The sequence below is a fragment of the Nuphar pumila genome, chromosome 4 (genome assembly GCF_984573655.1).
Source record: "Nuphar pumila chromosome 4, dmNupPumi1.hap1.1, whole genome shotgun sequence".
Lineage (NCBI taxonomy): Eukaryota > Viridiplantae > Streptophyta > Magnoliopsida > Nymphaeales > Nymphaeaceae > Nuphar > Nuphar pumila.
The window spans coordinates 136,017,589-136,089,677 of NC_143252.1; the positions used below are offsets into that span (position 1 = coordinate 136,017,589).

The following is a 72,089-nucleotide window of genomic DNA, read 5'->3' on the forward strand; positions in this document are numbered from 1 at the left end:
TGACTGCTTTAGAACACATATGAGCATGATATAATCACATATACAGTTTTTTGCCTGCATTAGAACACATATGAGCATGATAGAATCGCATATAAAGTTTTTGCCTGCCTTAGAGCACATATAAGCATGATAGAATCACATATACAGTTTTTTTTATTGCCTTAGAATACATATCAGCATGATATAATCACATATTCAGTTTTTTGTCTGCCTTAGAACACATATGAGCATGACAGAATCACATATACAACTTTTTTCTGCCTTGGAGCACATATGAGCATGGTAGAATCACATATAGAGTTTTTCTGACTGCCTTAGAACACATATGAGCATGATATAATCACATATAGAGTTTTTTTACTGCCTTAGAACACATATGAGAATCATAGAATCACATATAAAGTTTTTTGCCTGCCTTAGAGCATATATGAGCATGATATAATCACATATAAAGTTTTTTTTACTGCCTTAGAACACATATGAGCATGCTATAATCACATATTCAGTTTTTTGACTGCCTTAGAACACATATGAGCATGATAGAATCACATATACAACTTTTTGCCTGCCTTAGAGCACATATGAGCATGGTAGAATCACATATAGAGTTTTTCTGACTGCCTTAGAATACATATGAGCATGATTGAATCACATATATAGCTTTTTTTACTGCCTTAGAACACATATGAGCATGAAAGAATCACATATATAGTTTTTTGCCCGCCTTAGAGCACATATGAGCATGGTAGAATCACATATATAGTTTTTTTGACTGCCTTAGAACACATATGAGCATGATATAATCACATATTCAGTTTTTTGACTGCCTTAGAATACATGTGAGCATGATAGAATCACATATACAGCTTTTTGCCTGCCCTGGAGCATATATGAGCATGGTAGAATCACATATAGAGTTTTTTTTACCACCTTAGAACACATATGAGCATAATATAATCACATATTCAGTTTTTTGACTGCCTTAGAACTTATATGAGCATGATAAAATCCCATATAAAGTTTTTTGCCTGCCTTAGAGCACATATGAGCATGATAGAATCACATATAAAGTTTTTTTTACTGCCTTAGAACACATATGAGCATGCTATAATCACATATTCAGTTTTTTGACTGCCTTAGAACACATGTGAGCATGATAGAATCACATATACAGCTTTTTGCCTGCCTTAGAGCATATATGAGCATGGTAGAATCACATATAGAGTTTTTCTGACTGCCTTAGAACACATATGAGCATGATATAATCACATATAGAGTTTTTTTACTGCCTTAGAACACATATCATTCATGCTAGAATCACATATAGTGTATAATTTATTTCAATATATTTTGTTTATCAATATTGACCTTTCTTTTCTTGTGTAGGTTGCTGGCGATAATCAGCGTAGTGAAGCTGAATGGACAGATCAAGGCAATGAACAAGAAGACGCACAAAATCTTGGCGATGATTAGATTAATGTGTTGAATTTGTTCTACTTTCTTTTTGTTTCGAAAATGTAAATGTTGAATTGTAAATAATTAAAACTTGTGAATTTTAAAGTGGAACGATTAATTGTTTTAGTTTCCTTTTATATGTATTTTTATGTGTACTTTATTTTTTATTCATAGGAAATATAAATTCATAGGAAATATAAATTGTAGCATGAGAAATTTTTTCTCGATATTTAATTTTCAAATATTTTTTTTTTAATTTTTTTCCTTGTTTGCGATAGATTAGCGACGAATATATCCGTCGCTATTTATTATTATCGTTAAAGTTAGCAACAGATTAGCGACGATAGTAAATCCGTCGCTATTTATTATTACCGTTAAAGTTAGCAACAGATTAGCGACGACAGTAAATCCGTCGCCAAACCAAAGTCGCCGTTTAGTAACGATGACCTTGCGACGGAAGTTGTCATTCGTTATTCTGTCTTAACTTAGCGACAGAACTGGCGATAGATACAGTATGTCACTACTTAGCGACAGAACGGGCGACAAATATATGTCGTCGCTTATTAGCGTCAAAAAATTCGCGATGAAAGATTTATGTCGCTACTCCGACGCTAAGCCGTCGCTAATCTGGTTAGCGATGGATTAGCGACAAATTAGCAATGGATTTAGGTCGTCGTTAATCCACTGGTTTGTTGTAGTGTATGAAGTGACAGATGATGTGATGCATATTGATTGTATATATGTTTGTGCCCATGTTGGTGACTATCGACCCTGAAAGTGGACAATTGTATTGATACATGTATCACAATAGTTTTTACTAGATATGGTATCCATTGAGGAATTGTTCCCAAAGGATTCTATGTGAGGGTATGCATGACCAGATCCGGCTAGAGCGGTAAGTCCTATGAGGAAGTGCACTGTGCAAGAGCGGGTAGCCTACGAATACGTTATATTCTTGTAAGGAAGTGCATTATCCAAGACCAGGCAGACCATCCGTCTAGAGCGGTAACTCCTTGTGAGATTGTACATTTTTCAAACTAGGCGATCCATCATGGATGTTGTGAATATTTATATGATTAAATAAAATGTTATGATGAATTATGATGATCTTCTAAGTTGGTTGAGATCACTAATTATGATTCTATAAATTTGGCTTTTCTATTATGACATGATATCCTATGTGAGAATCAAATACTTATTGATTTTAGATCTTGAGATGAGATTATGATTATGATGCTTATGTTACTGTGTAGGTGAATGACACATCATGCCTATAAATGACTAATTTTGACTTATTAAATGAATGATGCATCACACTTACATAGTTTTACTACAAATGATTATATTATGATTGTCTGAGTGAATATTTCACACCTATGTATCATGATTGATGTGTATCATGAATATCTAACGAAATTACTTAGAAAGTATGTGTGTATGTTTCATGTTGGATGGTCAAATATGATTTGACTTATTGTTTATAAATATTATGAATGCATATAAAAATGATGCAATAACTTGAATGACTTAGATGCATCTATATATTTAAGCGGTGACTTGTATGTCTTGAATGCATATGAATTGTGCTTTATGATGTGAGTTCATGTTGAATGAAATATTAAGTGATAGAATGAGTTTAAATGCTTTATGTTTAAATGTTTTATGTTTAAATGCTTGAATGAATGACTTATGAAATGTCTCATTGTCTGTCACTTGATGATTGATAAATAATATATCATATTTTTACCTTTAAATGCTTGATATATTTTCTTAAAGTTTGAGTTTGGGTTACTCTACCAGACTTTAGCGAGTTTAACCCTGTTTTATGGAAGACAGATAATGCAGATAAAGTATAATGAGTAGTTAAAGTGAAGGACTCGTCGAGCTGCATCCTCGCTAGTCCACTCTTACCTTGTGATCTTGGTAGAAATGATGTTTTCGTTTTAAATACTTGATCATGTAGAGACTGAACTATTGTTTTTATACTCTGATTTGAAATTAAATTAAAATTCTTCATGTTTCAGTCTTATATTGTATGTGGTTTAAAATGTGTATATCTCATACATTTTGATTTGATTGTTATATTTAGTGTAACCCTGCTCAAAGTCTTAACCGTTTTTTTAAATCGCTTTTGCATTATAAGATTTGGTTTACTTATAAAAAAAAATGGTCTCAAATTTTCAATATTTGAACAATAATTAAGGTTAAAATTTTGAAAACGTTATACTTGCCCTCATTAATACAAGGGGCTGATACGCATGGGAATGAACCCTGATCACTCATCTAGTGGCCAAAGCCCCTTCCACTTCACCAAATCCCTTACAAATTAGCAATAAAAAATAAAGTGTATGTGACAAAGGCATAGGGGCATTCTTATTATTGTGCTTGCTTGAAATGGCATGATTCCAAGGAAATTGTGTGTAAAACTAACCCTAACGGGTGAGCTAGGCTGGCTTAAGTAGGGCCACGATGAAAGAGGAAGTTGCATGGATTTGGACTCCGAGTCTGATTATGATCCTAATCATGGGCATGAGCCAAGCTTGCCTAACATAAATAGGGAGTTGGGCCTAACCTAGGGTGATAGGTCCCAAATGTGGAAAAACTAGTGGCATTTTGGAATTTTATTAAGCGATGGTAACAGTATGACTGTTCAACTCTCTCTCTCTCTCTCTCTCTATATATATATATATATATATATATATATATATATATATATATATATATATATATATATATATATATATATATATGAAAACCCGTATCTTCGGATGGGTTTTCCTTCAAACTAGTTCGAACCCATGGTGGAATGACAAGTGTTTGTTTTTTTTTTCAAAAAAAAAAAATTAATATCAGTTTTTGAACCACCACTAAATGTGTTTTCCACCCAGAGACTAAATCTCCTGAGCACCCAAAAAAAATGCAGCGTCACTATTTGATCTCACGCGATCAATTACAACGCTTTGTCCAAACTATCTCCAGACACTGTAAGTGTTTGAGGATATATAAACACCTCCAAAACACCATGATACAACGTGTTTGGATTCAAACGGCATAGATAAATTTATCATGGTCAAAATGCTAGGAATCAACATTTGGATTAAAGGATCAAACAATGTAAGCCATTATTTTTTCAAGCCTTACAAAACCTTTGTTTGAACATTATAATACTGACAATATCGGCCCTGAATCGTTTGGGCAGTGATTCAGCTGTATTGTCCGATACTAATACTCAAGTTAATCGTTCTGTATCGGGCTGAAAATAATAAAAAAACATTATGTGTCAATCAAAACATGACACATGTTAAAACCATTAAAATAATATTTAAAAATATAAAAAATTTAATTTTTAGTTTTTATATTTATTAAAAAATAGCAAATTCAAGTTTTGTAGAAATCAACCATTTGATCTTGTATTTTTTATAAAAAATGTTATTTTTTGAATGCTTGAATATTTACGAAGACTATGAGTCATTGATTTTAAAGCCTTCAAAAAGTTTTGCTTATGCATCAAAATGTGATTATTCAAGAGTGAATCCTTATAAAACCAAACATGTAGATCACATTCCTATGGTTAGATTCAAGAGAAAACAACACAAAATTTATGAAAATCACATTTCACACATTAGTTCTCATATTTTAGTGACTCATATATATATATATATATATATATATATATATATATATATATATATATTACCAACCAAATTTGTTAACTAGTATGAACTAAGATTTTCATAGGTTTTTTACTTCTTCTTTTTAAATTTTACCATATGGATGTGAACTAAACACTTAGTTTTATAAAAATAGACTCTTAGGTCCTCCAATTACACTGTATAAGAAAGATCTTTTAAGGGTTGAAAATCAATGACTTTGATTTTTTATAAATATTTAAGCATAAAAAAATCATATTTCTTGATCTGGGTACAATGATCTAATAATCAATTCCTTGTAAATGGACAGCGCCCAATGCATTTTAAGGGTTAAATTTGCAAAACAACCTATGAAAATCTCTCTTCACACTAGCAAACATATTTGGTTGGTAAACATATTCTAGTTTTTCTATACAATAAATTATGTTTGATGGTATGAATGAAGCTTTTCATAATTTTTTTTGCTGTAAATGCATTCAGCATGTTCTATTTGCTAGAAATCAGCTAATGAATGGTAATAGGATCAAGAAATATAATTTTTATACTTAAACATTTATGAAAATTCTAAGCCATTGATTTTAGCACCTTAAAAGATCATTCTTGTACATCATAATTGAATGATAGCAAAGTCTATTTCTATCAAACAAAGTATAGAAACAATGATTTTTTTGTTCTTTTCTATTGAATTTAACCCTATAGATGTAATCTATATGCTTCGTTTTATAAAAACCCTCTATTGAATCATCAGATTTTGATGTATAAAAGAGATTTTTTTAAAGCTTTAAAATCAATAGCTCATAATCTTCATAAATATTTAAGCATTCAAAAATCACATTTTTTTTTATCGAAAATAACCACCGCATAGTTGATTCCTAGCAAATTCACAATGACTAGAACATTCACATGGTAACGCTGGAAATGCCCATATTCCTGGTTCTCATATTTCAGTTCTCTCTCTCTCTCTCTATCTATCATCTATATATATATATATATAAATTCTTCAGCTTCATCTTTTTTCGGTCAAACACAAGTTCGAGAAGAGAATAGCCTATTCTTCAGCGATCAAACGCTCCCTCCGCTCCGGTAAGTCTTTCCCTTCCCTTAGAATCCTTCCTCTGGATCTCCTTTTTCCCTTTTTTTCCTTCCGATCGTCTGTAAATTCGCCAGAATTCGGCGCGTTTCTTTTCTTTTTTCCTCGGAATTAGATTCCGCGATCGGTCTCGATTGATCTGTTCGAGGAAAGGAAAAAAATTACGGTATTCTTTTATCTGCTTGTTGAGGGTTTGAGATCCGATGGCGTGGCTTTTAGCGTGAGATTGAGGCGGTCTTTTTTTTGTTGGTTGTTTTCGGGGGTTCGATCGGAGTTCTGCTCGTGATGGTGCAGGAATTTTCCTAATTGTGCAGCCGGAACGGGTTGTTTAGGGCTGGATGGGCTGGACGAGCCGGAAATCGGGCGTAATTATGGGGTTGGCGAGGAATTCATAAGTTTTTTTTGGCTAGAAGATCGCAAATTGTGCGGGCGATTCCTGGATTTTCTTTTGAGGGGGAGCGATGTGCAGTAAAAATGATCATATGGTCCCGTTGGCCGTGCTGCTCAAGCGCGAACTCACGAGCGAGAAGATGGAGAAGCCGGATATATTGCATGGTCAGGCGAACCAGAGCAAGAAGGGGGAGGACTTCACCCTGTTGAAGGCGGAATGCCAGCGAATTCCTGGGGACGGGGTGTCCACGTTCGCGGTTTTCGCGGTGAGTGGTGTGCAGGGTGGCTTGGATTTTTCGCAATGCAATTGGCACATATTGAGTTTTTTGCAATTTTGATCCATTTTGTAATGTTTGTATGGAGAAATGGTAGAGATTGTTTTTGTTGCTTTGGATGTTTTGCCATGTTACTGTCCATTGGTGCAATGCCAGTGTTTGGATGCAACTTAGAATGAAGATAAACCGTGTAGATGGTCTGGTCACAGATGCAGAAAACCTACTCATGTTGGTGTATGAAAGTTCTAGTGTACTGTTGCCTTAGTCTTGATGTAAATTACAGACATGAAAGATTCCTCATGGTTATAGTTGATTTGGTTAGGCTTAAATGTTGTTAATTGGTTCTTAGGTACCAGAAGATGAATGGAACTACTGCTTGTGCCGAATGACTTCCACCATCTTTAGGTTGAATCAGGAGGTAGCTAAAGCATCATTTGTTATTAGATATCTTCCTCAAGCTTTCGTATGATTGGGTGCTTTGAAGATTTATAGGTTTCATGTCATTAAATAGGTGGGGCAGGTTGATAATGTTAAAAAAGATGCTAAGATATTTAATAACTTATGCGGATTTTATTGTGATATTCATTGTTATGTCATACCACATTTCTAAAGCGTATGCCCTAGGCTTACTCTTTCTTTTTTCTTTTGTTTTGGAACTAAAAGAATCTATTAACAGCATAAAAAAAAGGAAATGGTGACAAGAAGTTACCCAAATACAAAAAAAAAAGTCAACAGATAAAAGAGCTAGAAAAAGGAAATGGTGGCTGGTACTCCCCCTATCAAGGGAAAATTGGTTTTAAGCGTCACTTCACAAGTATCATCTTGTTCTAAACCTAGGTCAGAAAGCAGATAGGATATGTGTTGGTTGCCTGACTGACCCATGTCCCTTTTTGAGGATATGGCCCTCATACTAATATCCTTATTTCAGATGGTTCAAATATGGATATGTTATGTAGTACTCGACTGGATTTGGATAAGGAAATGGTTCTTGTAAATACAAGGTAAAATCTGACCAAAGTCTGTATCTATGTCACATGGACACTTCACTTGGCATGTGTATCCTGTACCAACATGACATGGCACTCCGACACGATACAACACTTCATGGATGTAGCCAATCCAGTTTCTCACACAATCAACTTTGTGTCATTAACTTTATCTATTTCTTTCTATGATCTTATTTACTTTTGTATTCACTTGAGTTCATTTTCTTTTAAATTTTGTTATCAATTACATTACATGTCAATTTCAACTTGGTTTCATTATTTGATGTTCCTAATTATAGTGATTTAAAATTTTTTTTATACACACTCTCTCTCACACATACATACATCTATCTGTGTGCGTTCGTGTTCCTGTGTCCTAATTTTTTAATATTACCGTATTGCACCAAGCGTATCCGCATTGTGTTCTGTTCCCGCATCCATATCCATGTGACATAGGTCTGTATCATTATACGATCATATCCCACACATTTTATTTTAGATCATACAATCTTCTTTAAAAATTAAATGTGCATGGTGTAAAATATAACTGAGTCATATATTTAGCTGGTTATGAACTGTCTTAGACTTAGCTGGCCTATAATCAAACAATATCCATAATTGTGTCACCTTGGGTTAATGTGGATGTGATTTAGCCCCAATCTGGCCCATATCCAACCCCATTTTGAGCCATAGTCTATATATGGTGTGTAGTGCCAGCCATGACTCATGAAGCTCGGACGATTGGCCAGCTCTGTGGATTGCTCATATGATGAACAGTTTCCATTTGGTGGAAGAAGATCATTTCTTTTGAGCTTCACCTCTTATACCATCCAAGCTAGAATAACTTGGAAGAGAAAATGTCAAAGCTTTCTAAGTTTCTAGACTGTATTATGGAAAACCACAAGAAATAAAGGAATGACTAAAGTACCCCTACTTTAATAGCTATAACAGTTTGAATGATGTACCAAATCATGCACATTTTATATGCAGTTCCAAATTATATTCCTTATACTAGATGACTTCTGTATGGATATTTGATATTTTAAGCATCAATTCATAGGCTAAAATGAGCAATGAGTTTTTTTTTTGTTTAAGGGATGTCCATGGTGTTATGTTATGTTGTTGTAAGTTGCATGTTTGCTAGATGCTTGCTTACATTGAAACTTTACACCTATGGACTTTTGTCTTATTGATACGTGGAGTTATTTTCCATAGTTGACCAAAAATGCTGTATCTCTTGTTAATTACTAATTGCCAGTTTCATCTTCACTTTTAGATTGCTTAGATGACAATATTCTTCTTTGGCAGCTTTTTGATGGGCATAATGGGTCAGCAGCTGCAATATACTCAAAGGAGAACCTTTTAAACAATGTTTTGAGTGCAATTCCTTCAGACCTTAGTAGAGATGAGTGGTTAGCTGCATTGCCAAGGGCTTTGGTTGCTGGGTTTGTTAAAACTGATAAAGATTTCCAAGAGAAGGGTATGTGATCAATCTGGCATTTGTGTAAACATATTTTTAAGATTCTGTCTTATTTGTTGGGCTCTAACCAAATCTCATCCCTAAAAGGAAAACTAGAACAGAAACATTGTCTCATTTTCCTTTGGTGATCTTTGATTTTTTATTTTGTTCATGACTCATATTTTTCGTCTGCATTTTCTGTTTATTGCCTTGATACTTGACAATTCTGATTAATACTTAGTTTCTTCAAATGTATAAATATGAAAATTTTCGTTTATAATAAAGAATGTATTGTACATGTTGACATCAATGTTTTTGTTGACGCCTGAGCTTTTCCCCTCTGTCTTTTGGTGTTATGCCTAAAGTACCCCCAACAAGAACCTGATTTTCCCTTCCACTAAGATAAGTGCTATTAAGGTTCCATTGTTTTTGAAAAAGAGAAATGAGATAAAGAAGAGTAAGTACAAATATGAAATCTAGGAAGACAAGAGAATAAAGAAGCATTTGAAGACTAGAGAGTAGTTAAAGTGGAAAAAAAGGTGATATCTTTCTTATTTTTTGATAACATTTTAATGTGCTATATATGATGCACAAAGAGAAGTGATATCATAGGGATTTGTTCAAATCCTTTTAATGATCAAAGGAGAGAAGGGTTGCTGGTGGTAATGTACATGCATACATATACGGTCTTGGCCACAAAAAGTCGCGATGGAAAAAACTCAAAAAAATTAATGAACATTTAGGCATGATCCTTTCTAATTATTCCTCAAAAGGAACTTACAACTCAACTGTCAGTCTGCCATCACATATGTGCTTGACCTGATCAATAAAATCAATGTTTCAAATAGTTTTCCTTCCACACGGCCTACATTTATATTGGTTTAACCACTAGCATTCCCCCCCTTCCTCCAAACCCCAAACCATTCCTTTTCATCTGTTTTCTGCTTGAATTTCAGCACACACTTCAGGTACAACGGTGACCTTTGTAATTGTGGATGGGTGGGTGGTGACTGTGGCCTCTGTAGGTGATTCTGGCTGTTTTCTTGAGTCAGCTGAAGGTTCAATTTATTCTTTATCAGCTGATCATAGGCTTGATGCCAATGAAGAAGAGTAAGTGATGGTTTTTTCTCACCTTTTTGTTGTTTGATTGTGTTGCAATCAATGTTGTCAGTATCGGTATTGGCCATGAATTGATTTTCAAAGCGATTCAGGGATCTGAATAAATCTGAATCGGCCAGTTTTCAACAGGAGATTGACACGTGTCAGTACAATATTAAAGAATATTCTTAATGATTTTTAAGTATTTTTGAAAAATATGCCAAATCATCCCTATTTCGTATCGAGTTGGGCCGATACGATATTAATCAGCCAATTCAGGCCCATTGACAACGATATCGACAACATTGGTTGCAATGTTGTGCTCAAATGCTCTCAATCTTTTTGGTCTTTGAGTAATTTATGCATAATGATCATGTAGGAGGGAACGAATAACAGCTAGTGGAGGTGAGGTTGGTAGGCTCAACACGGTTGGTGGTGGAGAGGTAAGCTTAGCATTCTATTTCTCATGTTTGCCCTGCTTTTGGTCCATTTGGAGCAATTTGACCACCTGGTTTTGCAAGAACATATATCTTTGGGATAATTTATGCTCTGTCATGTTTATACACCACCTGCCTATGGATAACTGTTTTTTATGAATCAGCAGAATCTTCTTAAAGATGACCTAAGTTGCCAATGCACCGTAGATGAATTCTAGAGGTTTAAGCTATTGGATTGAAAAATTTAGCTTTCAATTTTTTTCCTTCGTAGGAGTACAGTTGTAACAGGTTTGTTATATTATTTTACTTGCATCCATTGTTATGTTTTTGTTTATAAAGTGATAACAGTTTGGATTATATTCGTATTTTAACCTACTGTGATAGTTGCTCAGACAGCCAATCCAGTGTTGCTGCATGCATGACTTCCTTTCTTGTGCTTCTTTCACTACTAAAGCTTGGCTTAATAAATCCAGATGAAGAAACTGTTAAGATTGTAACTCGTGTAAGGGCATTTCTGTTCTTTATGTGTAACTGTTAGTGTATTGTATTTTCCCCTATGTGCAGGGGCATTATTGTACAGTGTTCTTATATATAATAGGGCGTGAATAGCAGGGGGACATATGACCCTTATTTCAGACATTCCTCTTTTTCTCTCATTCTCTTGTGGCTGCAAGGTACAAAATCCAGAGCTGCATTTCTCTCATGGTATTAGAGCAGGACAGGGATAAGACCTAGTGAGATCAACACTGCTGAATCATCCCAGGCAAGTTTTCTTTCAATCTTCCTCTTCTCTTTTCTTTGTTCTTCCTCCCTTCTAAAAGATCCTTCAATCTCTTTTTCTGTTTTCTTTTCATCTTCTCTTTCTTTCTTCTTATATTCTATCTTTCTTCATCACACTGATGTGATTCAAGTGTGATCTCAAAATCACAGCAGATCATCTTGATCTAGGTGTGATTCTCAAAAAAAAAGAAGGAATGATATATATATATATATATATATATATATATATATATATATATATATATATATATATATTCACCATTGCAGCCTTCTTTTTCATTCCTCCTCTTAGTAGTACGTTGATCTGATTTGTGAAAACTTCCATTAATCACAACAGATCAGGCATGCTTTTAATTTTTTTTTTAAGAAAAGACATGATTTTCAAATATATATATATATATATATATATATATATATATATATATATATATATATATATATATATCACGTCAAATCTAGCATTTCTGCACCTTCCTTTTATTGTCCTAGGCCTTTTTCTCCGCCTTGTTATTGTTTTTATTTCCTTATCTTTAAGTTGCCTTAAAATTTCTTATTTCCTCTTCTTTCTTACTTTTTCTTTACTTATCTTGTTTCTCCCTCATTTTGGTCTTTTGACTTTCTTTTTATATTAAAATATGTTATCAACTCATTTCCTTTTTCTTTTCATCATGATTAGACAAGTCTAATCGTGATCTTTAAGGTTACTGAAAGGAGGTTGACAAAAAAAAAGGTCGACGTCAACGTAATTCAGAAGTTCGTTTCAGTATTCTGTTTACTGCATTTAATCTTCTTCCTCTTAGCTTCATCCTTATGGCTTCAACTTCTCCCCTCAACTCTTCATTCCTCAGTCAACTGATCACTGACAAGTTGAATGAGAACAATTTTCTCATCCGGAAAAAACAAATAGTGCCATTTATCAGCAGTCATGATCTCATGGGGTACCTTGACAGAACTAAAATCATGCCTTCAGAATTCATTCCTGTTCCACTTGAGAGTAAGAAAAGTGAGAAATCTGGGCAATCCTTACCACCTCAATCACCTTCGCTTGTTTGCAATCCTCTCTTCATCTCATGGAGAGAAAACAACCAAGCTGTTGGGGCTTTCATTACAGCCACTTTGTCTCAAGAGGTGCTGCTGCACATTCCTACAGGCGTCTCTGCGTGTGAGTTGTGGCACATTTTACATAGTTGGTGTGAGGAAAATTTCAGCCCTAATATATATATATATATTATAATTCAAAGAAACCAGACCTGGCACGAAGACCTGGTTATGCTGGCTCAGCCTGCCATAACTGAAAAGAAGTGTATTCTCCTGTTACGGGTCACGGGTCTGGAGATCCAGACCCGTGATCATTACTCTTGTAAAAAGGGTACTTTTGTACCCTAGTCTTATACTTTGTATGTTATTATAAATGAGATCATACAGCAGCCGACCCTGTGTATTGGGGTTATTGGCTTCTTTTCATTCTCTGCTATCTCTCTCTCTCTCTCTCTCTCTCTTTCCCTGTCTCTCAGCTCTCACGAGTGGATTAAAACCTAACATGGTATCAGAGCATCGCTACAGCTGAAGCTGAAATCGATCCAAAAAGGTACGTCTGAAAGATCCCTTTCTCCTCGATATTTTTTTTCTTCTTAAGTCAAGAAAAATACCTTTGTTTTCCCCAATCTCGTCTGCATCTCGTCTTTCCCGATCTCGTGGTTTTGATCACCTCTTTTCTTTTCTGTTTTCCCCAATCTCGTGGTTTCCCCTCTTTCCCAATCTCGTGGTTTGTCCATTTTCCCAATATCGTCTGCACCTGTTCCATCTCCAGGTTTCCCCAATTTTTTTTTTATCCTGAGCACGTGTTAGTTCAGTTAGTGCCCTTATATCACTTCTGTTGCCTCTATTTGTGCAAGAGTACAAGGTTGATTGGATATTGCTTGTTGTGCCACAGAAGAAACTTCATTTCTTCTCCTCTTGTCTGAGTTACCCAGTTGAATATCTCTTCATTCTGCCTTTCATATATTTTGCTAGTTGTCTTTGATCACAGCGGCTGAATATATGTCACACAATCGGGTTTTTATATTTTGCTAGTTGTATTCAGCCACCTGCCTTTCGTCTCACAGTGTGAATTCATATTCACGATTTTTTAATTTCTGCTTTTCGTTTCACAATCCAATATTCAATCACTTATGAAAATCAGAAATCTGACAGATTTTTAATTTCTGCTTCATATTCAGCCACTGTCGTCGGCCATTGATCTGAATTAGTTTCTAAAAAAAAAAGGTTACAGAAACTGTAAACAGACTGTGCTAAACACATTCTTAACATTGTAAACCATGGATTCATTTCCTAGTCACTCGGTTCTTTCTTCAAGTTTCCTCAGTCAACTCGTATCTAAAAAATTAAACAATGGTAACTTCTTGACTTGGAAGAGACAAATCATACCTTTTATTAGGAGTCAGGATCTTTCTGGACATTTGGATGGATCTATTCCAGTTCCTTCTGAATTCATATCACAAGAAGAAAGGGACAATAAAGGGGAACCTACTACAGTATATGTTAGAAATCCTGAATTTGTGGCTTGGATGAAAAGAGACCAAGCGCTTGTTGCTTATATCACATCTACACTCTCACAAGAGGTACTTGTAGCAATTCCAGATGACTGTACTGCCATGCAACTTTGGAACAGACTTGTTCAGACATACTCACAGGTTTCTCAGGCCAGGATTATGTTTCTTAAAAGAAAATTTCAAATGTTAAGAAAGGATTCCATGACCATCATGGAATACTTGAACAAAATGAAGGTTATCACAGATCAACTTGCAGTTGTTGGAAGTACAGTAACTGATAAGGATTTGGTACAACAAACTCTCAGTGGATTGGGACATGACTATCATATGATTGTTACTTCATTGTTATGTTTACCTGAGCTCCCCAACTTTGAAGATCTGCGTGCAAAATTGTTACAATATGAGATGAACCTAAAGGGGTTTTCTGAAGAATCATCTATGCATATTGGGGCACATGAAGTTCTTGCTACAGGGGTTACTTATGCACGAGGACGAGGAAGCTATGATATCAAGGGAAAGGGATCACAAGGGAGAAGTGGTCAAGGAGGTCGTGGATTATTGCCTACACCCAACACATATACCAATCCACAAAGACAGAGGCCAATTCCTACCTGCTTTTTGTGTAATAAAAGGGGCATATCAAAGCTAACTGTTGGTTCAATCCCCTAAATAAAGGAAAATCAACACAAACTAAAGCGAAAAGAGGCACAAACAGTACAAGGACCAACAGAGAAGTAAAGGAGTTATTGTTGTCAGCTTTAGCAGAATTGAATCTGAAACAAAATGAGCAAGGTACTTGGTACGTGGACTCTGGTGCGGCGACTCACGTTACTGGTGATGCAGGTAAGCTCCTAAAACTTGTTCCTTACATTGGTAAAAGCAGTATAGTCTTTAAAGAAGATCCTTCAGCACATATTCGCTCTGCAGATCCAAACTTGAAGCTCCAATCATCGTTGCCTTCTGAAAATTCTACTTGTGTCTTCAGTGTCTCTGAAATCAATAAGCCAAATCTTTGGCATGGTCGTCTAGGTCATTGCAGTAGTAGTTTCATTGAAAAACTTGTTTCAAATAACCTCATTCCCAAGTCAAGTTTAAGAATAAATGTCGATGACAACAAATGTTCTAGTTGTCTCTTATGTAAGAGTCATGTCTTACCGTTTCATTCTATTAATAAAAGAGCTTCAAGACCTTTTGAGACTATTTGTTCTGATGTTTGGGGGCATGCTCCAGTTGCTTCCATATCTGGAACAAGATATTACCTTTTGTTTGTTGACAGTTATTCTCGTTATTCTTGGATATTTTTCATGAAACACAAATCTGAGACTTTTAAGTTGTTCCGAAACTTCCATTCCTTTGTCAAAAACCAATTTTCTGAAAACATCCTTAGTTTCCAATGTGACGGAGGAGGTGATTTTTCTTCCATTGACTTTACTAACTTTATCCAAAGTAACAAGATAAGGAAAAATGTGTCTTGCCCACACACACCTCAGCAGAATGGGATTGCTGAAAGAAAGCATCGCCATATTGTTGAGAGTGCGATGAGCATGATGCATGACAGCAGTCTCCCGATCACCTTATGGACAAAGGCTTTTCATTCTGCAGTTCATGTGATAAATCGTTTGCCCATGACTATTTTGGAAAACAAGTCTCCTCACTTGTGTCTTTTTGGTGTACATCCCAACTATCATGATTTGCATGTGTTTAGTTGTTTATGCTATGTTCATGTTGACAGTTCAATGAGACATAAGTTTCAGGACAAGGCTCTGAAGTGCAGGTTTGTGGGTTATGCCGATGACTATAAAGGGTACAGGTGCTATGATCCAGTGAGCAAGCGCATCAAAATATCAAGAAATGTCATATTCGATGAATTGAATTTTGATTGTCGATATACTAGTTCTTCAGAATCAAAACCTGAAGTTGAGGCTTATCATCCTTGGTTGAATTATGAACTTCTCCCCGGAACTAGTGAGGTTTGCTCGAATTGTACTCAAAAGAATAAGGAATCTATGTCTGCTGATGAAGTGGTTGCTCATGAAAATACAGACCCAACTTCGAATCCACAAAGGTATAAAGGTCTTGTCTACGCTCGACGAGAAAGAGAGCCGCCCACCATAGTTAATTCAGACATGGACACATCCTCTACATCCAACATTGCTGATACAAGGCGAGACTTGTAGCCAAAGGTTTTACACAGGAGCAAGGACAGGACTATGATGAAACCTTTAGTCCAGTGGTGAAGATGGGAACAATCCGGATTATACTTTCTTTAGCTATTGAACATCAATGGACTATTAGCCAACTTGATGTGAAGAATGCCTTTCTTCATGGAAATTTGAGAGAAGAAGTATACATGAAACAACCCACTGGCTACGCAGAAGGTGATCCTACAAAATATGTATGCAAACTAAAAAGGGCGATATATGGATTGAAGCAAGCATCTCGATCTTGGTTCGACAGTTTCTCTGTTGAAATTCAAAAATATGGTTTTAAAAAATCTCTTCTTGACCACTCCTTATTTATCTTTAAGAACCAAGACACAATTACTCTGTTGTTGATATATGTAGATGATATCATCATCACTGGTAATTCCAATGAGCACATTAAAGAAGTGAAACATCTCTTGAATCAAAGGTTCAAAATGAAGGATCTTGGCAAGCTACGATACTTTCTTGGAGTTGAAGTCGATAGTACTTTTGAAGAGATGACTCTCACCCAACATAAGTATACCATTGATGTTCTAAATAAAGCGGGTATGAAAGACTGCAAGCCTTTGGGCACTCCTAGTGGTCTTCATCAAAAGCTTAGGTCTCAAGATGGGGATCCATTTGATAATCCCACACAGTATCGTAGCATAGTAGGTATGTTACAATATCTCACATTTACTCGTCCAGATATAGTCTACTCGGTGAATCAAGTCTCTCAGTTTATGCATGCACCATGTGAAGGGCATATGGAAGCAGTTAAACAGATACTTCGATACCTAAAGGGAACTGTTGGGGATGACCTCATATATCAAAGAAAGACAAATGGGCAAAATGCACATGAGATCACTGCTTATTCTGATGCGGACTAGGCAGGAGATCCAGATGAACGCAGATCGATATCCGGCTATTGTGTGTTTGTTGGGATGAATTTAATTTCTTGGAGTAGTAAGAAACAAAAGGCTGTTGCCAGATCCAGTACAGAGGCTGAATACAGGTCAATGGCAGCCGCCACTGCTGAAGCTACTTGGATTAGACATTTACTGACAGAAGTAGGGGAATCGATCTCTCGATCACTTCTTTTGTGTGACAACCAGAGTGCCATTAGAATGTCTTTTAATCCAATCCATCACAGTCGTGCCAAACATATTGAAATAGATCAGCATTTTGTGAGACAAAAGGTAGAAGAGAAAGAGATTGAGCCTGAATTTGTACGAATCACAGATCAGGTGGCAGATATATTTACAAAAGGATTGACGAAAGACAAATTTTGGATGTTAAAAGGCAAGTTGTTCATGGTCCAAGATCATGCACAACTTGAGGGAGGGTGAAAAGAAGTGTATTCTCCTGTTACGGGTCACGGGTCTGGAGATCCAGACCCGTGATCATTAACGTGTCATTAATGGCACTGTGTGTAATTTATACTCTTGTAAAAAGGATACTTTTGTACCCTAGTCTTATACTTTGTATGTTATTATAAATGAGATCATACAGCAGCCGACCCTGTGTATTGGGGTTATTGGCTTCTTTTCATTCTCTGCTATCTCTCTCTCTCTTTCCCTGTCTCTCAGCTCTCACGAGTGGATTAAAACCTAACAATAACTGCGGTCATCGTGTTGGCAGCATAAAACTCTGAGGCTAAGACCCCTGCCCCTGGGGCCTATACTACACGTTGGCTTGTGCAGAGGGGCAACACCCATGGGAATCGAACCTTGACTGCCCATCTATCAGCCAAGTTCCCACCCCACAACACCAACCCCCCTTGGGGCTCCAAGATATATCATTTGAAATCGGAATTTGGGGCTTTGCAAAGAGGTAATTCCATCCCACTTGAATTTCTTAACAAGGTCAAAATCATATAAGACCAACTTGCTGCCATCAGGAGCCCTATATCCGATGAAGACATATGCACACAAACCCTCCGAGGATTAGGCTCAGGGTATAATATGTTTGTAGCTATGTACATGGTGTAATGAAATAACGAAAAATGTAAAAGCAGTGCCAATAAAGGCTTACATGATCACAATCACAAAAGTGCACAAGCACAAATCAATGTCACTAAGGGCTTACAAGATCACAATCACAATGTGTACAACAAAAGCATTAAGTGTATATAAAACATTAAAGAACTAAATAGAAAAACACAAAACATAAAAATATTTATCTTTATTGAGCATAAATGCTTAAGAGAAGCATTGAAAAATGAAAGGGGATAAAAGCCCCTATTTATACACATACAAAAGGGAGCAGCTCTATTGAGTAGTCAACTCTATGTTGACTAGTCAAAAAAGAACCTAATAGATATATTTGGTATTTGACCAAATAGTCCCTAAAAAAATACAAAAAGACTAAAATAAAATAATAAAATAAAATAAAGTACTAGTTTACCACTAATGGGGAAAGCCAATTACAAAAACTAAAATAACCAAAATACCCCTAATGGGTATTTACCTATTACATCATTTATAAATAATATATATATACATATATATGAATATATATGTATATATGTACAATATGAACCAAAAGTATATACGTGTTTTACATGTACAACTTAACACTCCCTCTCAAACTTACAGTGTGATATACCGAAATAAAGTTTGAAAATACAAAAACAATTAACAGGAAGGATCAAAGTCATCAAGTGTCTTTATTGGAAGTCTCCATCTTTATGTCGCATCAGAGAATTTTACAAATATAAGTCTCTGAATGTCTTCATTGGTGATCATCTACAAACGCCTTCATCGGCTATCTCCATGTATCAAATATATATATATTTTCAATCCATCGCATCTTTAAGAACCTGCAGAGAGAACAAAACAAAGGTTCCAACTACACAAGAAAAATATCCTAACCCAATAGTTATAAAATTTTAAAAAACAATATGCTTTCAAAACAAGAATAACACATAAGTAAAATTTTCAAAAAAAAGGTAATAATTTGTAGAAACATGAGATAATCATTAAGAAAGATAAGAGGAGTATTCCTCAAGGATCAATTTTTATGAAATCAAACCATAAACTCAAAATCAGCATAATTTTTATGAAGACATAAATGTTGATCGATTAGAAGATGTGATCACTAAAGGATACATAAATCATCAAGAAGAGATAAACAATTATGCATAAATAATATCCCTAACATTTCAAATAACATGCATATAAAATATAACAATTCAAAAAGAGACCTCACGAAGAGAGTAACTAATTAAATTCATGCATACAATAATATGAACAAGCTAATTAATATGAAACACACACATATGTGCAATTAAAGCATATTTAATGCACATGAAACAATAATAAAAATAACTACTTTTATCAATAAAATGCACATAGAATGCATGAATTTAATGTAAAGAAATAAATATTCTTCGAATATAAACCAAAGTGTCTAATATCTAGTGGACAACACACAAGTCTTTACTTAAAAAACACACTCTCACCACCCACAAAGGGGCACACACAAGAAAACTCACAATATAAAGAATAAGATTTTTATTAAACATCACAAGTATACAAAAATGCTTGAAATTTTTATCCATAAACATCTTCCATAAAAGGAAAAACAAGTAGTAAAAGTTAAAAAAATTTCAAGGAAAATTTTTAAAATTCCCACAGAACAAAGCGAATGCTATTTGCAAATCAATACCAATTTGCAAAAAATATGAAGAGATTTAAATTCTCACAAATGTCACGAAGTGATATTTTGCAAACTTCAACAATAGTTTGACCATCACAAACAATCACCTCATTAGGCTTTCAAACCTCAAAAATCAAGTATATTAGTGACTAGAACAAGAGCATAATCACCATGCCACTAAAGGGCTAAAAATCACGCAAAAGTGTTAATAAATATCTTGTGTCTACAAATAATGATACTCAAAACTAGTGTATAAGCCATTAAAGCAAGAGTATAACAAGAATGCCACTAATGGCCAAAAACACATACATGAAGGTGCAAATAAACATTTCTTGTCTACATATAATGACACTCAAAACAAGTGTATCAATGACTAAATAACCAATGGGTGCACATAACTCACCACATTGAAACACATCTTTTCTCTACATATGACAACACTTAAAACAAGTGTATCAGTGACTATAACAAGAACATAACTAATGGGCTAAAAACACACATGAAGGTGTGAATAAATATCTTTTGTCTACATATAATGACACTTAAATAATAGGCATAATAGGAGAAACCACACTAGATAAAAGAGCTTGTAATGAAAACAAGTTAATATCACTAATAAGAATATCAATCTTTAACAATCTTTCGAAAAACCATGGTTTCAAAAATAGATAGCCATCACTGATACACATAATTATAAGCATCCATAATAAAGATAATGGCAAAAAACAAATGAGTGATTCAATACACTCACACAATCAGAGATCACATAACTGCCAGTTAGAGCCAAACTACAAGTTGACAATCTAAACTGACATAAAACGAGATGCACACAACTCACTCCAACAAACATCTCTTATTCAACAATAATAAGGCCAAGAAAAATGATGCATCATATAAAAGTTTGTAATGGACAATACAAATGTCATAAGAAGGCAATAAATACTCACAAAAATCAATTTTCAAATAAGTGAGTTCATGTATAAGAACCAATTAAAAAAAATAAAGTTTCAAATCAAATCCTAATAACGGTAGATGAAAACTTTGAATGAATATAGTGCAATCATATGCACAACAAGTGTCAATTGATGTATTCAAATGCAATGCAATCGTATCAATATAAGCAAGCTATATAGAGATATAACTCAATTTAGATTACAAGTCTACTATGCGATAATCAATTCTATATGACATTAAAGATGGCCAAAACATATATAGATATTCTCAAAGTACCATATAGAAAACCAATTACATACACAAGTACAACTAATCATGGCTACTCATAAAGAGATAAAAAAAGTCATGTATATGCAAGTGATAGATTAAGGCACAATATAAAAATTTATATTTTAAGTATGCAATGAATTAATAGTCTTTTAATCAAGAATACATATGTCCACCAAAGATCTAGGTGGACAATCACGTCCATCAATAATGGACAAGTACTAAAGTGAACCATAAAGGAAACACTTATAACAACCATAAATAGTAAACATAAAGAAGTTTTCCATGATTCTCAACTTAATATTTTATTAAAAACTAAGTATACGACATAATCACATGCAAAACATGTAAAATAATGCCATGAGACTAAGAAAATAACATAATCATAAGTACCACAAAAAGGATCAATCAGAGAAATATCTAATATCATAACTATTGTCCCACAAAAGGACCATAAAATGCATCTATTAAAGTGAATAACTTCCCATAAGAAATTATGCTCAATACCTTATGCGCGAATAAACAATCTTATTCATCATATAAGGCAATCATAAGTGCACAAGAATCAAATATTAATATAAAAATTATTTATTCATAAGTTAGATCATAATTTTTAACACTTCATATGCTATTTTTAATACACCAGGAGTAAAGAGAAAAATTAAACACAAGTTTAAGCAAAATTTCATAAGATCGTACTTGTGAAATACGTACAATATCATTATTTTAAAATATCTCAAATTATTTTAAAATATATGATAAATTTTCAAAAGAGAATAAAACAAAGTTTAATAATAAATACGAACATGATTTGACATTTATAATCATGACTTGTTCAAATAAAGCATCTAAATTCCAACAATACATGCTCAAGCATACAAGATTATATACATATATATCAAATAAAGCAAGTTTTGAAAAAAAATTAAGATTCAAACATGATTTTAAAAACATACATACACATATATATATATATATATATATAATTTCACAAGGTTAAACAAATAAGCCTTATAAGATATTTAATAAAAACAAGTCCAATGATAATTAAAAAAAATTTAAAGTTTTTTTTAATAAAATCACACACACACACACACACACACATATATATATATATATAAGATACATACCGGGTCAAGATTTTTCTTGAATCCAAGCCATACAACGATCATGAATACTTCACGAAGCACAGACTTGAACAAAAGAATCCCAAGACCCAAAAGCGACAAAATGCCATGAAGAATTTCTTGGCTTTGATACCATGTAATGAAATAGCAAAAAATGCAAAAGCAATGCCACTAAAGGCTTATAAGATCACAATCACAAAAGTGCACAAGTACAAACCAATGCCACTAAGGGCTTACAAGATAACAGTCACAATGTGCACAAGCACAAGTCCACTATAGGACAATACAATAACCAACAAAGGGCAACAACAAAAGCACTAAGTGCATATAAAACATTAAAGAACTAAATAGAAAAATACAAAACATAAACATATTTATCTTTATTGAGCATAAATGCTTAAGAGAAGCATTGAAAAATGAAAGGGGATAAAAGCCCCTATTTATATACATACAAGAAAGAGGGAGACCTCAATAGAGCCGTTGGATTATTCCAACAGTTATAAATATAGTTGTTGGACTGTTCCAACAACTCTATGTTGACTAGTAAAAAAAGAACCTACCTAATAGATGTATTTGGTATTTGACCAAATAGTTTCTATAAAAATAGAAAAAGACAAAAAAAAAGAATAAAATAAAGTACTAGTTTACCCCTAATGGGCACAACCTATTACAAAAACTAGAATAACCAAAATACCCCTAATGGGTATTTACCTATTACATCATTTATAAATAAAATATATATACATATATATGAATATATATACATATATATGAATATATATACATATATATGAATATATATATATATATATATATATATATATATATATATATATATATATATATATATATATATATATATATGTACAACTTAACACATGTGACATAGTCCAAGGCCAACCTTCCACAAGCTACGTTTGATATTGCTGGAATTTGGATAAGTTTTTCTACAAAAGGACATCTTACTAATCATGACGTTCTTGTGGCCAATACCTCATCCCATCCCTATCAAAATGTTGGGAGATCTGAAGGACGAGGAAAAGGTTATGGGGGCAGCAATTATCAATGAGGTGGGGATCTTCTACCTACTCCTACCGGTGGACAATAAAGTGGGCAGCATGGTGCACGCTCAAATCTTATCTGTCAGATGTGTGGAAAAAAGAGATATAGCTGCTCCGATTGTTATTGGAGATATATGCCTATATATAAGCCTCCTACAATACCTTATCCAATGGGATTCATAGCCTCCTTTCCTTCTCCTTCAACTTCTTCCAGGTCACGATTAAATATTGCTCAGCAAGGATACTCTGCATCTATGACCGGATCAAATCGTGATATTGATGCATTAAGTATGTCCTTCAGCCAAGTTGGACTTCACCATAATGCTGTATGCAATTTGTTGCAGAGAGCTATCGAGCCAAACTCTTGAACAACTGTTCAAAATGTACCAACATGGGCAGCAACATCAAATACCCAATCTCCTTCATAACACTTGGTTGGTTGACTCTAGAGTTGCCCACCATGTAACAAGTAATTCTGGTAAACTCTCTAGCCTTATGCCTTATCGTGGTAATGGTAGTATAGTCATGGGAGATGAAAAACATTATTCCATCACACACATAAGAACTATCACTGCTCCCACTAGTTGTGGAGTTCTCGATCTTTCCAACACTTTTCTTGTTCCAAATATTCATCATAATTTTATTTTTGTCTCTCAATTGATAGACCAAACCAAGCCTCACATTGTCTTTTCTCCTCTTTCTGTTTCTGTGAAGGACCCTCTTATGAAGAAAATCCTCGCTGAAGGAGAAAGTTGAAAATCTTTGTCATGAACGAAGGTTGTAAAGATTTCAATTGTTAGTCATCTGTCCTTGTATTTGAAGTTGATGGTCCCAATAAAGAAGTCCAACTATGGCATCGCAAGCTTGAACATTACAATTCTAATTTTATTCACACACTGTGCTAAGTCACAGGGACTCTGCTATAAGGTCGACGCACCCGCGTCGATATGCCCTGACACGGGTGCGGCTTCAAACATGGAGCAGACACGGTCAACCAAGTGTCCGACTCGGTCAACGCATCGGGGCTGAGTTTGTCCACATTTTGAACTCGGTCAACTTTGACCGAGTCTATTTCTGTCTATTTTTTAGGGCAAAAAACAAAACAAAAATCGATATTTTTATATATTTTAAAATATATATATTGAGATCCCATCAGCTGAAGATCTGTTACTGGGTTTGGAGTTTTTCTTGATGGTCATCTTGTATCATGGGCTAGTCGTAAGCAGCGAACTGCGGCCAGATTTAGCTTTGAAGCGGAATATAAAGCCATGGCAGCTGTTATAACAGCAGTTCTTTGGATATATCATCTTCACTCTCTCCGACAACCTGTCACTAGATCCCTATTATTCTGGGACAATAGAAGTGCCATTGTCATTGCCTCTAATCCTGCTCAACTTAGAAAAATGAAACATATTGAACTAGATCAACACTTCATACGGGAGAAGATTGAAAGCAAGGAGATTCAGCCTCTTTTTATCAAGGGTGATGACCAAGCAGCCGATCTGTTTACTAAACCATTAACATGTGCTCGGCATTGGCTTCTTAAGCGCAAACTGTCCATGATAAAAAATGAACCATGTTCAGTTTGAGGGTGCATGTTAAGATTGTAACTCGTTTAAGGGCATTTATGTCCTTTATGTGTAACGGTTAGTGTATCCCCCCCCCCCCCCCCATGTGCAGGGGTATTATTGTAGAGTGTTCTTATATATAATGGGGAGTGAACAGCAAGGGGGACGTATGTCCCTTATTTCACACATTCTTCTCTCTCTCTCTCTCATTCTCTTGTGGCTGCAAAGTACGAATCCAGAGTTACATTTCTCTCATAAACTTCTATATTTTCTCTTGCATCTCAATTGTTCATCTAGGTTCACCTCCATCTCTTCCCAAATCTTCTAATCTTGTTTCCTTCTTTATCTCTTCTATTAAAATATTGTCTTGAATCCCTCTGGATAACCTTGTTATCATTAATCTCATGTTCAAAACCAGGTTGCATATTCTTCAAAACAAATCCCGCCCCCCTCTCCTGCACACATGCACACGTGGATGTCATTACTAGTCTAAAATTTTCTTTTATTAGTATCCTTTTACCTTTATGTTTTTATGTATTAGGAAAAAGTGGTAAACCCCATGTCTTCCATCTTCCTTTCCTTGTGTGTGTGTGTGTGCGCGCGTGTGTGTGAAAAGCGACCAGATGCACCTAGCAGTTGGAGACATTGCAGACCATTTTCAATAGTGGCTATACTCACATAATAAAACTCATCAGAGGAGATGATTTCCACATAAAATCCATGTTTCCCTCTGTATATAACCAAAATTTGTGGGTTCTAAAACAAGAACATGAATCAGATAATACTCTGACACAAGCCATCGTTGGGCTGAGTTGCTAAGTTTGAATGATTTCTAGTTCAGTTAGGACTATCAGGTGTTATACCCATGTTGATAGTTTGTTTCTAGGTGACTTGTGTTAAAATATGTTGTACATATATATATTTATATATGTTCTACATATATAAATATATATATATATATTTATATCTTTTGTAAAATAGACCAATAGGGGTAAAACAGTCTTTTTACTTATCGCATATTGTAACTTTTCTTCTTTTCTTTTATTTCTTTTTTTCCTTTTTTTATTTTCTTTATTCTTTTCTTTTCCACCTTAGAATGGGCCCCCACCTAGGAGGACGTTGGAGCATCCAACGGTCATATTTATGACCGTTGGAAGGGCTCCAATGTCCCTCTAGGAGCCCTTCCAAGGCCTCCTCTTTTGTCTATGAATAAAGGGGTTTATCCCCATTGTAAAGTATGCTTCTTTGAAGCCTTTTGAGTGGAATATATATTTTTCCTCTTCTTTTGGGTGCCTTACCACTTTAAGTGGTTGTGTTGTTCTTTTGCCCATTAGTGGCTATTTGTGTATGTGCGTGCTCTCTTGTTTTGCGCTTGGAGACTTCATCCGGCACTTCATTACATGGTATCAAAGCCTTGGTTGATAAAGCTTCAACGGATCTTCTTTTGACAAGCAATATCCCTCTCTTTCGTGCATTCATATTCCTCTTCTACAAATGGCCAACAAGGATGCAAAAATCGACCTCTCATTCAAATTGGATGGGACCAATTATCGCATGTGGGCGGCCGCTATGGAAAACAATCTCAAAGGTAAAAAACTTTGGGGTTATGTATGTGGAACCATTCCGGAACCACAATTGAAGTTAACAAAGTTTGAAGGTAATGAGGAAAAAACTTTGAACGAAGAGGAAAAAGAGAAGGCTATTCTTGATTACTCTTCTAAATTAGAAGATTGGGAAAGTGAGCATGCTAAAATTTTAGCATGGTTCATGAACAATGTTGAATTAAAGATTTGTGCAAATCTCGCCAAATTCAAGAAGGCTAATGAAGCTTGGTTCTTTATGAAAGGCATGTACACTCAAAGGGACCTTGCTAGGCATTTCTTTCTACAAGAAAAGGTAAGAGCTACCAAACAAGGTGATATGAGTATTAGGGACTACTATAGTGCCCTATCTTCTTTATGGGATGAACTTGTCCTTCTCGAACCCCAATGGGAAGGTAGTGCTATTGCTATGAGGCAAGAGCAAATGGAAAAAGAAAGATTTTTCCAATTTATTCATGGGCTTCGCCCCGAATTTGAGCAACTTAGAGGATCCCTTCTCCATAGGGCCTCTACTCCTCTAAGTGATATTTTGGCCGACCTATGTCAAGAAGAGACTCGTTTGGCATTAAAACGAGATGTTGATGTTCATGCCGTGTCTAGACCCGACAACAATGTAAGGCCATACAAACCACCTCATTTTTTCAAAAATAATGGTGGTGGAGGAAGGAAAATTATTTGCCATAATTGTAATAAACCGGGTCATATTCGTCCGGATTGCCCAAGATTTAAAAAGAAGGTGGCCTCCGTTGGTGAAGCTCCTCCAAATGAAGACTCAAAGAAAGATGGTGACATAAAAGAGTCCCTTGCTCATCTTACCGAAACTCTTCAACAATTCATGAAGATGAGCTCCTCTCAGTTCTCCTCTACACCATCCACTTCCGGCGCCGCTATCTCCTCCTTCCCAGGTATGACCTCTTGGATACTTGATTCAGGTGCCTCCTTTCACATGACTCCGAATGCATCAGTCTTATAAAAAACAAGTCTCAACAAATTTAAATCTTTTGTCTCCACTGCCGATGGAACATCCTTGGATGTTGAAGGCATTGGGAATCTTGAGAAAACTTATAATGAAAACAAAGAATTTTTTGTTCCCAAAATTCGAATTATTCCAAAACTTAATTTAAATCTATTTTCCGTTTCCCAAATTACCGATTTTGAATGTAATGCCACTTTTTCACCTACCCATTGCTATGTGCAGGATCTCCGGTCCGGGAAGCGGATTGGGCAAGGCCATAGAAGAGGGGATCTTTATTATATGGATTTTTTGTCATTGCCAACCAAATCATTTTGTAATCATGTTCAATCCAAAGATATTGAGACTTGGCATAAAAGACTTGGACATCCTAGTGTTTCTAAATTGTATATCTTTCCTTTTTTGGAAAAATTTTGTGATACAAATACATTCACATGCAATGATTGTATCCTTGGAAAAATTCATTCGCTTCTGTATTCTCATAGTAATTTTGTGTCAAAAAGACCTTTTGAACTTGTGCATTCCGATGTATGGGGACCGGCACCCGTTCTGTCCAAGGGAGGCTACTCTTACTATGTTAGTTTTGTTGATGACTTTACTAGATATACATGGGTATACATTATTAAAAACAAATCCGATGTCTTTAATAATTTTAAAGAATTTCATATTCTTATTCAAAACCAATTTCAAAACAATATAGCTATATTTAGATCCGACTCTGGAGGAGAATACATGTCTAAAGATTTTCAAAATTATTTCAAAACAAATGGAATTTTACATCAACGATCTTGTCCTAAAACCCCGCAACAAAATGGTCTTGCGGAAAGAAAACATAGACATTTAATTGAAACTACAAGAACACTTCTTGTTTCTAAAAATGTTCCTAAAAACTTTTGGGCCGAAGCTCTTCTTACCGCAACATATCTAATCAATCGTATGCCCTCTGCTTCTTTAAAAAATGTATCACCTTTTGAAAAATTATTCAAAATTACTCCAGATTTTAATAGATTAAGGATATTCGGATGTAAATGTTTTGTGCTTATTCAAGGACAAGATAAACTATCACCTAAAGCTATTGAATGTGCATTCATTGGATATGGTGAAAATAAAAAAGGTTATAGATGCTATGATACTCAAAATAATAAACTCTATATATCAAGAAATGTAAATTTTCTTGAAGATCAAAATGGATTTGATGTTCACACATCTAGAGAAGACTTTGACTATTCCTTCCTATTTGATCTTGCTCCTAGAGTTGAAACACCAGATGCAATTACTTGCGATAATACTTGTGATGGCATCTCACATCATAATGATATACTTCAACATGATAATAATTCTCAAATTGAAAATCTTAATGAAATAAATGTATATACCCGGCGGTCAGGAAATGAACATCAACCTGCTCTTGAAAGATATTCTCAAGATCTCTCATTAGAAGAACCTGTTAATGCACCTAGGAGATCTTCTCGTAATAGTAGACCTCCACAAAAATTTGTATCTTATGAATCTTTCTCACCTAATTATAGGGCTTGTCTCATGTTAATTCATTCATATCATGAGCCTACTTCTTTTAAAGAAGCTAAAGATCTTCCACGTTGGATTGATGCAATGAAAGCCGAATTAGAGGCTCTTAACAAAACTCAAACTTGGAGTATTATTCCCCAACCACTAGAAAAAAAGGCAATTGGGTGTAGATGGGTATATAAAGTTAAAACCAAGTGTGATGGATCTCTTGAGAGATACAAAGCTCGTTTGGTTGCAAAAGGCTATGCCCAAGAATATGGAATTGATTATGAGGAAACCTTTGCTCCCGTAGCTAGGATGACTAGTGTGCGAACTTTAATTGCCTTAGCCTCCATCAAACAATGGCCTATATATCAACTTGACGTTAAAAATGCCTTTTTAAATGGAAATTTATATGAAGAAGTCCTTATGGATCCTCCGCCAGGTCTTGAAATTGGTAAAGGAAATATTCTAAAGTTAAATAAAGCTCTCTATGGTCTTAAACAAGCACCTAAAGCTTGGTATGATCTTTTTAGCAAAGTAGTTCTTGATAATGGTTTCTCTTCATGTTATTCTGATACTGCTTTGTTTGTTAAAAATTCTAATGATCACATTACAATTCTGTTATTGTATGTTGATGACATGATTATCACAGGTAATGATAAGAGAGGTATTGACCTTATTAAGAATATTCTCAAAGAAAATTTTGATATGTCTGATCTTGGTTATCTAAGATATTTTTTAGGTATTGAAGTTGCATACTCCCCCAAAGGGTATGTCCTCTCTCAGATGAAGCTTGCCTCCGACATTATTGATCGGTCTGGACTGACTGATGACAAGAAGGTGGAGACGCCAGAAATAATCAATGCCAAGATGAGAGCCAATGATGGCACTCCTTTAGCTGATCCCACACCTTATCGTCAATTGATTGGGTCTCTCACATACTTATCCATCACTAGGCCCGATATTTCTCATGCAGTTCATAGTGCAAGTCAATTTCAGACCGCTCCCTCCACCATTCACATGACTGCTGTCATGAGAATTATCAGATATTTGAAAGGCACCATAACAAAAGGATTATTCTTACCCTCCTCTTCACCTCTTACTTTACTTGCTTATACTGACTCTGATTGGGGTGGTAACCTCGATGATCGTATTTCTACCACAGGATATTGTGTGTTTCTTGGAGAGTCACTTATCTCTTGGAGGTGTAAGAAGCAACAGAAAGTTTCACTCTCTTCTACTGAAGCCGAGTATCGTGCGATGGCCACTACCACCACGGAGATCGTATGGTTAAGAAGTTTGCTTAAAGATATGGGAGTCTCATTCTCAACTCCCTCAAAGCTGTGCTGCGACAACAAGAGCTCTATCTACATTGCCAGCAATCACACCTTTCATGAAAGAACAAAGCACATTGAGATGGATTGTCATTATGTTCGTGATGAGTTCTTACGAGGCACCATTCAATTGCCTTATGTTCCAACCGAATACCAGTTGGCGGACTTCTTCACCAAAGCTTTGCCATCGCCTCGTTTCTTCTTTCTCCTTCGCAAACTCTCGGTGATCTCACCGTGTGTTTGAGGGGGGGTGTTAAAATATGTTGTACATATATATATTTATATATATAGATCACGACACATACACATATATATATATTAATTATATATATGTCTATGTGTCTATCTACATATATAAATATATATATATATATATATATATATATATATATATATATATATATATATATATATATTTATATCTTTTGTAAAATAGACCAATAGGGGTAAAACAGTCTTTTTACTTCTTATCGCATATTGTAACTTTTCTTCTTCTTTTTTTATTTCTTTTTTTCCTTTTTTTATTTTCTTTATTCTTTTCTTTTCCACCTTGGAATGGGCCCCACCTAGGAGGACGTTGGAGCATCCAACGGTCATATTTATGACCGTTGGAAGGGCTCCAACGTCCCTCTAGGAGCCCTTCCAAGGCCTCCTCTTTTGTCTATAAATAAAGGGGTTTATCCCCATTGTAAAGTATGCTTCTTTGAAGCCTTTTGAGTGGAATATATATTTTTCCTCTTCTTTTGAGTGCCTTACCACTTTAAGTGGTTGTGTTGTTCTTTTGCCCATTAGTGGCTATTTGTGTATGTGCGTGCTCTCTTGTTTTGTGCTTGGAGACTTCATCCGGCACTTCATTACAACTTGGGTAGTTTTGCTAATCATGGTATATGTAGCACTCTATTAGTATAATAGAAGAATGCATATAGGAATGTGGATCAATAATCCAATCTATTTTTGGTATAGCCTGTGTAATTATTTAGTTTGAGAAGTCTATTGAGCAAGATGCTGTTGCATCTTGCTCTGGGAGAAATTAACATCATTAAGAATAATAAAAACCACTAGTCAACATATAGTACTAGCATAGCCCAAGATAAGCTTACAAGCTCAAAAGAACATATTGCAGAGAAAAGAAGAAAATTTGGATTAAGGTAGTTGCATCAAGTGGATAGTCGCATCAAGTGGATAATGTGAGGGTACTTATGAATGGACTCGTGGTCTGGACATCAATAAACATCTCTGGTTGAGACACTGTCAAAATCATCAAGCTGCCATTAAGACAGTGAAGAACTCGTATTATTGATCACATAATCGTTTATTTGTTGATGATGGAAACTAATTGTAGGGTTGAAGCACCTAGCATGCCATGTTATGTTTTGCTGAATCTGACTGCTGAATATTTTCCTCTTTTTCAGATTGGGCCTCTAAGATGCTGGCCAGGTGGTTTGTGTCTGTCAAGATCTATTGGGGATGTGGATGTTGGCGAGTTTATTGTTCCTATTCCATATGTCAAGCAAGTGAAGGTTGGTTTGCACATACACCTAATTACATGCACATAAAAAATGTATGCCACTAACTTGTAATATGTTTTTTGTTTGCTATACATTTTATATACTTGGCCTATCTTACTTTTGATCAATGTTTTATAATAGTTGATGCAACACAAAAAGTTACACACTGAATGTTGATTTATTTTGTTTTACTTGCACTTACATTCTGGGTAAAACTCTGTATTGTTAATTTGCTGAATTACTTGGAAGTTTTTTTTTTTAAGAAAATTGATTTCATCAGAGTTGCTGAGTTCAAAAAATAAAACCTGGCAATTGTCTGCTGGTTTGAGTAAAATCTTGGCATTTTCTTTCCCAAAATTCCTTCATCTTTTCTGTTTGTTTAAAAAATGTGCTGAAATTCTATTTTGTATGATATTAGGTCACCTGGATCTGTTAGAAATTGCATCCTTTGAACTTCAAGAAGATTTGAATCAATTTAAACAATGTTCATGTCTATCACTTCGATTTTTCTTAACCAGTTTTGTCTATCAAATATCGAGTTACATGTTATCTATTCTTGGTTAATTAAGAAAGTTTGAAACAATTTCATAATGTTCTAGTGCTCTGTTTTTTATGTAGATTTCATTTATTGCGTCCTCTTTTGAGTACAAAGTAAAATCTGATATTCTAGCTAGATGTAGGAAGTAGATAAAGTGTTAGGGAGATATCAGATTTGGTGTAGAAATTAAACATGATGGGCATGCCATCTTTTTTTCCTGTCTTTTAGATTTTATACAAATGAAGAAATGATTCTGCAGAAGAAATCAATAAGTACACGCTCTTAGATGAGAGCAATAAGAAAAGTAATCAAACAAAATGTGGGGAATGTTGAAGAGATCACTCCTGACCAACCATCAGGTTGAAGTTACTACAAGAATCCTATTTATATATTGCTTTTAAAATCAATATAATTGTGCATGCATGGCAAGCTCATGGACCTTTTTTCTTCTTCCTTTTTTTGCTTCCAACAATGTGGCTAAATGTTTTCATTTGCATTCGAATCTTCAGAACAGATTGCATTTTGCCAGTGGTGCCTTAACCACATGACCTCGTTCAATAATTTGTAGAATGATCCTTCTGTTGGATGCTCCATGCTCCCATTTCCTATTTACTTTATTACACAGCAATAAATCAAAAACAAAGAAAGTGCAGAGTGAAGATGGATTTCATTAGATTTAGCAAAATGGGTGTGTCATAACTATGTCAATCACTAATGTCATTAACAGATTCATTTCCCTTGTTTCCCTTTATAAATGGGCCTTTAAGGTGTGTATAATCACTATCAACATGTAAATTTCTGTTGCTTCTTTGTATAAATGGCACCTTTAATAGATGGAAATGAAAAACTACATATTTGGTCACGATATATATGATGAGTTATGCATTACCTCCCTGGTTTATCAACATATGCTGTTAATACTCCAACAGGGGCCTCTCATATGAACGTTGGCAGGCCTGTAAGGATTGGTATGCATGTTCAGTTTAGTGCACATGCTAGGTCTATATTTCTTTATGTCGAAGAAAACCTAGCTTGTGTGCTAAATTGAACCTTGTATAGCAATCCTTACCAGCCTGTTGATGGCCTTGTGAGGCCTAATAGCTTTTAGTGGAGGAAGTGAGAGGATGAAGCTTCTTAGAGAGGACTCTAAGTACCCAACGATTTCTCTAACGTGTGGGGTTGTACACTGATTCCTTTACTAAAAGGTTAGTACAACCTGCTATATTTCAACAATACCATTCCAAGGTGGCGACACCATATATGCATAAAAAGAATACAAAAAAATTTGCATGGACATAAAGAAAATAATTCACAGCGTGAGAATCGTGAGGCCATAGCATTGAGAAAATGAAAGAAATACTCCTCGGCTGATACTCCCTCTCATCTATGTCACACTGACTCGGCTAGGGGGTCGACGCACCCGCGTCGACACGCCCCGATATGGGGCGGACTCGGTCAACAAGTGTCAGACTCGATCAACGCACCTGGGCCGAGTCCATCCACTTTATAGACTCGGTCAACGCACCTGGGATAGGGGCCGAGAGATGAAGAGGAGGGGGGGGGGGTGTCGGGATTTACCAGAGGGGAGCAAGGCCGCCGACGAACAAAAGATGATGAGGGAAGGAGAAGAAGAAGATGACAAAGGAAGAAGAAGAAGACATCGAGAGGGGGAGAGGTCACCTGAGAAGGTTGCGGGGACGTGGCTCCGACGACTGTTGTCGGCGAGGAGAATCCGTGGAAGAGGAAGGAGGAGATACAGGCTGGGGTTGCCTGGGGGTCGTCGGGTGTGTCTGCTGGACACAGGGAGGAAGAGGGTGACAGACGGGGTACAAGCAAGGGAGGAGAAAGGGAGGTGGCCGGCGAGGGCTCCGACGAAGTTGCCAGAGCGGGGGCGGTGGTGGTCGGACAGGAGAGGAGAGAGGGCAGGCGACAGAGGTGGGGAGGGTTTTCTCGAATGAGAAAACCCTAACCGCCTTTTGTTGCTTTATAAAAGCACGGGGGGGGGGGAACGGTAACCTGGTCCGGATCCGGGTCGGGTCTGGACCCCACCTGGGTCCAATCATTTTTTTCTATATAGCCGAGTCCCCGTGTCCAAAATTTTTGAAATTGGGCCGCACCCGTACCCGCACCCATGTGACATAGCCTCTCATGTTATGCATGGGCTTCCAACATATGCAAGTTTCTTCGCGAAAATCAAACTCTCTCCTTTTTTAGGTTCTTTGTAAATATATTAGTTACCTGAACCTTTGATCTCACACATTCTGTTTTTACCTCCTCTTTTTCAACATTCTCATGCACAATTTGATAATCAATTTGAGATGTTTGGATTAATCATGGAAGAATGACCTAGCTGCTAAAGCTAATGCACTTTCATAATTCATTGTCACAATATATGGTGGACTATCCTACTTGTACTCCCAAATCCAGCAAGGGTTTATTGATTCATACAATGTGTGAAACTGTGCCCCCTAAAGCTTTATATTCAACTTCAGTTCTAGATCGAGCCATACTTTGTTATTTTTTATTCTTCCAAGAAACCAAATTGTTGCCCATGAATATACAATAGCCAGAGACAAATTTGGCGAGAACCAGCTATGATGCAACTTTTCTTAAAGGTATTTTTAAAAAGTTTTTTAATAAAAACTTGTCAGTGCAAACTGCGTATCAAATCTTAAATTAACCAGTTCACACTAGTGGTGAAGTCCAGGTCGAATTCAAGAAACAATTTAGAACTTTGTACTCCACAGAGAACAATCTTTATTGACTTGAATAAAATGTAAATAAAACGTACTTTCTTATTACAATGGTTTGAGCAAAAATAAAATTATTACAACCCAATGAATTAAATTGCTCGAGGCCCTAAAAATAAAAATAAAAAAAAATTAAAAATTGTAGGGCTCTATTTGCCTCTGTTCTAGCTTCCGTTGTCTGCACATGCACGGCCCTCACTGTCGCGTTTCAATCAACAAGCTTGTACCCACCTGCAAACACAAAACCACAAAACAAACGAAACAACTAAACTACCTAATCTAAATAATGTTAGTTACATGAAATAACAATTAAATTTAAAAACCAAAAATCTAAATGTATATAATTCTAAAGAAAAGAAAATTCTAGGCTAAAGAATTGGTTTAGCCCACAGTTTGCTAAAACGTGAATTTCAAAACAGATTTTCACTTTATCATTCAATATGTAGCAAGACCGAAAGCCAACTATGTAAAAAAAATAATCAATAACCCACTAATCTAATAGTAAACTAACAAAAATAAAGCAGTTAAGGTACTTGAACCAAATTCAGCCGTGCTCCCTATAGGATCTGATCTACAGATCAGATGACTCAAAATGTGTAATCGGGCTGGCCAGATCGAGCTGCTGATCAAGTGACCCAGATCTGGCCTTGTCAGATCTGCAGGTCGGATATACAAGAAATATCAGGTTGGACTGGTCTGTGATCAGCAGATTAGGGTCAGCAAATCAGAATCGGCTTGGGCTAGCTGATCAGGTGATTGATCAGCTGCAGATCAGCAGCCTGAGTGCGCTGGCAGACCTGATCAGGCGTGCTGGCTGGATTAGGGCTGGCAGCCGATCAGGGTAACAGGTCTAGTATGCTGGCCAGAAGTATGCTGGACTGCTCAAGTTGGCCCGGCAAATCAGGCCTATTGTTAACAACAGATAAGTCGGTCTGTCAAGCTGACAGGTCGACTGATCTGGTCTGGTCGACCAGATCTGGGCCCGACTCAATCTGCTGGACTGATCAACAGAAAGATCTGCGACTGGTTTGCTCAGTCAGATCTGATCTAAATATCAGAAATATATATATATATATATATATATTTGTTTTCTTTTAAGAAAAATAAAACCTAACTATAATGCTAAATGACTAATAATAATAAAAAAAATGAGTTAATCTATATGCAGCAGAAATAAAATAACTATATCTATAAAGAAAAGGGGGAGAAGAGGCTTACCTCGGGTTCACCTCCGACTGACTGGGGAGAACATAGCGGCCTTCCCTCCTTGATCGCACATGTCACACACCTCCGAATGAAAGAAAGAGGAAGAGAAGAAGGAGAAGAAAGGAGAAGAAAGAAGAAAGGGAAAGAGGGGGGGGGGGGGCGTGAATCTCTATGAGGGAAAAACACCCCCTTCTAACCTAAAACAATTATTTATAATGTTAAGTTAGGTTTAAGAGGCTGTTTTAGAACTTTTTCTAAAAGAGTTTTAATTTTCAATAATTTCACAAAACCTCCTCTTTTAAAAATAAATTTCTAAAAACTTGAACTTTTCTAAAAAACACACTTGAGTCCAAACTTGTTTATTTTTTCTTTAATTGAGATCAAAAGCAACCCCACAGGACAATGCACAAACATCAGTTAAACACAGCCTGTTAATACTAATTTCGCAGTATATCATGCATACAAAATGTATAAAATTATGCATGATCAAGCTACCTTTGGGTTCAAGTGGATATATGGGTCCATGAGATATGGTCCCTATTACTTATCCCATTATTCTTTTGAGGGCCTGAGAAAATGCATAGACTGACATGCATGATTCACATCAGCAATGTCAGGGCATCTAATCGTAACACTGTAATGCCCAGTCATATTTCTATATGTTTCAGCATTGGAATCACTTTCCTATCATGTGATGATTGCTTTCTGTTAAGGAAACTGGTGTATTTATGGGTTTGCAATCGCTAAAAGTAAGTCGCTGTAACATCTCCAATGCATACTTCTGCTGTCTCACTCTCATGCTTTTTCACTTTAATCTTCTATGCAGAAAATATATCTCAAGATACCTAAATCTCTCCTATGCATAAAGTCTTCGAATTCATTGATCAGTATCTCAGAATTTCAAGAAATACTGATGTCATCTACATACTACAAAATAACAAAAATGTCTCACTCCATGATATGTAAAATGTGAATTATCAGAAACTGACCTCCTGAAGACTGTCTTTTATGGTATTGTGAAAGCTTTGGAACTATGTGCAAGATTCCTGCTTCAAGTCATACATAGACCTATTTAACTTGCACACAAAATCTCCTTGTCTCAGCTTGATAAAACCTTATGGGTTGTTCCACGCATGCTTCTTTTAATTCTTCATTCATGCTGAGATAAGGGCAAATAATAAAATCACACCAATGACGGGACTATCTGTGGCTATTTTGACTATGAGACTCAATGTTTCTTCATAGTGCATGTCATGTGGTTGATTGAAGCCCTTGACTGTAAGTCTAGCTTTAAATCTTTGTACTGTCCCATCTGATTTACTTTACCTTGTAAACCCATTTGCTTCTGCGTACAATTTCATTCTGTGGTTTTGGAACTATGAACCATGTATAATTGAAGTGTATAACTTGATTTTCTAGCTAGTAACATCTATGATCTATCTAGCTTTGGTCCTTGGCAGTTTCTTGATAGGCAATAGGATCTGTCACGTGGTTGATTTCATAGGAAAAGGTCTAAAATTCATGAGTGAAGGCTTCATAAGAAGCAAACTTCTCAACTAGATGTCTTTCTCTATTTGATCTTCTCAGTTCTTTTGCCTTCAAGTGTGCGACTTCTGCACCTTTAGATGTTGTGGCCTGTCCTTCAACCTTTGATCTTCTAACATATACATGTCTTATTTTCAATCTCTAAATCTCATTTGGCATCATGTTTTATTGTCGATCTCTTAATTGGCTCTAGCTAGGAAGTGCATATGTGAGCAAAATCCTACTGCAATTGATTTTCTGTTGGCTGCACGTCCCTCTATTATTTTCATCAAAATTTGGTCCTTCGTGCTCTGATATGATACTAGCTTTTAGTGGAGGAAGTGAAAGAATGAAGCTTCTTGAAGAGAGAACGCTAAGATCCAAATGTTTTCTCTAGTGTATGGGGCTACACACTCATTCCTTTTATTAATATGAGAAGCACTAATAAAGGTTAGTACAACCATATTACAACAATTCACTCCAAGGTGGCAACACATCATATATGCATAAAATAATATGAAACAGAAAAAATTACAGAACATAAGGAAAATAATTCATAGTAGCGAGTATTAGATCTGTCATCCCTGTAAGAAGATGAAACCAACAATTGAATCTTCAAATGATACACACCAAAAAATCTTTCATAAGAACCACGAAGGTTCATATACAATATTCACTCACAAGAACCACGAAGGTTCATACAAGATACCCAAAAAACGGTATGCAAAGCAAGAAGAAAAAATATAATTTTATTTAATGGGAAACACCCTCTCAAAAACATATCTTACAAGGGGGAACAACCCCATATTCATAATGCACAAAAGAGGAGGCAAAGAGGGAGTCGTTGGGCTCCCAACGGCTCTAAATAGAACCGTTGGGAGTCCAACAACTCTCTAGTACAAGTACTTTTTGACTTTAGTCAAAAAGTAAGAAGGTCTAGAAATGTCTAAAAATAAAAAATAAAATCTAACCTAACTATATTCTAACTAGAATACATAACTAAAATAAAAACTAAAAAGATTACATATTATGATATTACATTTTTAACACTCTCCCTCAAACTTACGGTTGAATAACCAAAAGTTTGTTCAAGAGAAATTGGAATCCAGGAGCAGCGAGGGGTTTGGTAAAGAAATCTATCAGTTGATATTGTGAGGAAACATATGGAAGATTAATGGTGCCATGTAGAAATTCCTCTTGCACGTAGTGACAAACCATCTCAATATGCTTGGTGCGTTCATAGAATGTCCGGTTACTGGCAATATAAATAGAACTTTTGTTGTCGCAGCATAGTCTTGATGCTCTTGTTCTCTTAACACCCATGTCAGCAGGCGTCATAGCCAGACTACTTTTATAGTGGTTGTAGCCATAGCCCTATACTCAGCTTCAGTTGACGAAAGAGAGACTTTTTGTTGCTTCTTGCACCTCCACAAAATGAATGATTCACCTAAAAATACACAAAAACTAGTAGTTGAGTATCGATCATTAGGATCACCTCCCCAATCTGTATCAGTATAAGCAATTAATTCTAAGGAGGAAGAAGCAAACAAAAAGAGTCATCGAAAAATGAAAGATTTAATATATCTAATAATGCGTAAAACAACTCTCATATAAACAGTAGTAAGAGCATGTTGAAATTGACTTGTTGTGTGAACGACATGCGCAATGTCAGGTCTTGCAATAGTGAGATAAGACAGTGCCCCGACAAGTTATCTGTAAGGTATTGGATTTTCAAGTGGTTCTCCATCATCAATCTTCAATTTGATGTTTATAACTTCGGGAGTGTCAACCTGTTTTTCGTATGAGATACCAGACCTGTCAACAATATCCAGGGCAAATTTAGACTGAGTTAGCAAATAGCCTCTAGAAGAATAAACAACTTCTATACCAAGAAAGAATTTTAAGAAACCCAAATCACTCATTTCGAAGTGTGTTTTGAGAAATTTTTTAATGTTGTCAACTCCCTGCTTATCACTTTTGGTGATGATCATGTCGTCTATATAGAGAAGAAGAATGATAATACTTGTATCAGAATTCTTAACAAACAAAACTGTGTCAGTAAGACAAGATTGAAAACCAAAATTAATCATAACTTGACTAAATTTATTATACTAAGCTTTTGGGGCTTGCTTAAGCCCATATAAAGCCTTATTTAATCGAAGAGCCTTTCTTTTTGGAATATTGATGCCAGGTGGCGATTCCATATATACTTCAGCTAGACTTTCATTAAGAAATGCATTTTTAACATCCATTTGATATATATGTCATTTCTTTGAAGAAGTTAGAGTTATCATGATCCTAACTGTGGTCATTCTAGCAACAGTAGCAAAAGTCTTTTCATAGTCTATTCCATATTCTTGGGAATAACCTTTTGTAACTAATCGGGCTTTAAATCTTTCAAGAGTTCCGTCACTCTTGGTTTTAACTTTATATACCTATCGACAACTTATAGGCTTTTTATCTAGTGGAATATCTTGAATAGTCCAAGTATTTGCTTTTTCTAAAGCTTTTAATTTTGCTGTCATTGCTTTGACCCATTCAGATTATTCCTTTGCTGCATCATAGTTAGAAGGTTCTACGTAGGAGTGTATTAAAACAATATAGGCTTGATATTTTGGTGAAAAAGACTCATGACACAAATTTTTTGAAAACTTTAGTCACTCTAGATGACTTTCTAGCTGACACTTGTTCTTGTCCTTTAGTATATTTTTTGAGGGCACGTGGCTTTTCTAAATTACCTCGCCTAGAGTATTGAATAGAGTCTGGATGATCACTAAATGATTATGTATTTATCGTATCATTTTGCTCTTCTTGACTTTCATCACCTTCATCAATTTTTTGAACTAAGTCCAACATAAATGAATACTCATCTGTTTCTTTAGAGTTCTCACTTTCAAAAGAACTTTCTTTTTTCAAGGACAGATTCCTGGATATGTATAATTTTTTAGTTTTGAGATCAAAACATCTATAGCCTTTTTGATGACTTGTATATCCTAAAAAAATACAAGGGATAGCGCGAGGGGCGAGTTTGTCATTTTTGTCGAAAAAAATAAAACATTTGCACCCGAAAACTCTTAACCTAGAATAATCTGGAATTTGTTTAAAAAGTTTTTCAACAGGAGATATATTTTTTAATGAAGAAGATGGCATTCTGTTGATAAGGTAAATTGCAGTTAGAGTGGCTTTAGCCCAAAAAGTCTTTGGTACTTGATGTGTAATGAGTAAGGTTCTTGTTTCTGTAATATGTCTATGCTTTCTTTCTGCTAAACCGTTTTGTTGAAGGGTATATGGGGCATGATCTTTCTGGCTGACACTTGTTCTTGTCCTTTAGTATATTTTTTGAGGGCACATGGCTTTTCTAAATTACCTTGCCTAAAGTATTGAATAGAGTTTGGATGATCACTAAATGATTATGTATTTGTCGTATCATTTTGCTCTTATTGACTTTCATCACCTTCATCAATTTTTTGAACTAAATCCAACAGAAATGAATACTCATATGTTTCTTTAGAGTTCTCACTTTCAAAAAAACTTTCTTTTTTCAAGGACATATTCCTGGATATGTATAATTTTTTAGTTTTGAGATCAAAACATCTATAGCCTTTTTTATGACTTGTATATCCTAAAAAACACAAGGGATAGCACAAGGGGAGAGTTTGTCATTTTTTGTCGAAAAAAATAAAACATTTGCACCCGAAAACTCTTAACCTAGAATAATATGGAATTTGTTTAAAAAGTTTTTCAACAGGAGATATATTTTTTAATGAAGAAGATGACATTTTGTTGATAAGGTAAACTGCAGTTAGAGTGGTTTCAGCCCAAAAAATCTTTGGTACTTGATGTGTGATGAGTAAGGTTCTTGTTTTTATAATATGCATATGCTTTCTTTCTGCTAAACTGTTTTGTTGAGGGGTATAGGGGCATGATCTTTGACGCGTAATACCATATAGATTCAAATAATCTTTAAATTCTTTTGATAAAATCATATTCTGAAACAACCAGTGCAGGTCCTCATACATCCGAATGTATTAACTCAAGTGGCCGTGAAGAGACAAAGGTTCTTTCTTGAAAATGTAATCTCTTCATTTTTTCAAGAATGCATTTTTCACATGTAAATGTTTCAAAATTACAAAAAAAATGATCTTTAGAAAAAACTGAAACTTGGATACACTAAGATGTCCAAGTCTTTTGTGCCATAGATCCAAGTCAATTTTTTCAACATTACAACATAATGTATTCTTGGGTATTTCTAAAAAATCTATGTAGTACAAGCCTCCTTCTCTATGGCTTTTTTCAATCAACTTCCCTGATTGTTGATCCTACACTCGACATCCATGAGAGGAGAAGGAAAAATTACATCTATGGTCAGATAATTGAAAGACAAATAAAAGATTTAGGTTGAATTTAAGAATATATCTAACTTGTGGAATGCAAAACCTTTTTGAGTTTTGAGAAACATTTTCGAAATTTCTTATTCCTTTGATTTCAAGGGATGTTTCATCAACGGTAAAAACATTTGACCCATTTGAGTTATAACATTCGGATAACATATCAATGTTTGGTGTCATATGAAAAGAAGCACTTGAGTCAAGGAGCCAAAGAGATTTACCAGGGTTGGAGATGTCGACGGAAGAGACAACGACTCCAGTGAATGAAGATGCTTCTTTGAGCAGTAGTTGAAATGTTTTCACCAATTGTGTTAAGGACATGCTTTCGATGGATGGTTTACTTGATTCTTGAGGTGGTCCGACAGAGGTAACCTTTTTTTTATATGGTTTCTTCAATTTTGGACAATAAGTTTTTACATGTCCCGGTTCTTGGCAATAGTAATAAATTACTTTCCTTTTTTCAAACTCATTTTCGTGTTTTTTATTATTTTCATCCCATAATTTGGGGGTTTGTATATGCGAACATGGTTTTTCGGTCTAGATTCAGCTAGAACCGAGTCATCATCACTCTTGATGACTCTATTCTTGAGTTTATTCTCTTTCATACTCAATTCTTCTATTGTGTCTTCTATTGAGAAAACCTTCCCTCGACGAAGAAAAATGGACTTGGTAGATTCAAATTTCAATCTTAGTCCATTAACAAATTGAAAAAGTGCTCCTCATTTATTTGATTTTGGCGAATTTGTATGTCTTGTAGACAATGTCATTTTGGTTCAAGAAGAGCCATAATTCGAACAAGCTATTATAGTATTCTCTAATGCTTTTGTTCCCTTGAACTATATTCCGAACTTGGTTTTGTAAATTGCACACATGTGCAATGTTTTTCAGAGAAAGAATACATTCTCTTAAGATAGTCCCAAGCATCATTAGCATGTTCAAATTTTGCAAGACTTGAACATTTCTTGATATCCACGCTACTATGAGCCAAGAAATAATCTTGACATGTCCCATTCTTCATTCCTTCCATTTTTTCTCGTAAGGTAACGACTTTGGTTTTTTCAACCTTCGTGAGAGGTATTTCTTTATCACCTTCAATCTTTATAAGAATTAGCTTAGGTTTCAAATCAGTCTCATTCACTAATTCTTACAACCTCTTTCCACATATAAGGTGCTTTATAATTGAAGCTCATGTAACATAGTTTGAATCGTTGAGTTTGATGGTGACATTATCATTGTCATTCATTTTACAAGGTTTGGATAAAGAAATAACAAATGAAAAAAAAGAAGAGAAGAGAGAATATGTACTCCACCATGGATAGTGAGTACAAGTGCTCCTCCAAGCTTCCAAGCTTTTGCACAATCACAATTTCACGTACACTTAAAAAGAACGTCACCTCTTTTTCAAACTTTGAATGACACACTTCCCAATGCACCAGAAAGAATAGCTTGATCACTACCGAGCTTTGATATCATGTAAAAAGATGATACCAACAATCAAATCTTCAAATGATACACACCAAAAATATTTCATAAGAACCACAAAGGTTCATATACAATATTCACTCACAAGAACCACGAAGATTCATACTTCATACAACATGCCCAAAAAAGGGTATGTAAAGCAAGAGGAAAAAATATAATTTTATTTAATGTGAAACACCCTCTAAAAAACATATCTTACAAGGGGGAACAACCCCATATTTACAATGCACAAAAGAGGAGGCAAAGAGGGAGTGGTTGGGAGTCCAACGACTCTCTAGTACAAGTACTTTTTGACTTTAGTCAAAAAAGTAAGGTCTAGAAATGTCTAAAAATAAAAAATAAAATCTAACCTAACTAGATTCTAACTAGAATACAGAACTAAACTAAAAACTAAAAACTAAGAAGATTACATATTATGATATTACATTTTTAACAATCCCGAGGCTATGATGCTGTGAAATGCTGAAAATGTCCTTCGGTTAATAAGGCCCCTGTTGGAGTGTTAGCAGCATATATTGATAAACCAGGGGGATTAATGCATAACTCACAATCTATATCTCAATCCAGATATGTTGGCTTCACTTCCATCTATTGATTGTGCTATTAGTAAATAGAAGCAACATGAATTAATATGTTGATATTGGTTATGCAAACACCTTTGTAGACCAATTTGCAGCTCTATTGGCACATTTGAATGGTTCGACCTTATATATCCATTTGCAGCTCACTAGTTTCTTTCCTGCTCAAAGACTAATAACAACCTAGGGGTGAGATGCTTGAAACACCAACTATGTAATGACCATAGCCTCTTCCTACTTCGCTTTCACGGTGCCCTGCTTGTAGAGATAGAGTTTGAGTAATAGCAAAACGGTGTATTGTAGAACCGAGAAAGTGACTTGAGAAGCAAAAAAAAACATTGCACCGATGTCCCAAGTGACATGCATCAAGTGTGTAAGAGGCATATGGGCTTACAGAATTAACTCACCGAGCACCATATTCTATAGTCTAACATAATGCCTTCCAAGTGGTGGCCTCATATCAGCTCTCTGATAAACCAACAAATTTTCTTCAGAGTTTACTTTAAATCTATTGATATCTCCATCCTGTCTGACAGAGTTTCAAGAGGAATGCCAGTATTTTCTTTTTCATTGGAAAGTATAAGCATTTTGTTGCTTTCTTTAACTTTTGTAGCTTCTTTAATCAAACTGTTCTTCTTTCTTCTTACTCGTTTTTCTCCTTTGTCTTCGATATCCTATTGAGTGTGATGTATAATCCTTGGATGGCATAGTGAGGTGGCTCAATTTCACTTATTTGTCTAAATTGACGTTTCTTGTTACAACAGCTTTATGGAGGTCATTGCTTTTCCTGGTCCCTGTGACTCTGAAAATTCAACTTGCCGAAATAGTAAAAATTATTGACCACCTTAATGTTCTGTGTGGTGTCTTTTGGTAGCAACAGAGTGATCAATGTACTTCAATTATAAACTTTGTTGCATTTTTTTTCATTGATTATAAATTTGTTCTGTGACTGACAGCCCATTATATATGCCTGCTGATTGTTCCCAGTGCCATTGAATTATATATAGCTGTTAAAACATATGTAATAATACATCTATATATATATAAATATAGATGTGTATTCACCATAATACCCGATAGGGGTATTATGGTCTTTTCACAAGTACCCAATAGGGGTACTTGTTTTGTTTCTTTTATTTCACTGTTTTTTAATTTTTGTTTTTTATTTTTTAAATGCTTTTTTGGATACCGAAAAGGGGCCCCACAATGGAATCGTTGGGGCCCCCAACGGTCACAATTGTGACCGTTGGGGGCTCCCAACGACTCTATTGGGAGCCCCTTTGGTCTCCTTTTCTTATAAATAGGGGGAACCCCCCTTGTATGTAGCATTGCTCTTGAGAGCTCCTCTTCAATAATAGTGATATTATTTTTCATGTGTGTAGCCTTTTTATAAGGCCTTTCGTATATCCCTTAGTGGATTTCCTCTCTTATGCTTGTTGCATTTGTCCGTGTGGGACATAGTGAATGCTTTAGCATTCTTGGATTCTTCCGCATATTTCATTACATGGTATCAGAGCCATACGATCTTCTAAGGTAAAATCGTGTATCTCTCTACTTCCTTTTTTTTTCTCACACCTCCATTTTGTAGCAATTGAAGTCAAGATCGATCTATCATTCAAGCTCAATGGGAAAAATTACATGATGTGGGCATCCGCAATAGAGAATAATCTCAAAGGCAAGAAGCTTTGGGGTTATGTAATGGGGACCATTCCGGAACCCCAACTTAAGCTCACAAAGATGGAAGAAGTTCAAGATAAAGCACTTGAAGGCGATGCTCGTCTCAAGGCTATTGAAGATTATCATCATCAAATGGAAGATTGGGAGAGTAACCATGCAAAAATCCTAGCATGGTTTATGAATAATGTTGAACTTAAGGTATGTGCAAATATTGCAAAATTCCGCCGGGCAAATTAAGCTTGGTTTTTTATGAAGGGTATGTTTACCCAAAAGGATCTTGCAAGAGCTTATTTTTTGCAAGAAAAAGTGAGAACCACAAAACAAGGTGACATGAGCATACAAGACTATTATAGTGCTCTAAATCCTTTGTGGGATGAATTGGCTCTTTTAGAGTCTAAATGGGTGTCTATGGAGGATGTGGTACTAAGACAAAAACAAATAGAACAAGATAGATTGTTTCAATTTTTATTTGGGCTTCGTCCCGAATTTGAACAAGTTAGATTCTCACTTCTCCATAGATCTACGTTTCCTCCCTTAGAAGAGGCTATTGCTGAGATTACTCAAGAAGAGACTAGGCATAATATGGGTAAAAGCATTGATGAAGTTCTTGCCGTATCTAAACCCGGCAATCATGTCAAAATATACAAACCACCTCATTTTGGTAAGCAAGGGAGTGGTGAAAGAAAAATGATTATATGTCATCATTGTTATGAGCCGGGGCATATTAAACCCGTTTGCCCAAAGCTAAATGGAGCATTCAAGCCAAAGGTGGCTTTCGTTGAAGAATCATCCACCAAAGAAGATGACGGCAAGAACGGGGATCTCAAAGATACTCTTGGACAAATTTCCTTGGCTCTCCAACAAATTCTAAAGGCTACTTCTTCTACCTCCGGTGCCGCCATTGTCTCATCATCACCTCCCGGTACGTACTCTTGGATTTTAGATTCCGGAGCTTCTTTTCACATGACCCCTCATGAAAATGCATTAACCAATGTGCACACCAATTCAAAAATGTCTTGTGTCTCTACGGCCGATGGAACTTTTCTCAAAATAAATGGTGTTGGAACTCTTGATTCTAAAAATGTTCAAAATTTCCTTGTTCCAAAAGTTAGAATAGTTCCAAAATTAAATCTTAACCTCTTTTCCGTTTCTCAAATAGCCGACCATGGATGTGAAATATCTTTCTCATCCCAAGGGTGCTTTGTGCAGGATCTCCGGTCCGGGAAGCGGATTGGGCAAGGCCATAGGAAGGGAGACCTTTATTTTATGGATAACTTAATGCTTCTAAATACCTCATTTTGTACTTATGTCCAAGACAAAAATATTGAAACTTGGCATAAAAGGCTTGAACATCCAAGTTACTCTAAAATGTATCTTTTTCCTTTTGGACACAAGTTTTGTAAAGAAAAAGATATCAATTGCAAAGATTGCATTTTTGGCAAAATGAAGTCTACTCCTTTTCCTACTAGATCCTTTGTGACAACAAGACCTTTTGAATTGGTGCATTCCGATGTTTGGGGGCCATCTCCGGTTCTATCTAAAGGTGGTTATTCATATTATGTTACTTTTATTGATGATTATACTAGATATGTATGAATTTATTTTCTTAACTTTAAATCAGAAGTTTTTAACTTCTTTAAAGAATTCCATGCAAAAGTTCAAAATCAATTTCAAAGTCAAATATCCATTCTTAGATCCGATTCGGGTGGAGAGTACTTATCAAATGATTTTCAATCATATCTAAAACATGGCATTTGTCATAAAAAATCTTGCCCAAGAACTCCTCAACAAAACGGTCTAGCGGAAAGAAAACATAGGCATATTTTGGAAACCACTAGATCCTTACTCATTTCTAAAAATATTCCTAAAAAATTTTGGGCCGAAGCCGTGTTAACCTCCACCTATTTAATCAATAGGATGCCATCTTCAAAATTGAACAATATCTCTCCTTATGAAAACCTTTTTAATATGACACCCGACTACAATCGTCTTCGAATTTTTGGGTGTAAATGCTTTGTTCTTTTACATAAAAGAGATAAATTGTCACCTAAAGCAATAGAATGTGTATTTTTAGGATATGGTGAAAATCAAAAGGGCTATAGATGCTTTGACCATAAAAACAATAAATTATTTGTCTCCAAAGATGTGACATTTTTAGAAGATGAAAATGGATTTGAAATATTGGAAAAACCAAATGAAATTGATTATATGTTTATCAATGATCTTTTAGAAGATTCAAATGATGACTCTTTGAGTCATCCGGAAGTTTTAGAAAATACTCATGATTCTCATGATAATGATGTATCACCAACTAATGGTGACAATCTCCAAGTATACACTCGGCGTGAGGAAGCCCAACCTATTAGTGCTTTAGAAAAATTCTTGCGGCTTAATGAACCCCTAGAAGAGACCTCCCTTAGGCGTTCTTCTAGAGAATCAATTCCACCTAATAGGTTTGTCTCATATGAAACTCTCTCACCTAACTATAGAGCTTATCTAATAGCCTTGCATTCTTACTATGAACCTTCCCATTATAATCAAGCAAAAAGTATACCTCATTGGGTTGAAGCAATGAAAGTTGAACTAGATGCTTTAAATAAAGCTAAAACTTGGGAAATAGTTCACCTTCCTCCAAATAAGAAAGCTATAGGATGTCGATGGGTCTACAAAGTCAAAACAAAAAGTGATGGTTCCCTAGAACGTTATAAAGCTAGATTAGTTGCTAAGGGATACTCACAAGAGTATGACATCGATTATGAGGAGACTTTTGCTCCCGTGGCTCGCATGACAAGCGTTAGAACTTTAATTGCGGTAGCATCATCTAAGAAATGACCTATATTCCAATTAGATGTTAAAAATGCCTTTCTTAATGGTCAGTTGAATGAAGAAGTATATATGGGCCCTCCGCCGGGAATCAGTGTTAACCAAGGTCAAACCCTTCGGTTATTAAAAGCTTTATATGGTCTTAAACAAGCCCCTAAGGCTTGGTATGATAGATTTAGTGCTATCATGTTACAATTGGGATTTCGCTCATGTTATACTGACACTGCTCTTTTTGTTAAACGTGCAGGTAATAGTATCATCATCCTTCTGCTTTATGTTGATGATATGATCATCACTGGCAATGATGAAAGTGGTATTCTTAAAGTTAAAAATATGTTAAAACATAATTTTGATATGTCTGATCTGGGTTTTCTCAGGTACTTTCTTGGTATAGAAGTTGCATACTCTCCTCGAGGGTATGTATTGTCACAGATGAAGCTTGCTGCAGACATATGTTCCAAATCTAGGATTTCAGATGATAAAAAAGTGGAGATTTCCGAGGTTATCAATGCTAAACTACGACTGGAGGATGGAGTTCTGCTGGATGATCCTACGCCCTACAGGCAACTCATAGGCTCCCTCACCTATCTGACTATCACCAGGCCGGATATTGCTCATGTTGTGCACTCTGCAAGCCAATTTCAGCATGCTCCTACATCTGTGCATATGAGTGCTGTGCTCCGGATCATTCGATATATTAAAAATACTTTGACTAAAGGGCTATTCCTATCCTCAATCTCTTCCTTAGATTTACTAGCTTATATTGATGCTGACGGGGGAGGAAACCCAAATGATCGAATCTCAACTACTGGCTTTTGTGTTTTCCTAGGAGATTCGCTAATTGCTTGGAGGTGCAAGAAACAGCAGAAAGTCTCATTGTCTTCTACTGAAGCAGAATACAGGGCTATGGCAACTACTACAATGGAGCTGTTGTGGCTTCGAAGTCTTCTTCAAGATATGGGAGTCGAAATTACCGGTGCTTCGAAGCTTTGTTGCGACAACAAAAGTGTCATCTACATTGCCAGCAACCACACTTTCCATGAGAGGACTAAACATATTGAAATGGACTGTCATTATGTACGTGATGAATATCTTCGTGGGACAGTTACACTGCCATATGTCACTTCAGAATATCAACTTGCAGATTTCTTCACCAAAGCCCTGCCTGCTCCTCGCTTCTTGTTCCTTCTTGGCAAACTTTCGGTCATTCCCCCGTAAAGTTTGAGGGGGGGTGTTAAAACATATGTAATAATACATCTATATATATATATAATATAGATGTATATTCACCATAATACCCGATAGGGGTATTATGGTCTTTTCACAAGTACCCAATAGGGGTACTTGTTTTGTTTCTTTTATTTCACTGTTTTTTAATTTTTAAATGCTTTTTTGGATACCGAAAAGGGGGCCCACAGTGGAATCGTTGGGGCCCCCAACGGTCACAATTGTGACCGTTGGGGGCTCCCAACGACTCTATTGGGAGCCCCTTTGGTCTCCTTTTCTTATAAATAGGGGGAACCCCCCTTGTATGTAGCATTGCTCTTGAGAGCTCCTCTTCAATAATAGTGATATTATTTTTCATGTGTGTAGCCTTTTTATAAGGCCTTTCGTATATCCCTTAGTGGATTTCCTCTCTTATGCTTGTTGCATTTGTCCGTGTGGGACATAGTGAATGCTTTAGCATTCTTGGATTCTTCCGCATATTTCATTACAATAGCAAATAAAGAGTTGCTCAAAACGTTATGTTTATTGTATTTAATCATTGATTATAAACTTGTTCTGTGGCTAACAGCCCATTATATATGCCTGCTGATTGTTCCCAGTGCTACTGAAATATATATAGCAAATAAAGAGTTGATCATGTTATGTTTATTGTATTTAAAGTTGTATCCTCATTGACACCATTATGTCTTCATCATTACAGTTGTCTAATGCTGGCGGTCGCCTTGTTATTTCAAGTGATGGTGTTTGGGATGCCTTGACTTCTGAAATGGCTTTGAGTTGTTGTCGTGGGTCACCAGCAGATGTTGCAGCCAAGCAAATTGTGGAAGTATGAAATTCTGAATGTCCTCTTACATTCTGTTGTTTCGTAGATACGAGTAATATCTCACATTGAATCATTCTTGTTATAATCTTTGCAGGAAGCTTTAAAGGTAAAAGGACTTAGAGATGATACTACATGTATAGTAATAGATATATTACCACCAGAAAAGCCACCTACTTTGCCCCCACCCAAGAAGCAAGGGAAAGGAGTGTTCAAATCTATGTTTCGGAAAAAATCTACAGAATCATCGTCTTATTCAGATAAAGAATATTGTGAGCCAGATGTTGTGGAAGAACTATATGAAGAAGGATCTGCAAATCTTGCTGAAAGGTTTGTATTTTACCCAGTAGTGTCTTGCATTTCACTATGTCAAAATGCGAGTATTTCTGTATTTTAACCAGTTTATGCATCTAAAAAGTTTTTTCTGTATTACCTTCAGTGGAACCTTTTGATCATCATTTAAAACACGTGCCCTAATCCATTTAAACTCCACCTTGCCTTCAACTTGTAGTGAGAATTTTTTTTCCTTTTTATTGTGCATTATGCAGTGCCTGTTGCAGATCAGTGATTGACTAGTGTCACCTATCAGTTTATTATTAATTATTGGCCTTATTTTAATCTCCAAAGCAATATTTTTGACTGATTCCATGACTTTTCAGGCTAGAGACAGAGTATCCCCTGCGCAACATGTTCAAGTTATTTGTATGCGCAGTTTGTCAGGTAGATATGAAGCCTGGTGAAGGCATTTCTGTACATTCTGGCTCCTCACATGGTGGAAGAGTGCGGCCCTGGGAAGGTCCGTTCCTTTGTCCCAGTTGCCTCATGAAGAGAGATGCGATGGAAGGGAGAAGGTCTTCAGGAGATATGGTAGTGGACATTTGATTGATGCTAATGTTAACTGCTTGGGTTCTTTATGCTAAAAGTTGGTGCTTGGTTCAGCTTCTAGAAATGCCTCATCTTGAGTAGTATGTTTGTTCTCCAAAGAGGATTGTTTTGTAGTTGGGAATTTTCCACCTTCAGTGCCTTGTAGAGTTTGAAGCATCGTTACGACATTTAGGTAAATTCAACATCTAATTTTGAATACCACTGGAGGCTACACGTATATGCAGATTCGTCCTCCGAGTGCACTGTAGAAATCTACTTGCTTACCATGATGATAACGCTGCTTTAATTCACTAATCAGAGGTTCAGCTGAAAGCTGGATCGACTTGAGAGAAGACGTCATTGAGCATGACGGGTATTGATAGTAAAGCTGCTCCCTATTGCACCTCCTGAGCTGCAGCACAGACATAGTCACTTCCCTATAACGGTGAAAGCAGCTTTCAATGTTCTTAGGTATTATTAGCTGATATTTTTTCCCTTAAAATTCTTTTTTGTGAAAATCAGAAGGCTTGTTTTTTTCTTTATTCTGTTGCAACAACCTGTCACTGAATACAGTTTATCCAATGCATATGCATCAGGCTTCCATGTTCACTTCCTAGAAGGGAAGGATCTGTTCTAACGTATTTACTATTTGTTAGCTTCTCCAGCTCAAAATTTGCTAAGAGATGCATAAACGTTTGTTGAAGTGTGTTTGTATCTCACTAATGTAAATGATCAAGATTACTGAAGAAAGATATTCCACCATTAGCATCAGAGTGGCATCATTAATTTTGATTGAGTTTTTGTTTCTTTCTTGTTCAACTCCGATTGGTGTGAATCTGCCCTTCATATCCAACGGTGCTAGAAACATTCATTTTGTTTAGCTTCATTCTCATGGTTATTATTGTTTTTTCCTTTGCATTTAACCTCTGAATTTTTGCAACTCCAAAGTGTTATCGAGCTCTTTGGTAAGTCTCCTGTAGGACGATCTTTTTTCGACCCACTAAAAGGAATGACCTTTAATTTGAATAAAAGCACACTTGTTGATTGCAGTTAAAGGAGGGGAGAGTGCTTAGCCCACTGTGTGTGTGTGTGTGTGTGTGTGTTCTAAACAGTTTTATCCTGTAAACCTCCTAAAAAGATTAAAATGTGTTCGGTAATCTCTACTTACAGATGTATTTATATCATTTAGTTGGAAACATGCATTAAGTGAGGTACTTTTCATGTTTATATTTTTTTTAGTTCGATAAAAAATTAATTGGCTCATATCGCACTAAAACTTGATGATAAGAAAATTCCTGGTTAAATTATTTTGATCTAAAACGCAATTGTTAGAAAAACAATGATAAGTGCATGCACAGGTTTAGATTAAGCAAAAAAATACGTGTAACTGTTTTTTTTTAAGCTTTTGGGATATTTAGAAGGTAAAATACCTGTAACTATTTTTCATATATGCATGCAAACATGTGCACACCTACCAATCTTTCTATATGAAACCCTTTATTTGGGTAGAAAATGTGTGGGTCCCACTCACGCTTTCCCGCTTTCAACCCACGCAATAAAGCGTGCTACTTTCGTGTGAAAGATGCTTTTCACATGAATCATCTCCCATGGATGGCTAAGGTTATTCAATATCTCCTCTAAAGGGGAAGGATCTCTCTTTAAGTCAACCAACCAAAAACTTCCATCCCTCCTCATATCTCTCTTCCTTTGTCTTTTACAATCTCTGCCTATCAATTTTTCTACATGTACATAAAAAAACGATGCCAAGATGATAAGGTTGAGAACCTGGCCTTATCTTCATGGCGTTGCAATTGATCGGATTATCCAAATCTCTAACCAAAAGTCCAAATACATCCAACATGACTCCTTGTCTTTAGCTTGAAGAAAATAAAATAAAAAGTTTTCTTTTTAGCACAATCTCCTTTCCCAATTCCTCAATTCCATCTCTTTCTCATCTCCTAACGCGTGGGTTTGTTCACAATGTCTCCTCAAGTGAGGCCTGGATCTTTGTCCGGATAAGGCACTCTAGTCAACTACCCAGCTAATTTGAGTGCATGGTTCCCTGGCATTATGTCTAGGGTGCACCCACAAATCCGGCCATGTTGGTCAAGGTCCTCAAGAGGAAAAATAAAAAAGATGGCCCCCCAGATATATTTGTTCCTTCCTTTAGGGTGCATTTGAATGTTGTGGATCTCCAAGGAAATGGGCGAGCACATGGGCCCATGCCTTAATCTAAACCACCTCAGATATAAGGATATGAGATCCTCATAAGAGCCTGAAATTCATACATTTGGTGGTTTGGTTTTGGGGAGGCGGTTGTGTGATCAGGCTTTGGGGAGGCGGTTGTGTGATCAGGCTGAACACCTTACAGGTGTTGGGTCCTTTTGAACTTGTGGCTGTTTAGTCCAACTTTTGGGGGACCGCAGTCTGAATTGCTATATAGACAACCTTGAGTCTCAATGACTAGTCACCTTTAACTTTCCTCCTCTTAATGGAGGGGAGCAGCTACTATATATGTGGCACATCCTGGTTGAAGCTGAACACATATAATGTCTTTGGCCCCTATCATTGAATGTGCTTTATTAGTTTTGGACCAGAAATCTGTGGGTTTGCGATCTCCAGATTTCAAATCCCGTGTACCTCAAGATCCTCGGATGTGAGATCCATTGGATTCCATCATACCTTTGAATAATTCTATATAAGCTTCAACTAATGCAGGAAAGCAATTTACCCCTCTTAGCTTTTTGCAAGTCATTTTGTGACTTTCATTGCATGCAATCACCCAACCATGGACCAGCCCTTCTTCACTTTACAGAAAGCAAGCAAATGAACCGAAGAATAACAACAATTTGCATGTTTTGTTTCCTTGTGCACTTACTTTGGCGCTATCATAAACAAGTGATGAGAATCAATTGGTGCAAATTCATGCATACCACATTAATACCTAAGCAGACGTTAACGTGCAAGAAAAACCATTTGTGTGGACCAACACTAAGGGCATGTCATGTGGATTGAGTAGGGATGACAGTGGACTAGGGTGGATGCGGGGGACAATGTCTCCAACCCCGCCCTGTCTCAAAATTCTGCCCTCCATCCACGCCTTCATCCGTTTTGATTTTAACCTTCATCCCCACCTCCATCCCCGGTCCAAATGGGGCGGGAACCCATTTCCCCCGGTCCACTGTCATCCCTAGAGGAGGAGGTCGAACCGTCAAAGGTATTTTAATTATTTTATTTACGGGGATCGGAGATGGGACAGGATGGGACAGGATAACAAGTCCATCCCCGCCTCCATCCTCACACGTGTTTTTATTTTAACCTCCATCCCCATTTCATGTTCTCCATCACCGATCCAAACGGGACAAGGCAGGGCGGGATCCCATTTCCCCCCGGTCCACTGCCATCCCTAGGATTGAGGCGTTAATGGCACCTTTTTTTTTCTTTCTTTCTAACACTTTTTTTTATCTTTTGAACCTCTTAGCCAATAAAAAGCAAGGCACTTGCCCACAAGGGCTCTGCTCATCTTGTAGGGGGCGACTTACAAATGTCACCAAATTAGCCCCAAAGGGGCTTGGCGTAGTGGGATGGGACGTAAGCTGCTAGGCAGGTGGTCTGGGTTCAAATTTCATTAGTGTCACCCCTTGCTCAAGCCAATGCATGACAACTCTCCGGAGGCAAGGGGTAAACCCATGGAGTTTTACGCTGCTAGGACAACAACCATAAGTATGGCAGGCAAAGCCAACACGGCTAGGTCTCTATTCTTGAGGGTGATTTCTCCGTGTAAATATAAAAAAAAATGTCACCAGATTGAACGGACGTGCCATGGGTTCAAAAGCCATAAGGGGTACCCTTGCCATGAGGTCAAAGCCGGGAGTACTCCCCAATGGGTAGGGGGACCTCAAGGGTTTTAGCAACTGAAGACTTACCAATGCTTGGAAGGGAGGGAGGGATATTTCGCAATTGGCTTATAGCCGAAAAGAAAAAAGCAGGATACTTGGTATTCAATTTGTGTTGCAAACAAATTTGGTCTTTCTAGCTTTTCACATTTAATAAAATTAATTAATTTCCTGTTTTTGAATAACAAGGTGCATGCACAATATGCGGAACATTCCTCACATGGAATAGGTATGTTTGTGAATATGATCGTGAAACTTGTGAACTTTGGAGTTCTCAAATCATGTATAGTAATGGCTTGGTTTGTACTCTCTCTTTTGCCTTTGCCACCTTTGTCCCTATGTCACATGGGCTTTGTTTTTATTGGAGGATTCGTTCTAGAGAGGAAAAGTTAAGAATGTTCGGCTATAAGAAAAAGATCAAAACAAAGGAATCTTTACTCTGGCAATGAAAGCGACTGCCGACTTGAGACCTTATATACTTGGCACTTCTGTGGGATGGTAGATTCTATTTATGTATTTTCTAGTCATTATTTTGACAGTTTGAAACTACTAGTTTACTGAATTGTTTTGCATGTAAACAGCTAGTATAATCTGTCAGTTCAAAAATACCCTAAAAGTTGAGCATTAAGGTCCAAAAAACTGTTTGTTGTTTGAATCCACTACACTTAGAATAACCAACCCTTGCACAGCCATATGAATAGGTTTTCCAAAAAAAGCCTGAATTGATCCGAATCCAATCATTTTGAATCGGTTTATCTTCGAAGATGATTTTTTTTAAATAAAGAAAAACAGAAATACAAAACTTATATGGGCCGATTCAGCTCCAATTCAGGCTGTACGGAGCTCCACCGAATACAGCTAAATCAGGTTTGAAATTTTAAATCAGCCGATTTTGTAGGGAGCCTGAAGTGATCCCCAATTGGATTCAATTTTGATAATATTGGTTTTCGAGACATATGCTGACAAGCCAATCAATCCCCATGTTCACATGACAAGAAAAACAAATCACTTGGAGTTCTTATTTAGCATCAGTATTATCATCACCATAGTAATCATAAGTTTAACAGTGTTTCATGGTCATCATTATCAAGTCATGTGTCCTGTCTATAATGAAGACTTGAGGGTCATTTCTGTATTTACGTTTTGTTAGTCACATGATATCATCCAAAGATTCAGCTTGTGCAAGCAACATTCATTGATTTCCACCTGAGGGTACCCTAAGGTTATTCTACACACTGACGTACATATGTCAGCTGCATGCATCATATGTTCCTCGGTTTGTCCATTGCTCTTCATCATATAACCATGTAAACATAGCATAATGTTAAGGCTTTAATGGTGCCTATACAGTTTGACTTCATAATCCCAACCTTTTTACATTTATTTGATGCTGAGATTTTTATATGGAAAGCCGACATAGACCTTAAAGTTTGGTTGTTTTTTTCTTGCTTACTGAGATGCCTTTGCTTCTTGGATCCACTAGAATTTGCTGCCCTCAAAAGTCTTATGTACAGCCGAGCTCTATAAATAATTTGCCTAACTCCAAATTTTCTTTCAGCTGTTCTGTTTCGTTCTTGCAGTAGCTGGCATCTTTTCTAACTTATTATTAAATAGAAATCATGGTGCTTCTATCTTCTTCCATGAATAATGATTAGGATAGAAAAATGCAGTGAATCATATAAAAAAAGTGAAGCTTGAGTATCGGTTTGTAATCTATATAGAGGACTTCAAATCTTCGAGCTTAGAGCTGTTGTTGGTACTAACTAGTCAAATAGCTTTGTGATCCAAAGGTTTATTGGCACATGGGCAAAATGCTATTTTTCTTAGTAGGACAAAACCCCTTCTCTTGGTTTATTCAATAAAAAAAAAGAGAAAATCGTATGCTTTTCTCGGCCGTGCAATGCATGTGAACTCTTGTATCGATAGGCATTATCTATACAAGGGAAACTCTCTCTCTTTCATTCTTACCTTATATAAGGGAAGAAACATTCAAGAGAGAGAAACAACTCTCTCTCTCTCTCTCTGTACAGTTTGCGCCATGGAAGGCCAAAATCTGAAGAAGAGCGAACAAGAAGAAAAGGCTCCAACTCGGCCAACTTCCATCTCTTTGCCGCAGTCACCACCATCATCCTCTTCATCACCTACCCACGACTTCGAATTCACTATCTCCCTGTTCCCTTCCATATCTCTGGACAAGCACAACCCTCCCTCCTACGAGATCGACCTCTGCCCCGCCGACGACCTCTTCTACCAGGGCCACCTCCTCCCTCTCCACCACCACCTCTTCACCCCCCGCTCCTCCTGCACCTCAAAAGACGAAGGCGCCCATCGCGACGCACACCAGCCCGAGCTTCGCCAAGATGAGAACGATGCCGGCGATCAAAAGAGTACCACCACAGAGGAGAAATCGAGCTCGGTTAACGGCGAGAATTCGACAAGGAGGAAGCCGAAATCCTTCTCTTTGTTCACTCTGAAGAAGGGGTCTAAGATGAGATTGAAGTCAGCTAAAGCTGTGTTAGAGAGGTATTACGTGAAGGTGGTGAAGCCTTTCTTTATAAGGAAGAACAAGGAGGCGGAGGACGACGGGAGGAGCAGCTTCGGAAGGCAAAGATGGAGCAGGCATTCGTCTCACTCGTTCTCGAATCAACGGTCCAGATCTTCGGCTCCTTGCTCCACCATGACCTCCCCCGGCAACAGTGGTATCCTCTGTGCTATACCGTCTTCGGGTAGTGACAGCACCATGGAAGACCTGCACAACGCAATACAGGCGGCCATTGCCCACTGCAAGAATTCCATTGCTGTCAAGGAAGATCGGCATACTTAACTTGCTGTTGAGCCTGAGATGTGTAGGACTTTAGGAGGGAGGGAGAAGGATATGAAATTTTTCCCTTTTTCCTTTGTGTTAGTTTTGCATGGTATATATCTATATATATAATTAATGGAAAGTCACGCTATTCATTCTTTTATCTATTCTTCTTCAACGAACTCAGGAGATGTTTGTGCAGATGAATTATCTGCAGGGTTGTTGAGAGAGGGAGAGCGAGTTCTTGGCATTTCTCTCTCCTTTTTATTTCTTCCCTGTTATTAAGGTAAGAACGAAGCCGATGAGAGAGAGAGCTTAAATTTTACTTGGAACTTAAATTTTACTTGGAACACATTCCATTCCCATGACCATTAGTGAGCAAGTGACATATACTAATCAATGAACGCTCCCTGAATGTGTGACAGAGTTATGTGTTCTGGGAGAAAATTGATCAGGTGGCCGGGTACCTTAGATGGCAGTCTGTTCCAAGGCAGCTTTGGATGCCGTTCATCCTTCCGATGAACAACCCATCAAGGATCACCCCCTTGACTGGTGATGTTTTCTGGACGCACGTGCCCTTCTGGCAGGGAAGTGAAAGATTGAGAATTGAGACACTCTTGTTCATTGATTTCTTAAGTGCAGCACTAAATTTTTTTTACACCTTACCACTCTTAATCCCATTATTGCAGCATAATGCACTTTTGCAATTATTTGTTCCTAAAGATTTTTTTCATAGGCAAGCTGGGGTTAGGCAGACCTCTACCTGTTATACAACACCCGTTATACAACCACACCATTGGGATTTGAACTTGCAACGTTCCAACACAAGATTGTTGGAGAGAAACCCAAAGGTGCGAAAGACTTCCCCTCTATGTAGATCACTTAGGAAATTCAACAAATACTTCGCATGCACGTATATAAGAATGCCCTCACTACACCAAATCTTGTGCAACCACCACTATAATAACATAACATAGAATGAAATAAAAGAGAAAAAACATAAAGGAGATCAAGCAAAAAAAAAATGTAGTGATTTAAATGAAAAACCCTCTCTTGAAGAAGAGAGAAAACCACAGGGCCACCGCAATAAGTCCACTATGTAAAATCGGTTACAATGAGTTCTTCTCAAACCTTCAACTTGAGTAATCACTCTCTTTGCATATAAAATCACCCATTTGCTCTCTAGATGAAAGAAAAAGCTTTCTTCTCTTTCTCACACACCCACAAGCATGTTGATGAACCACACATCAAAACAAATTACTCAAAAACTCTCTCTTTTACAAAACAAAAAAGATATAAAGGCCTAACTTACTGCACAAAACATGGACAAATATAGACTTCTCAATCAAACCTCACATTTGACTTCCTACAACAAGGAGAAACAAGGGATAAATGAATCCTTTCATATGAGGATGGACCCATATCCAATAATCTCCCCCTTCCATACTCATCAAGGGAGGTATCAACTCACATAGTGTTTGACCCATCTTGCCAATCATCAATTAGCGGCAACACCTACCAAGCTTCAACAAAGCTCTACTTTGTCCTTTGGTAAGGTCTTCATCAACATGTCTGTTGTTCTTAGTGTGAATCTTCTTCAGCTACACCAACTTCAACTCTAAAATATTGCTCACCCAATGATATCTCAAGTCAATATGCTTGCACTTGGAATGGTACGTCAGATTCTTGGCTAAATGTATAGCACTTTGACTATCACAATTAACCACAAACTCTTTTTGAGCTAAGCCCAAATCTTTGATGACATTCTTCATCCATAGTATTTCTTTGAATGCTTCAACTGTGACGCTATACTCGGCTTCAATAGTAGAGAGCGCAACACACTTTTGCAATTTAGATTGCCATAAAACTGCTCCCCCTGCAAAAGTAAACACATAGCCCGATCACTACAAGAATTCTACAGATTAACGACGGACGTTATCTGATGCTTATCCATCGCAAATCCGTCATTAAACTATTTAGCGACGGATTGACGATGGCTTAGCGATGGATAACGTCCATCGTAATTTTTTTGTCGCTAATTAGCGACAAAACTGATCTGTCGCTAATTCACGACGGATTAGTGAATGCCATGATCCGTCAATAATCCATCGCTAAATAAGCACTGATTTTGTTTTGTGACAGATACATATCCGTCATTAATTTATCGCTAAAATTTAACAATGAATACATATTTGTCTCTAATATTCATTGCCCATTTAGCGATGGATTAGCGATGTATTACATTCTGTTGTAAAATATCGGTTGATTCAGTTTTTAAGACAGATAAATATCCGTCCCTAATCCGCCGCTAAATTGGCGACCGATATTATTCATCACCAAATACTGTCACCATTTTGAGACTAAATTTCTTCAAAAAATCCATCACTGAATATTAGCGACAAATAATATTTGTTGCTAATCTGTTATAAAATTTAAAAAAAATAAAACAATTTTGTTTGAAATATAAATATCAAGAAAAAATTTCTTGTTATACAGTTTATATAACCTGTGTATAAAAAATAAAGTACACATAAAAAATACATATACAAAGTAGGTGAAACAAATTTAACAACCCAGTATAATCCTTGTCAAGTTCTAATTAGTTATAAGTGAACATATACAAAGAGTTTCTTTTGAAACAACAAGTACGTGAAACAAATTTAACACATGAAGCTAATCTTGCCAAGATTCAGAGCATCATCCTCTTCATTGTCTCGATCTACCCCTCCATTCATGCATCCATCAGCTCTTCTATGTTGATCATCTCTAGCATCCTACAAGAGAACCTAAATGTTAATATTGTTAAACAAAATATAATGAAATAAATTATATGCAATGCACCTAATCTAAGGCAATTAAAGTAACATGGTTGAATAACACATAGACTAACAATAAAGTGAAGGACATTAACAGAATTCAGAGGTTGTCAAAAAAAAATTATAGTAATGAAATCATGCTTATATGTGTTCTAAGATTGTCAAAAAACTTTCATAGTGATTCAATGATGCATATATGTATTATAAAGTAGTCAAAAAATTTTTATAGTGATTCAATCATGCATACATGTGTTCTAAGGTTGTCAAAAAAAAATTATAGTGATTCAATCATGCATATATGTGTTCTAAGATTATAAAAAAAATCATAGTGATTCAATTATGCATATATGTGTTCTAAGGGTGTCATAAAAATTTTATAGTGTGATTTAATCATGCATATATGTGTTCAAAAAGTGTCAAAAAAATTTATAGTGATTCAATCATGCATATATGTGTTCTAAGGTTGTCAAAATTTTTTTATAGTGATTCAATCATGCATATGTGTTATAAGGTTGTCAAATAAAATCCATAGTGATTCAATTATGCATATATGTGTTCTAAGGTTGTAAAAAAAAATTATAGTGATTCAATCATGCATATGTGTTCTAAGGTTGTCAAAAATAAAATCATAGTGATTTAATCATGCATATATATGTTCTAAGGTTGTCAAATAAAATCCATACCGATTCAATCATGCATATATGTATTCTAAGGCTGTCATAAAAATTGTATAGTGATCCAATCATACATATATGTGTTCTAAAGGTGTCACAAAAATTTATAGTGATTCAATCATGCATATATGTGTTCTAAGGTTATCAAATAAAATTAATAGTGATTCAATCATACATATATGTGGTCTAAGGTTGTAAAAAAAAAATCATAGTGATTTAATCATGCATATATGTGTTCTAAGGGTGTAAAAAAAAAATCATAGTGATTCAATCATGCATATATGTGTTAAGGCTATCATAAAAATTATATAGTGATTCAATCATGTATATATGTGTTATAAAGGTGTCAAAAAAATTTATAGTGATTAAATCATGCACATATGTATTCTAAGGTTATCAAATAAGATTTATAGTGATTCAATCATACATATATGTGGTCTAAGGTTGTCAAAAAAATTTCATAGTGATTCAATCATGCATATGTGTTTTAAGGTTATCAAAAAAAATTATAGTGATTCAATCATGCATATATATGTTCTAATGCTGTAAAAAAATTTTGTAGTGATTCAATCATGATATATGTGTTATAAGGTTGTCAAAAAAAAATCATAGTGATGAAATCATGCTTATATGTGTTTTAAGGTTGTCAAAAAACTTTCATAGTGATTCAATCATGTATACATGTATTCTAATGCTATCAATAAAATTTCATAGTGATTTAATCTTGCATATATGTATTCAATCATGTATATACGTATTGAAATCTAACAACATGAAACTAATGGCATGAAACTTTAGATATGTATTGAAATAAATGTTATACGTACCTAACGAGCACCGAAGCTCATGTTGAAGGTATATGAAGTTCCATTATCTCAAAAAAAGTTGCACAACTCATTATGGACAAGGTTGAGAATTGATTCATGTATAAAGTCATGCATTGTGTCCTGAAGAAGCTGGCAGACACCATCCTAAGAAATAACAGGGTCAACTAGACGCTGAGAGTTGATGCTGGCGGGAGAACTCTAAGAGATCTGACTGCAGGAAGCAACGACTGTTGTAGTGTTCATATTACTCCCAAACTCGAATACATGACTTTTTTTGGGTTCACAAGTTGCAGTTACCCATGCTGCAAGATCAAAAGGTGAATGCTAAGTGGAGTTATCACCATATCGCTCTATCATCTGCTACTCGTATGACTTCTACAAAGTAATGATTATAATATGAATTAATAATTAATAATTATAATATTTATGATAATATAATTCATGGTAACTTGTATATTATAATATTTATTAATACAATAAACACATACCATTGTCACTCTCGCCTTCTCTTATACGAATTCTCCCGTGCTCTTACGTTTATGTGTTTCAACAAACACATCATTGTAAGGTACATGGCCTCCTTTTTTTGCTTTCTGTAAGGTTTAATGATAAAAAAATCAATTAGAAACTATGCATAAATACTTATAAATTTGACTATATATATATATATATTGATGAGTTACCATTATCTTTTGGTGGATCTCAAAAGTCTTAGAACCACCTGTGTGTAGATGGACATCGAGCATCTTCGCTCAGTTTTATGCAACCTTTGCTGAGCGGTTTCAAAATTCATAGCACGCCCACTTGTCTCACATTGCATCCCAATAATCTGACCTGATAGTAGAAGGCACATGGCCCTTCTATTGTAGTAGATCATCTATTTTACCAGCTGCTTTTATTGCTATAGTTTTCATATTGTGAAGCATGTTGACAAATCGATTGGCAGTCATCTTCTGCCACACTAGCCTTGTGTCTTGCTCCTCGAAGTGATTCGAAACCTACAGATAATTTCAGAAAGTTAGTACACATGACTATAACAAAAAAATAATTATGAAACACATTAGCTATGATAAATGATTGTATACCATGAATGAGGACCATAATCTGTCCAACACTCATTTCGGGTACTCTTTCTATTGAGTGACCAGTCTTGGAAGATGCTGAACTAGTAACTTTCTAATTTCTTGGATCACTTCTTGTGGCTCGAATCTCGCACTGCATATGAATTGGTACACATTAACAATCGACTATCGATATACACTATTTATAAGATAAGTATTGGACAAGTGACAATGAAATACTTACGGTCGACTATCGTTATACACTAACAACCAAGTCTTGGTTGGGTCCAAGACTCAGCCACAACTCTGGGGTTGACATTTCTCCATACTGTCATCTGTAGATCTCATATAGCAGTAGCCTACGTCTGTACTGCCTCTGTGAGATCGTGTAAGGCCTTAACCAGCTCATCCATTTGGGTTTTCAATGTCATCTAATAATCACAAAACAATTTATATATTAACAACAAATTCAAAGCTAAGAGTAACATTCTACTTACACAGCATTGTCGAGTTGCTTGAATGGGGTCGTGAATCATATTTTCCTAGATCTGTCTCTGATACCAAAGTTGTAATGCCTTAAAATGTATCCAATTTTTAAGGTAATTTTTTAATATTTAATTAAAACCTTGATCAATGTTTCATATTTGATCCGGATTGGATCTAATTATATTTGGATCAAACCCAAAGTATATCCAAATTCTAAAGTGGATTTTGGGTTTTTTTAAGATCTAGATCCACATGCCAAAACCATCTACTTTCAATAATGAATTATGGATCTACTCAAGATCTAGATCCAAATACTATATCCAACTACTTTTGTTAATAGATTTTGAATCTAACTAAGATCCCGACCAAAATTCTAAATCTAAATAGATTGTAGAATTAAATTTCAAGTTTTAAAACTTATTGAAACTTTTAATTTCACTCAAGCTCATAATTTTATTTGCTTTACATTAGATTCAACACTAAAAAATTAGGATAAATCCTCAATTGTTTATTTAATAATTAATGAAAATTCATAGGTCTTACACTAACACCTTAAATAGTTATGTGGGATGTTTCACCAAACAGTTCGTGAGCGTCCCACAAGTAACACCTGAATGGTGTGTGGCCTCTTTGCTTTTATACAAGAATTCGTGGAATGAGTTCCTTGTTTATTCAACAATAAAAGCATAGATGCAACAATGATTTTAATTTATATCATATTAAATGCAAACAACCCAAAATAAAATCAGTCTCATCGTCCAAACTCAATTATGATAAATCAGGCTTGACACAACATAAGTTCAATCAACACCCAATTTAGAAATAACAGAGATTCATATGAAATATCAATGCATAAAAATAAGATTCGGCAATTTTTAAATGCAAATAAGTACCAAACAAAATTGTTCTTGATGCCAAGAAAACATATTCACACCAAAGCTATTTGCATACTATTTTAGTGTGAATGTAAAGTCCGTGAATCATACAAATATAAACCTTGCCCTAATCAAATTCTAAAATAAATATTTAATCATGAAACAAAATTCACGCAAGAGCAAGATTGAAATTTATAACAACACATTGTATTCAATTTTGTGGTCAATCAATCAACACACATATATAAATTGATATCAAGAAGGGGAAAGAAGAAGAAAGGGCTTAGCTCTGGCATCACAACACTGGCCAAGCAAAATGAGACTTTGTCCAGCACCCAAACAGACCAGAAAGGGTCCACGTTCGGCTGAGGTTCAGAGGTAACGCTTGCAGCTTCGATGGCCACCAAGGAGGAGTGGAGAGGTGTCTCTTCACCACGCATAACACTTCAATGGAGGGTTTCATAACAACCAAGATCCATCTCCCATTATGTTTTATGCCCTAATAGATAAGGGAGGAAAGAGACATTGGGTCTCTTGCCTAGGGCTTAAAATCTGCCCAGAACCCCCCAATGGGAACAATTATAGGTCCAACAACTACTTAGTTATCCAATCCATGTTCAAGGTGGTCCAATAGATGAGTTTGGATTGTCCAATGGGTCCAATCAACATCTTGCATCAATTTAAGATCCAAAATTTAACCATTTAAACCTCATACACCCTCTAGTAGCTTAAATGGATCCTAACATGCTATTAGATCTAGATTTGAATCCGATGATTTAATCAAAAAATTCGAAAGTCCTAGTTTTAAGCTGAAAAAAAAATCTCAAAAATCTTAAATAATATCTAAATGTTACTGAATGATCTTTGGATAAAAAATAATGTTTATCTTCTCCAAAATAAAATTTGTAAGTTTCAAAGTTACCTAAAAATTATCAAAAATAGGTGTTTTGGCTTGTGGGCTTGGTTTAAGCTGGGCATGAACTTGCCTTTATCACGTTCTCCTCGAGCTCGCCCAGAAGAACTGCATCAATTTTCCCAGGGTCAAAAGGCTTCATCATAGGAGCCTTCTCCTTATTAGTTGAATGGCCATAATACTTGACAAAATATTCAATAATAAATAATTTGGATAAAAACTTTCAACTTGTAAATCCTTTTTGCAAATTTAAGGGAAACTATACAATGACTAATTATTTTTGCACTCTTTCTTTTATCAAAATAACAAAACCACTAGGTTCGAAGATTACCTTCTGTTGCTTTTTATTGAAATACATGTGGGCTTTTCAAAAGTAAGAAAAATAGATAAAATAGATTTTGTTCCAGCTAAAATGATCTTCATTGTTTATTTCTATAAAAAGACTAAAATGTAAAGGACAATATGAAATATGTAGAACATTTTTTTTACACAAAATTTTATTGATGAGAAAGTATTTAACAATTTGACCTTAAGATAATGCTAACAAAATCTTAGAAAAATCTAAATCATCTACAAACAATAAAAAGAGTTTATCGACTAACATAACAAAGAAAAAAAAATTTTTATCAAAAACATCACAAGATAATTCAAACACATAATCAGAACTAACAAGTGTTGAAATAGAGGTAGCACACAGTTTAAAGTTCAATAGTTTAAATGTAGTATTTTTCTCTAGTGTCCAATGGAAACATTTTCTTTTAATGCATTCAGTGAAATGAGCAATAATGCTACTAAAATAAAGAATAAATCTATGATAAAATAAAGTAAAACCAAGAAAACTACGAACAACAGTAATGAGATCAACATATATACTCCTACAAGAAACAACATATTCTAAAAGTTTGACTTCACCTACTAAAAGCAAACTTTTATTTGAGCTAGCATAAAACTTTTTTTCTAAGAATAGTAACTACGGAATAAAATGGATGCTCATGCTCATTCTTGTTGTAACTTAAAATATCATTAAAATAAATTGCAAGAATTTTTTTTGTATATGGTCTAAAAATCTGATTTAGGATTCACATGAAAGTAGAAGGTGCATTTGATAAACAAGAAGGTAGGTGTTATCATCGCAAAATTCCCCCCCCCCCTCAGCAAGAGTGAGAGAAACAATTCTGCGAGTCAAACTCGACCAAAGTTTTTGAAATTTGGTTTTGAAAATTACTCGCCTCCGTTTTGAAAATTTGTGGGAAAATTCTGTGGAATGGGATCCGCCTGTCGGTACGAGGTTCAACCGTTCTTGACGCCTTTACCAGGGATAATTGAACCAAGGATCAAATGTGTGCTTTGACTAAGTTAAATTATCTAAATTATGCTCCATTTTCCTAGAATGCACAAAGAATCAGGCATGTGTTATGGAATTTTGAAAAGATGCAAGTTTTGAAAGGATGATGTTTGTTTGGAAAGTTGAAATATGCTTGGAAAATGATTGAAATGTGTCTTGAAAATGGAATTCATGGGAAAATCATTGAACTTCATTGGAAATCAGAAATTTGCATTGGAAAATGGATTCTCAGGAAAACTTGGACTTTAAGAAAATCAATTTTGAAATTTGGATTGCTTTTCTGAGGAAATGGATTTGAGAATTCTGAGAAAATTAGGAAGTTCATTGGAGAATGACTTTTGAAATGGAAAATGGATTCTCAGGAAAATCAGATCTTTGAGAAAATCAATTTTGAGATTTGAAAATATAATTAAGAATGTGAAAATCTTGGAAAATCATGATTTTAAACTTGAGAAACACTTTGAAATCTCATCTGAAAATTCAGAGTTCTGAGAAAATCAAATCTTGAGAAAGACTTTGAAATTCTTGGGAAAATCATTTTTTCTGAAATGGAATTGGGAAATGAGTTTGAAAATAATGCAAATTGAATGAATGAATATGAATTTGAAAGATATTTCATTGAGGAATTGGGAAATTCTTTTGAGTTTTGAGAAATGTAGTGCATTTTTGAAGTTAGCCTAAGAGTGTAGGCTGAATGTGGCTAATACGAAGATCATAAATCTTGGTTTTCTTCATATTTTGACTATGGCCATAAAAACGAATCCCACCAAATTTGTGAACTCCCTAAGAGCTTGTGCACGTTCCATTCGTGTCAACCATAGTGATTTTAGAAAATGTGCATATGCATCATATATCAGACATTGAAATTTTCAGAAATTAAACTATATGCAATGCAGTTCTATTCTAAGCTGAAAAGTAACTCTTATTTTAAATATTATATTGCTTTTTACATTGAATTGAATAAAGAAAAGAAATAAAATAACTAAATCTTTTTTTTTGAAGGTTTCTGCAAAACTAGAAAACAATGTTAGCACATAAATGTAGGTTTTTCTGAATTTATCTGAAAATATTAGAAATTATCGGATATTATTCAGATATAAACCCAAATTCATACCCCCTTTGATATAAACATGAGAAATAAGTAATAAAATTATAAAATGAACTTGGAAATTCGAAATTGGGGTCAAAATGACCAAAATGCCCCTGATGACCTTGAAATCAGGGTTTTTGAAAGAATTTTTGTAAAAATGGGAATTTTGAAAATCAAATGAAATAAATCAAATACAATATGATGAAATATGATGATATGCATAAAAATTTGGAAAATTGAAGTTTGGAATTTCGAAATTTAGGTCAAAATGACCAAAATGCCCCTGATAACAAGACTATAGCTTTGAAACCAGGGTTTTCTGAAATAAATTTTGTAAAAATGGAAAATTGAAATGAAAATGAGATTGAAATTAACCCTAATATGACATGACATGCTTATTTACATGCTAAAAAATCCTAAAATACCGAAAATATCATAAAATATCGAATTTAACTTGATTTTCGCTTCTTAATTTAAAAATAAACTAACATACAAAGAAAATGAACTTGGAATTGAGCCAAATTTGTCATGGACATCTATACTAACCCTAGGAACAAAATAGAATTTGAAAATATATTTTTTGGTATTTTTAAATCTAGAAATACAAATAAAAACCCTAAATTTTGTGATTTTTGGCTAAAATGTTGATTCTAAATTGGATTTCGGATATCAGACTTCCATAAAAATTTCCCAAGTTTTATGGGGTGACAGAAGATAGTTATGAAAAGATTTTTTCCTTTTACAGATTCTGGTTTTGACCTATGGTCAAAGCTGGACAACTCTGGCAAGTTGGATCGAAATCCGGCGACTCTAGGATTTAGGGCAAACAGATAGGTTTCGGGACAAAATATGGGAAAAATAAAAGACAGATGGGAAAATGACTAGAATTGTAGGAAAATGTCTCTGACAAACAGAGGCAAATTTCATCTTTTTTGCAGAATTAGGATTCAGGTTACTGTTTGGAAATGAGCACACTGTTATCAGAGACCTAGATCTGTGGAATTTCTGGATATTGGAATCTGACAAATAGAAAAGATAATTTCGGGAAAAATACTTAGACAATCCCATAAATTCCAAAATTTTGGGAAATGACATAGGAATGGGTTAGGAACAACATTTGTGTTGAAAGTTTTGACAGAAGACTCATGGATTGAACGGACACAACACATTAGAGTCGGTCTATACTCTGACAAGGAAAAATCAAGGTTTTCCCAGAGGTCTGGGAAAATTGATTTTTAACAGATGTCAAATCTACTTATAAAGATCCCAAAATTTTCAGACAATTATTAGATTTTACCGTGAATCTACTGTAATTTTTAAGGGGAGATTCAGATCATCCATTTAGGAGATCTCAGAGGTTCTTATATGCTAAAACAGAACCTAAAAGTTTTGGAGGGTTAAAAATCCACTATCAATCTTTTATTTTTTTATGATAATAAATATTTCAAATTAAATCAAAATTTCTACAGAAACTAAATGTCATATAGATCTAACAATAATAATATTTGCAGGATTTATAGACGCAAAAATTTGCATGAAATGACATATGGACTTTGTTCATGAATGAAATCTATGGATTCTGAATTAAACCTTGATAAAACCATGTAAAATGAATATAATGCATGATAAGACTAATTGAGATGCATATTTTTTTTTATTATGAAATGGCATAAAACATAAAACAAAAATGAAAATCAATGGGCGCATGTTTCAACTTTGATGTTAGCTCTCAAAATGAGAGATCTGATCCATCAAATGGATGGATCTCCACGTTTATTTTGCTCATACACATAAGGAATATACTTTTTTTTATACATCCTAAATACCATAAAAGAAAACTCCACGTGATCCAATTTTTAAACGGGATGCACACCATCCTTAGAATCCTAACATTCACATATTCCTCTTTAATCCCGCGACTTTGTCAAAATTTTGCATAAATTTAATAAAACAAACGCGTCTTACCTTGGATCAGCTGCTATGTGGAAATTGATTTTCGTTGCAGCAATGGAGGGCTATGGGGACCTTGCAGCAATGGTTGGAGGTGGATTAGCTGCTGGAAGCAATGAAAGTTGGAGCCAAAGAGGATGACTGCACCTAGGCTGAAGGAGGGAACCGTGAGCTGAAGCTGGAGGTGATGGAAACCTTTGAACGCAATGTTGTTGTTGTGTTGCCAAAGGGTGTAGCTGGAACCATTGATTGGAGGGGTTGCACCAGATTTTCTGTTGAGAGCTATAGCCAAGAAGAGAGGGAGATAGAGAGAGAGTTGAGAAGAGGGGAGGTTAATGTGAGAGGGAAAAGCTGGGCGTGAATGGGCGGTGTGAAGAGATCTCCAACGTGTGTATTGTTTAGGTTGATAACTTAGGGAAAGATAGATCTTTCTCTAAGTTTTAGTAGGTTTAATGAGAAGGGAGGTGTAGAGAGAAGAGAGGCTCCACCGTGTGGTGTTGAATGTGCTAATTGGAAAGGGAAAGAAAGGGAAGAGAAGAAAGGAAAGAAGGGAGAAAAGGGGAAAAAGGAAAGAAAGAAGAGAAGGAGGGAAGAAAGAAGAGGGAAAAAAGAAGAAGGAGGGGGTTGTACGTGAGTGGGAGGAGAAGGGAAAGAAGAAAGAAAGAAGAAGAAGAAAATGAAGAAAAAGGAAAAAAAAGAAAGAAAGGAAGAAGAAAAAGAAAAAGGAAAGAAAGGAAGAGAGAGGGGGTTTGAGGTTTGGTCGACCACCTCGTGGGTCCCACCTCCTCTCATAAAATAAAATAAAAAAACAAAAGAAATAAAAAGAAAAGGAGAAAATAAAATCCTCTTTTTTTTATTAAAATGAGAATGAAGGAGCCATCTTAGAGTGGGCTCTCTTTCCAAATTTGAAATTCTTTTTTATAATCATAGGGGTAGAATAGTCTTTTTAGAAGAATTTACGGACAAAATGAGTTATTTTTGGCAGTTTTTGAAACGAGCTCAGAATTTGAAGTTCAATACCTTGTTGCGAAGCAAATCTAGTGTAGAATTTGAAAATTCGAGTTTGAAAGAAATCCATATTGTTTTTCTCGAGAAAATATTTCCAAATTTAGAATTCTGGGGGTAAAATGTTAATTTTGGAAACCCAGGATTTGAAATTGGTTTATGAAAGCTTTTAAAACTCAATCTGGATTGGAATTTATAAAACTGGAGTTCTGGACTTCAAAAATGAAATAAAATGTGATGAAATGTTATGAAATGCTGAGAAATGATATGAAATGATGAAGAATGATATGAAATGTTATGCGAAATGCAGACACTGAATGAAGAATTTTGGATTTTAAACCTCGATTGACAATTGTACCAGTTCAAAAAGTACTAAAATTGATAAAATTTGCAAAATGATTCAAGAAATGATTTTCGGGCTCTACCGGGCCAGAGTGACGGTGAAAATTAGGGTTTGAGTTGAATTGAACTGAAATGAGCTGGGTTTTAGAGTTTCAGAACTCAAATGAACTGACCAAATACTGACTCAACTAACCTTTTCGACTAAATTTTAA

At 35.7% G+C, this 72,089-nt stretch overlaps 2 protein-coding genes across 8 annotated transcripts; both read left to right on the forward strand.

Annotated features, from left to right (window-relative positions):
• Nucleotides 1–6,043: 6,043 nt before the first annotated feature.
• Nucleotides 6,044–52,580, forward strand: LOC149841199 (putative protein phosphatase 2C 12). 7 transcript variants are annotated; one of them, XM_090003663.1, is made up of 9 exons: nucleotides 6,044–6,188; nucleotides 6,510–6,851; nucleotides 9,155–9,326; nucleotides 10,262–10,415; nucleotides 10,783–10,846; nucleotides 31,822–31,929; nucleotides 50,811–50,936; nucleotides 51,028–51,260; nucleotides 51,590–52,580. In XM_090003663.1, the coding sequence occupies exons 2-9, from the start codon at nucleotides 6,657–6,659 to the stop codon at nucleotides 51,810–51,812; spliced, it is 1,275 nt and encodes a 424-aa protein (XP_089859789.1). In that variant the 5' UTR covers nucleotides 6,044–6,188; nucleotides 6,510–6,656; the 3' UTR covers nucleotides 51,813–52,580. The 7 variants fall into 7 exon arrangements, with proteins under 7 accessions (XP_089859789.1, XP_089859786.1, XP_089859790.1 ...); XM_090003660.1 differs by having other exon boundaries at nucleotides 6,080–6,188; nucleotides 6,490–6,851; XM_090003664.1 differs by having other exon boundaries at nucleotides 6,080–6,188; nucleotides 6,490–6,851; nucleotides 10,274–10,415.
• A 5,148-nt stretch (nucleotides 52,581–57,728) lies between these two features.
• Nucleotides 57,729–58,514, forward strand: LOC149841200 (BRI1 kinase inhibitor 1-like). Its single transcript, XM_090005212.1, has one exon. The coding sequence runs from the start codon at nucleotides 57,729–57,731 to the stop codon at nucleotides 58,512–58,514; it is 786 nt and encodes a 261-aa protein (XP_089861338.1).
• The last annotated feature ends 13,575 nt before the right edge of the window (nucleotides 58,515–72,089 follow it).

Coding starts and splice junctions, on each gene's coding strand:
- LOC149841199 (XM_090003663.1), top strand. CDS start 6,657: ATGTGCAGTAAAAATGATCATATGGTCCCGTTGGCCGTGCTGCTCAAG. Junction 10,416..10,782: donor CTTGATGCCAATGAAGAAGA/GTAAGTGATGGT, acceptor ATGATCATGTAG/GAGGGAACGAATAACAGCTA. Junction 51,261..51,589: donor TCTGCAAATCTTGCTGAAAG/GTTTGTATTTTA, acceptor ATGACTTTTCAG/GCTAGAGACAGAGTATCCCC.
- LOC149841200 (XM_090005212.1), top strand. CDS start 57,729: ATGGAAGGCCAAAATCTGAAGAAGAGCGAACAAGAAGAAAAGGCTCCA.